Source organism: Bos javanicus, chromosome 15 (genome assembly GCF_032452875.1).
Source record: "Bos javanicus breed banteng chromosome 15, ARS-OSU_banteng_1.0, whole genome shotgun sequence".
NCBI lineage: Eukaryota > Metazoa > Chordata > Mammalia > Artiodactyla > Bovidae > Bos > Bos javanicus.
In genome coordinates, this window is record NC_083882.1 from 20,491,730 (window position 1) to 20,563,818 (window position 72,089).

General features: G+C 40.0%; 1 protein-coding gene across 1 annotated transcript; it reads left to right on the top strand.

The window, feature by feature from the left end:
• Nucleotides 1–11,723: 11,723 nt before the first annotated feature.
• On the top strand, nt 11,724–48,304 carry FDX1 (ferredoxin 1). Its single transcript, XM_061440240.1, has 4 exons — nt 11,724–12,137; nt 17,703–17,827; nt 36,193–36,322; nt 47,649–48,304. Exons 1-4 carry the CDS (start codon nt 11,959–11,961, stop codon nt 47,773–47,775), a joined length of 561 nt encoding a protein of 186 aa, XP_061296224.1. The 5' UTR covers nt 11,724–11,958; the 3' UTR covers nt 47,776–48,304.
• Nucleotides 48,305–72,089: the final 23,785 nt, after the last annotated feature.

A 72,089-nucleotide genomic window follows, 5' to 3' on the forward strand; every position in this document is an offset into this window, starting at 1 on the left:
AAGCCAGGAGAGGCAAGGAGGCAGATTCTCTCCTTGAGCACCCAGAAAGGAATGAAGGCCTGCCCACTGCAGTTTATGGGGTCTCAAAGAGTTGGACATCACTTGGCCCAGTGAGTCCCAGTTTGGATCCATCTTAGAGAATTGTGAGATAATGAATTTGTTACAGCAACAAGAGAACTAATAAACTGTCTACTGAAAAAACTGTACAGTATGAGAGCTATGAGTTTCAGTTTTATTTGGGGACTTACTAAGGACTGAGTGGCTCAGATGGTAAAGCATCTGCCTACAATGTGGAGACCTGGGTTCAATCCCAGGGTTAGGAAGATCTCCTGGAGGAGGAAATGGCAACTCACTCCAGTAATTCTTGCGTGGAAAATCCCATGGACAAAGGAACCTGGTAGGCTACTGTCCATGGGGTCGCAAAGAGTCAGACACGACTGAGCGACTTCACTTCACTGAGGACTAAAGCCTAGGAGACGCCCCTCAGAGAGCTCTGAGGAGCTGCCCCGGAAAGGTTGGGGGTGAGGAGGTCAGTAGATACATGATTTTGGAGAAGGGTTATGTGCAGCCAAGCACACATCTTGGTAGAAGGTTACTGTAAGTCATGAGGCATGGGTCTCTCAGTTAATGATTTTAGTGCTTTTCTAAGTGTGGGAAGATGCAAGAATCTGGATTTATGAAATTTCCTCCCGAAAATATCTAACTATCTGAGGGCTTGTTTTGCAATTTTCCCAGAGCACAACGTGCCTCATCACTGATCTTCACCCTAAATTCTCTTGGTGTGTTGCAGGTCAGTGGGAGCAGTGGCTAATGACTGGATTCTTGTAGAGCTAGGTGGTGAGTGACATTCCTTAGTTGGCAACATCAAGGTAGCAATCTTTTGCAAGAACGTAGAACTTAACTCCATTTATTACATGTTTTGTGCTAAAAAAGTTGAATGAATCGTGCCATGAATAAACAAATAGTACCAAAACTACACATTCCACTGGCTTGAACCACAGATGAGTTAGGCACACTATATGCTAGTTTGCTGTTCTACAACATTTGAGATGGCCTAGCCTGGACCTGAGGCTGCAAGAAGACTTTTGAGGAACTGGCAAGAAAGTCAAATCACTGGTATTTCAGGGCAATGCTGAATCCATCTCTGTTGGAACATTTACATAAAGATGTATAAATGCACTGAGTGGTTTTGTCATGCTTGTGAAATTGGACCTTTTGGAAACTCTTTTGGCAAGAAATAGTTTGGTCTACGTTTCAGAAATTTAAAATATGGCATGCTGCTGCTGCTGCTGCTGCTGCTGCTAAGTCGCTTCAGTTCTGTCCGACTCTGTGCGACCCCATAGATGGCAGCCCACCAGGCTCCCCTGTCCCTGGGATTCTCCAGGCAAGAGTACTGGAATGGGATGCCATTTCCTTCTCCAATGCATGAAAGTGAAAAGTGAAAGTGAAGTCACTCAGTCGTGTCCGACTCTTAGCGACCCCATGGACTGCAGCCTACCAGGCTCTTCCATCCATGAGATTTTCCAAGCAAGAGTACTGGAGTGGGGTGCCATTGCCTTCTCCGAAAATATGGCATACACTACGTTTATAAAATTGTAGAGTTGAAGGAATTTCAGACTCTTTTGTCTGACAAAGCTTAATGAAAATAAATCAACACTGTGCCATTCATCTTTTACAATAGCAACACTGTGAATGAAGACTACTGAGGTTTGTTACTGACTCACAGTGCTGTGTGGTCCTGCAAACCAGTGATGCCAACAGTGAAATATCAGGACTTGATATCTCAGGGATCATTAACGTAACATAAATTCATTTGGGAAGTTTCTATCTTCTGATGTACTTATATTGCAGAACAAAGATATGTAAATAACACATTTTAACTTATATCAACTACCTTTTTTTCTCTATGATATCATTTTTCTGAAACGTGCTGACACTTTATTACCTAGTATATTGTCAAACGTTCTCTCTAAACTTATTAGAAAATTGGATTATTTAAGTACAGGTTACTAATGTATGAAATTTATGATATTCTTATGGATTGATCTATTCATTATTGAAATAGATACATTAAAAAAAGTCTCTCAATATGATGGTATATTTGCCCATTTTCCATGAAATTGTCTAATAAATATTATGTATACACACACACACAAACACATAAGCCATGTCCTTAGAAATTTGTAGGTTTGGAATTACTAGATATTGCAAGTTAATTTAAATGTTTAGCATTAGATAGTGGCTCCATTTATCCTTTATAATGCTTCTCCCCTTGAAAGTCCATTTAATCAAACAGCAATACAAAAAATTAACTTTTTTTGAATTGTTTTTACCTAGTATTTGTTTTTCTAACCTTTTAGCTTCAATCTTTTTGTCTTTATAATTTTGATGAGTCGTTTCTAAATGTGGTAGTATAGAATTTTTGCTTCCTAAATAGAAGTCTGCCTATTCATTGGTGTATTTAGTCCATTTGCTTTTGATATAGTGGAACTTACTTTCACTATTTCATTTTACTCTTAAAATATGTGTCTTTTAAATGTTTCTCCCCTCATTTTATTCTTTCTTTTGGAGCTTCAATGATGTACTTATCAGGATGGATGCTAAACTGCAAGGATAACGAAAAGACTTCAAGTAGGTTAAAGAGCATAAATGTTGACTTCTCTCTCATGGGACATTTATGTGAGCCAAGATGGTGGTGGGGTGGGGAGAGGCGCTGCCATGCAGACATAGGCAGGCAACTCCACTACATGAGGTTCTTCAGGAGCTTAGGCTGGTAGGTTGGTTCTGACACTCTGCTATCTTTCATGCTTTAATGAATCTCATGTGAGCACTCTGGTTGCTGCCATTTTTAACCTGTGGAAAAGGAAAATAGAGAACGCTTCCTCATAAAAAAAAGATTATATGGTTGCACACATCACTTCCACTTGTGTACAACTAGCAGAAACTATAATAAGGACACACCCAGCTAAAAGAGAAGCCGAGAAATGTGGCCTCTGGCTGCTAAGTCATGTGTTTAGCTAAAATTCAGGGTATTCTATTCCTAAAAGGAAGAAAAGGGAAAAGGATCCTACCAATAACACTTTATATAGTTTTTATCTGTGTCTTCTGATGAGATCATAGTTATTGTTATTTAAATTTACCCATACAGTTGCTTCCAGGTGGAGCAGTGGTAAAGAATCCGCCTGCCAGTGCAGGAGACACAAGAGACTGGGGTTCGATCTCCGGGTTGGGAAGATCCCTTGGAGCAGAAAATGGCAACCCACTCCGTATTCTTGCCTGGAAAATTCCACAGATAGAGGAACCCGGTGGGCTATACAGTCCATAGAGTCACAAAGAGTCGGACACAACCGAGCACGCATGATACAGCTGCTAATTTTTTTGCTTATAATTTCTTCTTACCTCTTAGTCCTTCCTTTTGCATTCAGCTTTGCTATTTTAGAAGAACACTGTATTGTCTATTGTTGCATAACAAATTGCTCTAATATGTAGTGAATTGAAATAGTATTTATTATCTCATGGTTTCTGGATGTCAGAATCTGGTGTGGCTTTGCTGGGCCCGCGGCTTCAGGGTCTCTCCCAGGCTGCAATCAATGGGGGATGTGATTATGTCAAGGTTCAACCAAGGAAGTATCTGTTTCCACCTCACTCAAATATTTGTTGACAGGATTCAGTTCTTTGAGAGTAGACAATTGGACTGAGGTCTTGGTTCATTGCTGGCTGTTTTCTAGAGGCAACTCTCTGTTCTTTGCCTAGTGAGCCTCACAAACATGGCAGCTTCTTCATATCATGGAAGCCTGGAGTATAATAGAACAAGACTCAGCAAGACAGAAGTTACAGTCTTTTAGTAACCTAATACCAGAAGGGACACCCTCTCAATTTTTCTGTATTTATTTGTTAGAAGCAAATCACCTGGTCCAATCTATGTTCCAGATGAGGGGATTAAACCTAGGCATGAACCCCGGTAGGTGGGGATCAGTGGGAGCCAGGTCGGAAGCTGCCTACTACTAACGTCCTTTTTGTGAATTCTAGTGAGAGTCTGAGGGCGATACCTCTATTAATTTTTGTTGGCTTTAAAATGTCTCTATTTCAGCCTCGTCTATTTCTTCTGGGACTTCAAATAGAAGTATGTTAGGCCACCTGATATTGTAACAGAGGCCAATGATGCCATGCTCTTTCTCTTTCTCTTTCCCCAGATTTCTTCTTTTTAATCTTTGGATGCCATTTTGGAGAGCTTACATTGCTGTTTTCAGGCTCACTGATCTTTGATTCTGCCATGCTATTGATTTCTAACCTTTGTACATTTAGACATCAAAACATACTTCCAAATGGCTGTCAATGAATAAACAGAGTAGAAATTTGAAAATACTTAAACAAAACAATAAAGTGTTCTGTTTCAAATTGTGGATGCAGCCAAACATAGAACTTGGGAAAATTTAAATAGAGAAGCTTAAATACTTAAAAAAAATTGAAAATTAATGAGCTATACATCTGGATGAAGAAGTTAGAAAAAGAACCACCAAGTAAATCTAAGGAATTTAGAGTGAAAGAAGTTGTTAATATAAATGAATAAACAAAATTAGAAAATAAAGGTACAGCACAGACCAATGTCCAGAGTTATTACTTGAAAAGCTTAATAAAATCAACTTTTGGCAAGATTATTGAAAAAAAATAGGGAGATGAACCAGAAAATAACATATGAAATATAATTGTCAGTATAGCTATAGACACATCAGAGATTTTTAAAAGATAAATAACAGGAAAATTTTTATGTCAATAAGTACTGCAAATTAGGTAAAATACACCATTTGCTAGAAAATTATCACTTTCTAAACCAGCTTTTGAATAAATGGAAAATAAGAATAGACTTGTAAGTATGACAGATAAATAAAAGGAGGCAATCAAACATCTATTCTGCTTTTCCCATACAGGCTCTACCTCAGAATATCTGAATAGAAGATGAGGGCAAATCTCTCTTTGCAGAAGTAGCCTAGGCAATCAATGACGAAGGATTGTCTGAATTAGAATACCTCATTTTGTATGCCCAAGTGAACTGTTCATCAGGACTGGCTAAGATCACAAAAAGAGACAACCAACTATTAACATTTGAGGGTCATATTTAAAAGTTTAGATGTACCTAGAAAGTAAACTTGAACAAATGGAACTGAAACTGCACATGCCACTTGGTCCAAGTTCCTATTGCACATAATGATTTAACTGCCAGCAATGACAGAGGGATTTGTAGTGTTGTAAGGTTCACAAAAGTTATTTATGTCAGAGTATGCTTCTTGCAAGGGCTGAACTGAGTCCTGGAGGCTGGATACACTTCAGCCAGGCACAGGCAGAAGAGTACATAACATAATTCAGGGGAGAAAAGCTTGAGGCAGGACGGATGGGTGTTGGAAAGAGCTTGAAGGACACTGTGGGTCCAGTTCAACAGTTTGTTTTATTCTACTAATAAATGATGATTGTCACTTCAAGGCTGATGGAACAGCACATGATGATGGAATGTCATTCAAGGATTTCATACTGAAAGTGAGAATAAAGGAAACCTCATTGAAAATGGAGTCAGGGGACTTCCTTGGTGGTCCAGCGGTTAAGACTCAGCGCTCCCATTACAGGGGGCCTGGGTTCAATCCCTCCCTGACCATGGAACTAGATCCCACATGCCGCAGCTAAGACTTGGTGCAGCCAAATACATACATATTAAAAAAAAAAAGAAAATACAATGGAGTTGGGAAGTTCTGAAGGGGGAGCTCTCACATACTATCACTAACTGCCTTTTGCAGACTCCATCAGGAAGAAGCTATCTTTCACTCTCTAACACGAAGCAGCTTACTTTACATACCCAACAGTAGGCTGTTGCCAGCAACAACCCAGCCAATGAGAAACTACTACACTCCCAGTCAATGAAAAGCCGTTACCACCCTGAACTCTCATTTGTTGTTGTTCAGTCGCTCAGCCTAGTCCAACTCTGCGACCCCATGAACTGCAGCATACCAGGCTTCCTTGTCCTTCACTGTCTTCCAGAGTTTGCTCCAACTCATGTCCATTGAGTCGGTGATGCCATCCAACCATCTCATCCTTTGTCGTCCCCTTCTCCTCCTGCCTTCAATCTTTCCCAGCATCAGGGTCTTTTCCAATGAGTCGGTTCGTCCCATCAGGTGACCAAAGTATTGGACTCTCATTGGCCTCCAGTGAATTTTTGTTCAAAACAGCCCCTCCCTCTATAAAAGCAACCCCCCCCCCCTTTTTTTTTGTTTTCTGATCTTGGCCTGTAGTTTGCCATAGTTTGCATGGCCTGAGTGGCAATTCCTCTGCTGTTCCTGAATAATCTCATTTTGGTGGTTGAATAACTGGCTATTTTATTTTTAAGGCTGACAAAAGTAACTTGATCATATCAGTATGTTAATAGGATTAGCCTACTGGTAGTATGAAAGTGAAAGTGTTAGTTGCCCAGTTCTGTCCAACTGCAATCCCATGGACTGCAGACTGCCAGGTTCCTTTGTCCATGGAATTCTCCAGGCAACAGTACTGGAGTGGGTTACCATTTTCTACTCCAGGGATCTTCCCCACCCAGGGATTGAACCTGGGTCTCCTGCATTGCAGCAGTTTTTTACCATCTGAGCCAGGGAGTATGATGGATGCTAACTGCAGACAGGAAGATCAATTAAGACAAAGACAGCAATTTATTTACATACTGGTGATTTAATTTAAAGTTAGGAAATTCACCAATTTTATCAGCCATATTAATAAATCCCTGGGGGTGGAGTAATTTCTTGGGAGTGAAATATACTTAATTTCATACTTTTTAAAATTTTAGGCAATGCTAATTTCTGATCCTGTTTCTAAATTATATGGATTGTGTAGCCTCTAAAGCATCTACTATTGAATGTAGATGTGAAAAATACATGTGATATAAACATATTCATAATAATATAATGTACAATAATATAATAATAAAATTTTATGTGTAAATATATATAATAAAATGGTCATTTCTTAGGCTTATGCCCCAGACTTGGGACCAGGAAGACCTGGATTTAAATTTTAGATTCACAACTTAATAGCAGTATAATTCTAAGACAGTCACAACCAATGTGTACCTCGGTTTGCTCATCTGTAAAATAAGAGGGTAGGGATTGTTTTGTTCACTGCTGTGTCCTCAGCACTAGCATCATGATTTTTCACACTGCTAATGTCAGTAAATATTTATGTCTTCTCTACAGAGTTGCTGAGCTAAAGGTATGAGATAAAAATTATGGAAGTTTCTAGAACAAATAACCCTAAAATTTATATGGAATCGTAAAAGCCCTAGAATTGTCAAAGCAATCCTGAGGAATACGGAACAAAACTAGGGGTATAACCCTTCCAAACTTCAGACTATACTACAAAGCTATAGTAATCAAAACAGTATGGTATTGGCTCAAAACAGACATATAGATCTTCTATGGAAGAGAATAGAGACCCAGAAATAAACCCACATACCTATGGTCAATTAACCTATGACAAAGGAGGTAAGACTATACAATGGAGAAAAGACAGATTTTCAATAAGTGGTGTTGGGAAATCTGGATAGTCACATGTAAATAAGTGAAATTAGAACACTCCTTCATATCATATACAAAAATAAATTCAAAATGGTTTAAAGACCTCATAGCTCAGTTGGTAAATCATCTGCCTGCAATGCAGGAGACCCAGGTTCAATTCCTGGGTTGGGAAGATCCCTTGGAGAAGGAAATGGCAACCCATTTCAGTATTCTTGCCTGGAGAATCCCATGGACAGAGGAGTCTGACAGGTTACGATCGCAAGAGTCAGACACAACTTAGCGACTAAACCACCACCACCACCATAAGATATGATACCATAAAACTCCTAGAAGAGAACACTGGCAAAACATTATCTGATGTAAATTGTAGCAATATTTTCATAGCTCAGTCTTGCAAGGCAAAGAAAATAAGAGTAAAAATAAACATGTCCTGTTTCTTGCTCAGTTATGTCTGACTCTTTGTGACCACATGGACTATAGCCCGCCAGGCTCCTCTGTCCATGGGATTTTACAGACAAGAATACTGGTGTGATTAGCCATTCCCTTCTCCAGGGGATTTTCCCGACCCAGGGATTGACTGGTGTCTCTTGTGTCTACTGCATTGGCAGGCAGAATCTTTACCACTAGTGCCACCAAACAAATGGGACCTAATAAAATGTAAAAGCTTTTGCTCAGCAAAAATACCCCATCAACAATGTGAAAAGACAATCTATGGAATGGAGAGAATATTTGCAAAAGATGCAACAGACAAGGGCTTAATTTCTAACAAACAGCTCTTACACTTCAATATCAAAAAAACAAACAATTCAAACAAAAAATGAGCAGAAGATCTATAAACACTTTTCTCCAAGGAAGACATGTAGATGGCCAACAGGCATATGAAAAGATGATCAACAATATTAACTATTAGAGAAATGAAAATCAAAACCACAATGCAATACCAATTCAATCCTGTCAGAATAGCTATTATCAAAAAGTCTACAAATAAATGCTGGAGAGGGTGTGGAGAAAAGGGAACTTTCCTATAATGTTGATGGGAATGTTAATTGGTGCAGCCATTATGGAAAACAGTATGGATTTCCTTAAAATACTAAGAGAGAGCTATCATATGACCCAGAAATCCCACTCTTGAGTATATATCCAGAAAAGATGAAAACTCAAATTCAAAAACATACATGTTCATAGCACTATTTACAACAGCCAAGACATAACAATCCAAGTGCTTATCAAAAGACAAGTGGCTTAAGATGTGAGATAAGTATTATAGACATCACTGGTGGGCATTCTAGGGCTAGAAGGGGAGGGGTATCAGTCATCTCGAGTGGGGTCGTGCCAAGGTTCCCCCAATACTGCATGCAGATGGTGCCAGGCATCAACATGTACAGCATTCTATAGGTGCCTTGCGTTGCCAGCACTGAGTCTCTGGTGCTTATCAGGTCCTGTGGTCTGGCCATGGGGCTGATGCTGGTGTATATATTACTCAGCCACAAATAAGAATGAAATATTGTTATTTTCAGCAACATGGATGGACCTGGAGTTTATTATACTTAGTCAAGTAAGACAGACAAAGACAAGAGTTATGTGATATCACTTATAGGTGGAATATAAAAAGTAACACCAATGAATCTATATACAAAATAGAAACAGACTGACAGACATAGAAAACAATCTTATGGTTACCAAAGAGGAAAGTGAGTGAGATAAATAGTATAGTATTAACAGATACAAACTACTATACATAAAATAGATAAGAAAAAAGGATTTATTGTGTAGTAAAGGGAACTATATTCAGTATCTTGTAATAACATATGGTGGAAAATACTCTGAAAAAAAAAGTAACTGAATCACTTTGGTGTATACCTGAAACATAATATTGTAAATCAAGGACACTTTAATTTTAAAACATTGTGAAAGTCTGTAACACAGTTCTTAACAAAGATACTATTAAATGGTTGCTTTTGTGCCAGGCACTATGCCAGGTGCTGGGAATATGAAGATGATTAAGACAGCCTTCCTACTTTTGATACTTTCACTCTAGAGGAGCTATACAAAGTATTTATGATAGAGCACACGGTACCCTGAAGCTCAGAGTAGGTGCTCAGTAAACACTGAACCGGAATTTTTATAACACTTTACAGTTTACAACACACTTTCATGAACATTATCCTATTTGAAACAATGGGGACCATAAAGTTTTCAGGAATAAACAAAGGTCTCAGGCATTTAGCAGAAGGAGGGATGATCTTTTGCGATTAGTAGCTATGACTTCATGGGAAAGATCAAATATGAGATGAGTGAAGGGATAGGCTACCCACTTCAGTATTCTTGAGCTTCCCTTGTGGCTCAGCTGGTAAAGAATCTGCTTACAATGCGGGAGACCTGGGACTGAGCCCTGGGTTGGGAAGATCCCCTGGAGAAGGGATTAGCTACTCACTCTAGTATTCTGGCCTGGAGAACTCCGTGGACTATATAGTCCATGGGGTCAGGAAGAGTCGGACACAACTGAGAGACTTTCACTTTCACACTTTCAGAATACAGGCGGATTTTGACAGGAGTAACAGATGGGAGAGTGGGAGTTTTAGATAAATACATCAGCAAAAGCTTGTCCTCAGTAATTCCATATTACTTTTTAATCTCTGTTTATCAACCTATGTTTATAAATTCCCTTTGGAATACTGCTGAATCTGCATGTCTGTGATTTTCGGAATCTACCCTTACTGCCCTTTGAAAATCTGGAAAACTTTTTTTTTTCTTCTTTAATCTTCCTGCACATGATTCATGAATTCTGATGATAACTAATGGAGATTATACTATTCATTTATTTACAGATACTTATTGAAACCCTGATATGCTCAAGGCCATGGCCCTGGAAGCATGGGGGCTACTAAAAGGAAGTATGTATACAAACAACTACTCCACAAAGCAGAAATCTGTAAGTGCCTCCGCAGAGCTGAAGCTGGATTTACAGGAGGCCTGAGAAGTTTCTGGAGCATTTGTTCGTTTCCATTTCTTTTCCTACAAGTAATTCATCTGACCTTGGAGATTTCATCTTAAAAAAATGATTAACTGTTTTTTTTTTTAAGCAACCTCCTCTCCCAGGCTACTCTCAGGGTTTGCTGAGAACGGTTCAACTTGAAGGTCTTTCTCTTTATCGGAAGATTGAGGCAATTCAGGAGCTGATAGACTGCGGGTCTCTCTGCCCTCCGGTTCAATACTCACCGTACGTTGTCTCCAGAGAGGCTTTCCTTAGGCCTATACTTTCTTGTTCTGGGTATTCTTTAGTGTATCTTTTCTTGTGTTTAGCATATTTGCAAGAGCCACGTGACTTTAACCTTTAAAGAGTAGCCTTAGGCAGGAAGGCCCAGGAAGAGTTATGGCTCTTTGTGACGCACTATCCTATCCTTACCCCATCGTGCGGGTTAGTTTGTCTAACCCTCAGGCTGGCCCTGAAGGATGGAACATCTTTTCCACGTAAAACTGTTCTGGGGATTCTGATCCTCTAAGAGAGTAATTTATCCAAGGTCTCAAGAGCTCAAAAGTGGTAGACCTTGGATTTGAACATCGCTATTTCTGACCTCAAAGCCCATGCGTTCCCCACAACGTATTAACCACGATGAAGTGTATTTTTAAATTCAGCTTCCTAGTTTTGTAAAACTCTTAAAAAGCTCTCAGTTCATCAAAGTTTCCTGTTCAGGCTCGTGGATTTCAGCTGCTCAACGAGCATTTATTTGCCACTCAAAGTCTGGGAACATCACGTGCCTTCTCCGGTATCCGCGTTCATTCATTACTGTGATTATTTATAGTTTTATTGTCACAGTTATTCTTCTTTATTCTTTGTGTTTGCCTATTAGCATGTTGAAATTTCCTACGGTCCTTTTTAAACAACTGTTGTAATTCTCTTTTCTAGTTTTTGAACTCCAAGATGGCCATCTCCCACTTTTTTTTAATAGACAGGAGAAGGAGGTGCAGAAAAAAAAAAGAGTGGTATAGTTAACTGGGGATTGTTTTATTGTATCTTTTCGTCCGACATTCTGCTATCTTTTAAAATTTAATGTTCTCACTTGGGGACCCTAGATGCCAACGAAGCAGCAAGATCAAGACAAAACCTGGTCAGTAGGTAAAACGAGGCGCGGAGCCCCGCCCCTAAAGCCAGGGCCAGGGGGCGGGGCGGAGCGCCGGCAGGGGGCGGGGCTGCGCTCAGGCGCGCGGGCCTTATAGTCACCCGGAAGGCGCGCGGGGCCCCCGGTGGCGAACGCATCAGGCCCTCGAGGGAACCCCGGCCCTGAGAGTCCGCTGCGCCTCTCTTCTCTCCGCAGACCCGCGCGGCGTCAGCCCGCCCGTACTCGCTGAGTCTGCCCTCGCGGCCGCTGCCGTGCGGCCTGCGTCGCCTTCCGTAGTTCCCCGACAGGCTATGGCCGCCCGCCTCCTGCGCGTCGCCTCCGCCGCCCTCGGCGACACGGCCGGCCGGTGGCGGCTTCTCGCGCGACCGCGCGCGGGAGCCGGCGGCCTCCGTGGGAGCCGAGGGCCGGGCCTGGGCGGCGGCGCAGTGGCGACGCGGACGCTGAGCGTATCGGGGCGAGCGCAGAGCAGGTGAGGCGCGCGCGGGGGGGCGCACGCGAGGGCGCGCCGAGCTCGTGGGTCCTCTGGTGGCGGCGCCTCCGTCATCTCCAGAGGTTTCCAGGTCTGTCGTCCTCTCCCGGGCGCCGGCCTGCGGGCCACAAGCCCAGTCCCGCTGCCTTCTCCATGTCCCCAGGGTGGTCGTCCCTTGCGGTCGCTTCCTCCTTGTCGTCCGGTTGCCAAGTTGCTTCTCAGGTCCATCGACGCTTGGCGGGGAACGGGGGCCTGGGACCCCCGATTTCCGTGTCCCAGCGCCTCCTGTGCCCTCGGGAAAGCTGGCACTTTGCTGCTGCTGGTTCTCCGTGCTGTTTGGCGTGGATCTAACCTTTGCCCTGCCGGAGACCGCGGTGAATCTCGCGCCCAGTATGTGTCGCGGCCAGGGCTTTCTTCTGGGCCCTCTTCCTCCTGCCGGCTCTGGAAACGTTCTGTCTCCAAGTTCTTGTCCATTTAGGGTACACCCGCTTGTCCCCGAGCTTCCCTGTGTGCTCCCCGCTAAGTGCTAAGTCGTGCGTGCTAAGTCGCTTCAGGCGTGTCCAACTCGTTGCGACCCCGTGGACTGTTGCCCACTAGGCTCCTCTGTCCGTCTGATTCTCTAGGCAAGAATACTGGAGTAGGATGCCATGCCCTTCTCCACTCCTTCTGGTTGCTGTCGGATAAAAAGTCCCCTGCGTTGGACTGGCAAGCCAGGGTTTTAAACTGGGCTTTGACACTTATTATCCAGTTTGTCTAATGTCTGTTACTGGGGGATAAGAGTCGTGTAGGTCTCACAGGATTATTTAAAGAAACAAATAACAGCATACACATATTGCAAGGAGTCTGGGGGGCTCAGTAAATCCCACCTGTTAGCTTCAGCCGCCTCCTAAGCCCACAGCGTTGAGTTTTGTGTACTAAATGTTGAAAGAGATGTGAAAAAAAATTTGCCCAGAATATGTTGCAGTTTTATATTCTTGGGTAGATTTGTTTCTCAAAGACACAATCCTCTTTAGATACAATAGAGATAAAATGAACTCATAATTTCAGAGTATAGCACTGTGGTGGATGGAGCCTTAATATAATGTAGGTCTCTGAACAGCTCTTTGACCTGCTGTCCTGTAGTAGGAAGCAGGGAAAAACAGTTGGGTTTGTGTTCCTCTCTAGTTTCTTTTTTGTGAAGTTCCTGAGAATAGGGTGTGGGACCTACTCATCTTTTCCCGCTTAATCTGTGAGGTAGTGGGTGCTCACTAAATTTTTGTTGCATGAACTGTGAAGGAGATAATGGGGAAGGCAAGTTGGGGTTATTTGTTACTCCAGTCTTTGACGTCCATCTACCTGGATGCCTTATTTTCTAAGTTGGTTGCTTTCTTGAAAAATTGTGTATAAATTGGGACTCTTATTGAACACATTTATGTAACATATTTAAAGGAAAATGAGTGCTTTCGTGAGTGGGAATTATCTCCTCCAGGTTACTGTTTGATTTGGTATATCAGGTTGTCTTAAAGGGAAGCACATCTGTTTTGTTCCCTCTTAAACCTACTTTGTGCCCCATTGGCACAGTTTCTGTTGATGACCTGTGCCATCACAGACTTTGGAGCTGCAACTAAATTTCCCAGGCTATCCAGTATGGTCACCAGTAACCACATGTAGCCATTTAAGATAATTAAAGTTGCTTAAAATTAAAGAATCAGTTTCCCAGTTCCAGTGGCCACATTTCAAATACTGAATAACCTCACATAGCTAGTAGCTACTGTCTGGGACATCAGTTATATACAGCTATAGAATATCTCTGTTATTGCTCAAGTTTAATTGGACAGAGCAGTCTAGAGGCTGTAGTTCTGACTTTGAAGTTTAACATGTAAGTAAGCTTTCAGTAACTGAGAGTCAAAAAACTTTAACTCCAAAATACCCTGTCCTAGTACTTTACATGTTGTAGTGATTTAGGTTGCAAAGGGCTTTCACGTGTATTATTTCACTTGATCCTTAAGAAAATCTCCTGAGGCAGGGAAAGTAGATAAATGAGAATAAAAATTTTATATTAAGCAGCAGGCAAAACTGGGACTAGAACTCACATAGTTTTTGTTTGTTTTTTGAGCACCATTAGAGTTGATAATTCTTTAGCCTGTAGGGTCATTTGGAAGAGTTAAGGTGGCTGTGGAAGTGGGGCGCTCTAGATGGGGCCCTTTTCTTGGACCATCTGCCCCAGGCCGCCCCAGGTAGTGAAAGGGTGAGCATCAGCAGCCATAACTCCCTTGTCTGTCAGAAGTCTGTTAAGAGCTTTTCTACAACAGCCACTGACAACTTGGTTGAGATATCTGCTGTGGCTGAACAGAATAAATGGCAGTGCATGGTGCATAAAGGGTAACAGTTGAAGGAAGTAGTTGTTTGTGGTGCTGGTTGATATATTGATGATGATAGAGGATTTAGAGGGATCATAGTTATTTTCCAGTTCCTGAAATCTTGATCTTCTGGGGAATAGCTAAAAACTTTTTGCTAGTTCTTAAAATTAGGGAAGAGAAACCTACGAAACCCATCAGTACCAATTGTTAATAATGAATAAAGTTAGGTGAGTAAAGTACACATGTATGATGCTTTTTAGGGAATAAAATGTTTCCACAAACTTTCTCTCCTTTAATTCTCTCAGCAGCTTAGTGAAGTCACCGTTATTGCCACTTCCCATGGTCACCTAATGAGTACGTTGGAACCAGGGCTGGAATTTATGTCTTCTGACTCTTGTATTCCATACTTTCTCAACTGCACAATTACTTTTACTCTCATTTCTGCTTTCTCTCCTGTCCTTTGGTAAACCTGTTATTACTCTTAATTCTGCAGTTTTTTTCTGGGACTGAACACCTTTAATGGATTCTTTCCTTAGTTTGGGAAGGTCCTCTGGAGGGAGGGCATGGCAAGCCACTCCAGTATTGTTGTCTGGAGAATCTATAAACAGAGGAGTCTGGCGGGCTGCAGTCCATAGGGTGCAAAGAGTTGAACATGACTGAGGCAACTTAGCACACACGCATGCACACCTTTAATATGTAGCAGCAGTTCAGGCTCCTTAGCAGCAAAAGGACTGGGACTTTAAATAAAAGTTATCAATCAGTGTTTGCTGAGCTCTACTCTGTTAGGAATTTTCCATATGTTATCAAAACTATGAGATAAATGTTACCCTGATTTTAAAGAAGAGAAATCTGGTGTCAGAGTTGAAATTCCTTTGCTGTTGGCTTCTCTGGTGACTCAGTGGTCAAGAATTTGCCTGCCAATGCAGGAGACATGGGTTGGATCCCTGGGTCAGGAAGATTCCCTGGAGAAGGAAATGGCAACCCACTCCAGTATTCTTGCCTGGGAAATCCTATGGGCAGAGGAGCCTGGAGGGCTATAGTCCATGGACACAACTTAGTGACTAAACAACGATAACAAAGCTTAGCTCTAGGGTGCCCCAGAAGAGCAGCAGTCCCCAAACCTCCAGCCTTCAGTAGTGTGGGTAAACTATGGAAATCTTTCTGTTGTACTTACTGTCGCTTAGTGTACCAGGTGTTTTGTGATGTCAAATCTCTAGACTTCTGTGGGTCTCAGACATATATTTCCCTTTGGCTTTTGGACCTTTGTTTTTTCTATTATTATTTTTATGTTCAAGATAAGTTTTATTTCTGATAATAGTACACAGTTTAGTGAACTGGGAATAAAGATTTTCTAGATTTAACAATTTAATGATTTAAGCGATTTAATAATCACTAGTGTTGACACATGAGTTTTCTATCTTTAGCTAAGCATATCATAACTTCGGATAGAATTAGGACAACATTTAATTGAGGTATAACATAAAGCATAAAATATACTGATAAATATAAAATTCAGTGATTTTTTAGCACATCTTTAGGGTTCTGCTGCCATTACCATATCTTAGATTTGTCCAGCCATAAACACAATCCAGCGCTGGAACAATTTCGTTTCACCAGTTTGACATTTTACAGTCGGTCCCCATGTCCAACCCTAGTCCCAGGCAACCTCTCATCTGCTCTCTGTCTTTATAGATTTGCCTTTCCTGGGAAATTTATTTATTAATATATATATAACCAGGCTTGTATAACTTGAGTGTAAATGTTTTCAAGGTTCAAACGTGTTGAAGCATATGTTTTTTTCTATTATTAAATCAAACACGTCTAAACTTGAGCTCATTTCCGATCTTCCCCCAAACTCCTTCTCCTCCTCAGTTAATCCTCAGGTAACCTGTATTTCCCATTGCCCAGGCAAGAAATTTCAGCATTACTTCCTCCCTCTCCAGAACCTTTTAATTCTGCCTCCTGAATATCTCTTAAATTAGTATCTCCTACACTGTTGCTTCATTTATGCCCTTTCATAACCTCCAACAAGGTCTCCCTGCCTCCAGAGTATCTTCATTCTTAGTCATTCTTCTTTGAAAAAATGTCAGTTGCGTAGTTGAAAATCATGTGTGTTTGGGAATACTTGCTTTAAAGCATTTTTTTTCCCCTGTGAAAAGAAGTTGGAGAGTACAGGCCCATTTAAGGGACATTCTGTCTTTCTCAACACAATTCTGATCAATTTTTAATAGAATCTTTTTTTTTTCGGCCTTGAGTTATCAGGGAAGATATTATCTGATAAGGCTGCCTTTTTTTGTGAAATGACATGACTGTACTTGGTAATTTGTATGATATTTATAGCTCTGAAATTGTACAATTCTAGGTTTTACTTACATTAAACAAAGTTTTCTTTGATGGACTATGACTGTCTATTGGGAGTGGTGAAAATTACAACTCATTATTTTAAGCTGAAGGACATCTTTTCAATTATGAAGTAAAAATTTAAATGACCAATTAGTTGATAGTATGATTTCTTTTCCCAAAATTTGGACTCATGTTTGAGAGAAGGGTAAGAAATGTAAGTAAGTTAGCAGACTGATGAGTGACTGATAGATATCCTATAATAATGAAAAATACAAGGAGGGTTATATTTATCTTCCCACAGATTTAAACAGAAAACCTTTTTCTAGTCCCTTTGGTTTTTGACCAAAACAAAATGTTCAGCTACTCAAGCTACCAAACTGCTGCCTCTTGGTGACTGTATTTGTCAGACACTTGCATAACAATTGCCTTATCAATAGCATGATGATTTGTGTTTAAAGCTCTCCACAGCCCTCATCTAATTTTTAGGGACACATTCATAGAGATGTTGGTTTTTGGAGGACCTGTGTGAGAGCAAAACAGACTTCACAAGTGATAATGATTGCTAATGATTTCATGTAACTGTGACTGATGGTGACCACTGGGAAGACATACTTCAGGTGGCCTTGATAGTGACGTACTCGCCATTTCCTTTAGGGTGGCAGAACTTCCCTTCCGGTTGGTGGGTAGATAGTTATACCTCTGGTTTCTGGTGTCTCCTTCCCAAATAAACTTTAGAAAGAAAAGAAAATCCTATAAAGGAGCATATTTGCATGCATACAAACCCACACACAACCTAATTATTTCACCTTACGGATTCTTCAAGCAACTATTTTAAAGTATGTTGAAATTACTGAAAGTAATAAAGAACTGTTTCCTTTTCCAGCTCAGAAGATAAAATAACAGTCCACTTTATAAACCGTGATGGTGAAACATTAACAACCAAAGGAAAAATTGGTGACTCTCTGCTAGATGTTGTGGTTCAAAATAATCTAGATATTGATGGTTTTGGTGAGTATGGAACATTCCTTAAAATGTATAAGTGAAACTATTAAATAGGTTTCAGCTTTGTTTTTTTCTTTTTGAAGAATTTTAACTATAGCATGCTAAGTGAACTATTAAAATTCAGGATGCTTTAGTGTTATATTCTCACTTATGAAGAATAAGAGTGGCACCGTGTTTCTATTCTTTGAACATTTAATTAGCTATATGCCCTAAAGTCTGTTGCCTCATTACCTTATTGATTATATGTGTGATGCAAAGCTGGAAGTAGTGTGTGGAATTGAAAAATACCAGGGACTCTGTGGGAGAAAGCGAGGGTGGGATGATTTGAGAGAATAGCATTGAAACATGAATACTATCATATGTGAAACAGATCGCCAGTCCAGGTTTGATGCATGAGACAAGATGCTCAGGGCTGGTGCACTGGGATGACCCTGAGGGATGGGATGGAGAGGGAGGTAAAAGGGGGGTTCAGGATGGGGGACACATGGCTGATTCATGTCAATGTATGGCAAAAACCACCACAATATTGTAATTAGCCTCCAATTAAATAAATTTAAAAAAAAAAGAAAAATACCAGGTTGAGATACTAAATGTCATAATGTCATGTTACAGAGGCTATGGGATCTTAGTTCCTCAACCAAGGATTGAACCCAGGCTCTTGGCAGTAAAAGTGCCAAGAGTCCTAACCACTGGACAGCCAAGGGAATTCCCAGACTGGTATTTTCTTAGTTACATTGAACTTACGCATTCTTTTTGTTTTAAGTGAGTTTTATTTTACTTACTAATTTTTAATCGAGATGTAGTTGACATATTAGTTCCAGGCATACAGCATAATGGTTTGATACTTGTATTTACTGCAAAGTGACATAGATCACAGTAAGTCCAAATAGCGTTCATCACCATACATTGAAGATCTCTGTGGCTCAGGTGGGCTTCCCAGGTGGCACCAATGGTAAAGAACCTGCTTGCCAATGCAGGAGACTTAAGAGACACAGGTTTGATCCCTGGGGTGGGAAAGCCTCCTGGAGGAAGGCATGGCAACCCTCTCCAGTTTTCTTGCCTGGAGAATCCCATGGACAGGGGAGCCTGACTGGCTACAGTCCATGGGATCTCAGAGAATCGGTCATGATTAAAGTGACCTAGCATGCATGCACTATACAGTCAGGGATGTCAACTCACCTTCCTTGAAAGGGTAGTTAATCTATTTCTTATTAAGGGAGTGTTTTGTTTAGGAAATTTTCACTCCTAGACTTTTTACCTTATTCCTTAACCATTCACAGAAAGCCCATATCCAGGAAACTGCCATCTTAGAGCTCAGGGATACACTGTATGTCACTTGCCAGTTTTGCTTGAGCATTCTCTCTAGTCTAGAATGGTAGTTCTCTAAGAGGGTTCCATCAGTGCCACTTGGGAAATTCACATTCTCAGGCCCCACTCTGGACTTCCTGAATCAGAAAGTCTGGGATAGGCCCAGAAATGTGTATTTTAACAAGCCCTCCATGTGATTTGATGCATGCGAAAGTTTGAGAACCACTAGTCTGCAGTCAGGTCCAAGGAGCATATCTGACTATTTTTCATTCAAGGGACCATTCATATTGCACTTTTAAGAGCTCTTTTCAGATCAGAATTATTTCTTCCCTTCTGTTTTCCCATGATATATTAAATATACTTCTATATGTTAATACTCATTTCAGTTTTCTTTTTTAGAGAGAATGTCCCTTCCCTTTATTAGATTGTGTGCTTTTGGAAGACTCTTATCACTCAGGTAACCAGAGTTGGCACTCAGTAATATTTGCTAAATTTCTGAATCTAATGTCAATTACAGGGATAACTATAACTGGACCTACTATATTCCAGCATATGTTATCTATTATTTTAACAACTCTAAGAGGCAGTTTTTTTTTTTTTTTTTTTTTAACTTCCAGTTTATAGGTGAAGAAACTAATAAAGTTCAGAGAAACTTAGTGTTCCCTGGATCATACAGTAACAAGTGAGAATGCCTTACAAAATTCAAGCCTAAGTTTCTCATAACTCCCAAACCTCGGCTTTTTCCTGTAAGAAACCATTTTTCTCTTAAGAAGTGTCTTTCCTTTGTGAACACTTGTTACAGAAATTAGGTGATGACATAGTTGCTATAGTTCTAGTTTTGCTGCTAAGTCACTTCAGTCATGTCCTGACTCTATGCGACCCCATAGATGACAGCCCACCAGGCTCCCCTGTCCCTGGGATTCTCCAGGCAAGAACACTGGAGTGGGTTGCCATTTCCTTCTCCAATGCATGAAAGTGAAAAGTGAAAGTAAAGTCGCTCAGTCGTGTCCGACCCTCAGCGACCCCGTGGACTGCAGCCTTCCAGGCTCCTCCATCCATGGGATTTTCCAGGCAGGAGTACTGGAGTGGGGTGCCATTGCCTTCTCCGAGTTCTAGTTTTAAGGAATTTCTTACTCTAAAGCGGTGGTTCTTGGCTGGGATTGAGTTTCAGAAATCTGTAGAAATATTAAAGTATGTTATGTCCTGATAGTATAGCGAGAGTGGGAAGTTGTGCAGATATCCTTTTGAATTCACATGATTCAGATCCATACCATAGATTGACTGATTTATGTAAAAGAACCCATGGGTAATTCCATATATATTCTGTAAAATTTATATATAATTGAGTTCCCTCATGAGTTCATATTCAGCAGCACTTAGTTGACTAAGCTTGGTTTCTTGAATTGTTCTCTCACAAATGAAAAGTAATACACTGCACAGTAATTGAGAATAGACTCTAGAATCAGACCAATTGTGCTTCATAAACCAACATTGTCACTTGCTAGCCATAATATCTGGAGCAGGCTGCTTTATATCTGTATGCCTCAGTTTCCTCTTCTGTAAAATATGGTTGTAATAGTTCTAACATCATAGGACTGTTGAAGATTAAGTAGTATATTGGAAGTGAAGTGCTTAGCACAGTGGCTACGTTGGTAAGAACAGTAGAATTTGTGGTATTTTAACTTGGTCTGCTCTCCTCCTCTTCCCTGTTCAGCAGTAGCCTTAAAAACTGGCAGCCTTGCAGCCACTGGAGGAACAAACTGATTTGACTTGCTCAGAAGCATTCTCCAGAATGTCATCACTTATTTTGCAGCTTCCCAGAAAAGCTCCATTCCAAGGAGTTGTTATTCGATTTGCCTCAGAGATTGCTCTGTGAGGAGGCTCTGTCCTTAGGACTTTCGTCTGAAATAATGACCTGTAGTTTTGCTGCCTGAGGCTGTGGTGCCTCTTGGAGCAAACAGGAGCCTGGCCAGAAAGCCTAAAAGAAAAATCTGGTGAATGAAATGTCTGTATGAAATGGCTTTGAAATACTTTGGGGATCTGGAGGCCATGCACAAATGCAGGACTGTATTTATGCCCAGAAAAGGCCCGATAGGGCCTTAGTCTCCCATCTGTGCATCTCTGGCTGATCTTGAGTCTTTCATGCAGGTGAAGGCCAAGACAGACATGCAGAGTACTTGAATGTTGAAGATGTGCCTAGTCATGAACTGAGCTCCTTAGCAGAGGGTAGAAGCCTTACTGGTTCAAAGCCCTGAAGGAAACCTCCAGATAGTGATCTCAGCTGATCACTAAGCTCACTGAACAGAGACATCGCTGATCACGTGCTGCAGGGAATACAGACCTCAGAGTTAGTTTGGGAAAGTCACTAAAGAAATAAATAGCTGCAAGAACAATCTCCAAAAAGCCAGCCGCAGCAACAAACCTAGGGGAGACAGTGGTGAGCCCTGATTTCCAGAGTTGCCATATTATATTATTCTACTTTGCAATAAAAAATTCAAGATGCCTAAGGAAACAGGAAAGTATGGCCCATACTCAGGAAGAAAAGCAGTCAATAGTAGCTGTCCCTGAGGAGTCCCAGCTATTAGACTTACTAGACAAAATGTTGAATCAGCTGTTACCAAAGTTCAGAGAGCTTAAGGTATGTGGGGATGATCTTTGGCCTTTGTACATCACTATGTGTGGACTTTGTTACCACTGGGTATGAGGGTTTGTTAAAGAAGTATAGAACGTTTTTGCTGTTCTTGAGAAAGCTAATCTTTTGTGTTCTGGAACGGCTAATGTGGAGGCTGTGATCCAGTAAATCTGTTTCTATACAGTTCTCCACAGCTTCAATCTCAGCTTTATGAAAATACATATATACTAGACCCTTTACTCCAGAGTTATTTGAGAGCAAAAGATTTGAAAGAAGCAAATGCCCATTGATAGAAGACTGATACTTAGTCATGCAAGGGGATACTATATTACTCCATTAAAAAACAAAACAAAACTGTGGAAGGAGTCTTGAAAACAAATAATCAGTGGTTACCTACTGGTAGGGAAGCAGGAGGGAAGCTTTTAATTCCATGGTATATTTAATCCATTTCTTTCTTTGAACATTAGGGGACTTCCATTTTTCAGCTATTACAAATACCCTTAAGGTGAACATCCCCACAAATACTTTGCTGTGTTTGTGTTCTGTCATTTCCTTGTGGTAAATTCCTAGGGAAAGAATTACTTAGTAAAATTTGTTTTATTAATTGCTCAAATTATTTGCCTGCTTTTCTGATGAGGTATTATTTATTTTTAGCCATTAGCAAAGGCTCTTTAAATGTGCTGTGACCAAAAAAACTAATGAAAATTAATTTTAAACATTTATTTGAAAGGCTCTTAACCTCTGTTTTACACGGGACTACATTTTTCTCAAAATACTGTACTTTATTACAGTAGATAATTTTCATGAGTTGCTTTCCATTTCTTTGAAATAAAAGCATATTTTGACCTTAATACTTGAAAGTACTTTAAATTTTTTTAAAGTATTTTTTCTTTTATCATTCATGACTATATATTGCAATAACATTGTTTTTCACATTGCAGTTTGCAACCATTAGTCATATAATCAGTTTAGTAGCTCTCAGCAGTTAAAGTAATTAAAAAGAAAATATAACAGCACCATCTTTTGTATTATTCCATGAAATGCTTGTTTAGCTATTTTACAAAGTATATGTATACCAGGTTGTAATGTAAAATTGGACTCATACAATGAGTCACAATTTAAAATATATATATTTTCTTTTTGGAAAACTGTTGGCTGGAATGTTAAGAGTGGAGTTCCTGCCTGTGTTTGTTTCCCAGCTCTGTCACTTTGTCACCTTTGTGACCTTCAGTTAGATCTCTAACCTCTTCATACCTTGTCTCCTTAAGGGTAACATAGAAATAATGTTAGTACTTAAGTACTTTGTAAGGTTGCTATAGAGATCAAATGAGTTTATCTAAGCAAGGCTAAATTAATGTTAGCTATTCTTGTTAGCATAGTTATTACTACAGGTTCATTGTTCATTATAACAAATTTTAAAAGCACATTAAAAAATTGTAACTTCCCATAGTCTTAATACACAGAGATAAACACTGAAAGAGTCCTTTTCCCCCTAGTTTCCTGTAAGTACCGAAAGTTTAATGCCAACACAGTCTTTAGTAATTCAGTAAGAATTCTGCATTTGTTTACATGGACATAGAAGAGATACTTTAAAGATCAAGGATCCTAATGTGTCCAGAATTTTGGGATATAAATATAAATTTGAGATAAGCTAAACTAGGTTCACAAAAGATAAGAGTTAAGCCTAAGTCACTTTCTAGAATAAAAATGGAAGAAATGAAATCAAGAAGTCTGAACTACCATGTTTACAAAGAAGCAATTATAATAACATTGTAAGGGACAACTATGCGTCCCAGGTGGAGCTACTGGTAAAGAACCCACCTGCCAGTGCAGGAGACATAAAAGAGGCAGGTTTGATCCCTGGGTCGGGAAGATCCCCTGGAGAAGGAAATGGCAACCCACTCCAGTATTTTTCTCTGGAGAATCCCATGGACAGAGGAGCTTGGCAGGGTATAGTGCACAGGGTCGCAGAGAGTCGGACATGACTGAAGCGACTTGGCAGGTATGCAGGGCCAACTATTTCATTCATTTCTAAAGCTGAATACAGGAGATGCTTTAAATATTGCCCTTGTTCTAGTCTTACTCAACAGGTGAACACTGTACAGAGCTGAGGTTGGCCTAGTTCAGAGTGTCTGTACGGTTCCTCTCTGGGTGATCTTATCCCTTCTGTGACGTTAAATCCCATCTAGATGTCCATAGACTGTGTGTTGTTAGCTCACAGTGTCCCTCTGAGTCCTGGACTTAAAGATTCAACTTCCTATTTAATTCTTTTCTTGGAAATTGCACAACTTCCTACTTTATATCTTTTCTTGGAGCCTCTTGATGAAAGTGAAAGAGGAGAGTGAAAAGTTGGTTTAAGACTCAACATTCAGAAAACTAAGATCATGGCATCTGGTCTCATCACTTCATGGCAAATAGATGGGGAAACAGTGGAAACAGTGACAGACTTTATTTTCTTGGGCTCCAAAATCACTGCAGATGGTGACTTCAGCCACGAAATTAAAAGACATTTGCTCTTTGGAAGAAAAGCTAATACCAACCTAGACAGCATATTAAAAAACAGAGACATTACTTTGCCAACAAAGGTCTGTCTAGTCAAAGCTATGGTTTTTCCAGTAATCATGTATAAATGTGAGAATTGGACTATAAAGAAAGCTGAGCGCCAAAGAATTGATGCTTTTGAACTGTGGTGTTGGCGAAGACTCTTGAGAGTCCCTTGGACTGCAAGGAGATCAAACCAGTCAATCCTAAAGGAAATCAGTCCTAAATATTCATTGGAAGGACTGATGCTTTAGCTGAAGCTCCAATACTTTGGTAACCTGATGCGAAGAGCTGACTCATTGGAAAAGACCCTGATGCTGGGAAAGATTGAAGGCAGGAGGAGAAGGGGACGACAGAGGATGAGATGGTTGGATGGCATCACTGACTCGATGGACATGAGTTTGAGCAAGCTCCGGGAGTTGGTGATGGACAGGGAAGCCTGGCGTGCTGCAGTCCATGGGATTGCAAAGAATCAGACAGGACTGAGCAACTGAACTGAAAAAAGTTGTCATATTTTAACGGATTTTTGATCCCCGCCCTCCTCCCCCCTCCACACCGCCCTTATTGAAACTTCCCCTTCCGAGGATCTTGACTGTCAGCAGTGAGCATCTCTCAGGTGCTCAAACCTGAAACTGGAGAGCATCTTTTATTCTTCCTTCTTCCGCATCCTCTCCCTTCAGGCCGTCAGCTGTTCCTATCAGATGTACTCTGTTTGTCTCCAGTGGGTCCTGTTCTCACCATTTCTGCAGTCACTGTCTGGGCTGCCAGTTACGTGTTACAGGAGCTGCACTTCTCTACTTCTGCTTTTGAACCCAGCAGCTGGGGTCATTCATCATAATGCAAATAAGACAGATCCTCTGATTAAAAACCATGAATAAATTCCCATTTCATTTAGGATAAAATCTACATTCCTTATGCTAGCGTCTGCATTACCTGGCTCCTTCTGCCCTTCCTCCTCTCTCCCTCTTCTCATTGTTCTTTCTGTCACTTTGGCCACACTTGCCATTTATCAAGAGCTGAGCTCACCTAGAATTTCTAGCTTGAAGACTTTGTATATACACTTTACATTTTTTTCTACCTGGGACACTTCCTCTCCCTCCTGAAGAATCCTTTATGTGTTGCTTTTCATCTTTCTGGTCTCAGTTTGTTACTTCCTTAGAGGGACTTTGCCCAACCACCCAGTCCAAAATAGGAATTCTTTTATTACCCTGAATCTGTTTTTCTCCATCACAGCATCCTGTTCATTTCTTTCATCACATCATAATCTATTTATATATTTGTTTATTTCTGCATCTTTCTCCCTGGGGACTGTATTGAAGGATTTAGTGATTCTTATTTTCATATATAAAGTGAAGTAATGAATGGATCAGTGAGTAAAAAGTAAATTTTGGAAGCAATACATTTATAAAAATTCTTATTTCCAACTTTTATGTTAATGTAGGTTTTCTTGGATGATCTTTTAAGTTTTCAGTATTATAGTATTCTGTCACTAGGGGGCAGTTACACCTCTCTGATCAAATTTACCTCCTTTATTATCTCAGACTATTTATATTTTCTTACTGTGTATTTCCTTTTGTGACTGTTTTGAGGGAAATTATTCAAATTGTGTGGTCCTGATAATGATCATATAAATATTTATTCATGTCATGTTAATTGATTCTTTATGGCTCTGAAATCAAGCTTTACTTTAGAAAATTAGGTTTTAATATTTATATATCATTTCATATTTTTAGGATATAATATTCCAGCATAGCTATCCTCTGGAGTTTTGTTTGAGAAAGGGATTAGCAATCTTTCTTGTCAGCATCATTATAGAGCTCCAAGTTTTTTTAATATAATATAAGCTACAGATATACACACACTCACACACCCATGAAACAGTCTGTTCCTGGTGGAAAACTCTTAAGTTACATGAAAGGAGTAGTAGTCTGCAGATAGCTAACTTACTCTGGGAATTAGTTTTTTATGACAGGAATTTTAATCTTTAGTATTAGTCTTGTTAAAAACAAAAAGTTTTATTCATCATCAGCCTTGAAATTAGCCAATAGCCTTGCCTTACTAAACAAAATACCTTAGTTAACAAAATATCTTACTTATTCTTAACATAATTTTAAAATTATACACATTTGAAATTGTACAGATTAATAATATTAAGTTTCTTACTCTAGTAAAATCAGAAGTACTGTGAAGCCCAAAACTTTTGTCAAGAATCCCATAATTTCAAGCTGGCAGACTGTGTGAATTACAAATTGTATATTTGTTTCGATACCTTTTACAATTACAAGCCAGTATCTGTCAGCTTTTGTCAGTATCATGTAAACTGTGCTGTTTCCAGATATCTGATGTCTGTGTGATTTTTGTTGACTGTAGTGCTGATATTTTAAACTGTGATTATAGTTTAATATCATTTTAAAGCCCATGACGGTTTCAGCCAAGCATTCATTAAGTGTTAATGCTGAAAAATGCATCTGAAAATGAATTATTTTGGAACAGCAGTTAAATGTGACAGAATGCAGTGAAGGAAGCCAAAAACCTGTCATAATTTCTATTACTGCTAATTTAGGAGAAAGAACTCTGAATTATTAGGCAAAATGCCAGCAAAATTACAGCAGCACTGAACCGTATATATCTTTAAGTTCATGACAGTTATTGGACGATGGTAAAATGTTGGTACCACAGGCTCATTAGGCTGTAATGTGTCCCTGAGTCATATCAGATTATCGTCTGTTGTAAGGCATGGAGTATTTTTGATTATTTGAAAGGTGGACATAGTAGTGTAAAAAGTTTCACTTCAAATGTTTGTTCTACTTAAGTATATTTTGCAACAAAAATAATGATTTGAAGGTTAAAGCTTTATGGACCGTAAGAATCCATTTTGTTTCATTGAGAATATAACTCTCGAATTATGAGACTTATAACAATTTCAAAATCTTTGAGAATGTATTCCTCATAAAATGTGATCATGTTATGTTTAATATATTGTGAGTATGTATCTGTATATATAAGTATATAGATACAGATATACATGTGTATATACACACACATATCTACACATTTTATCTATTAATTTACTTTTATATAGCCAACGTCTTACAAAGACACTTAAAACCAACAGTTGTCAGTACTGCTTTGAGATTGTGTATAAGCATAAGTCACATAACTTTTGTACTTTCAGTTCCCATCTCTCCACATGTATTATTGTATCAATATACCCATATTTTGATCAGCTATCATTTTAACTTTTAAAATTTATTTTAGATTATCATTTTTAGATTGAAGGTTCTATAGTAGTTGCTGCTTGTGTATCCTTTTTTGTTTGATAAATTGTCTCCCACTGTTTTATGGACTTGTTCCCTATTGTATGTGATTAGCATAAAAAATAACAAACACTTTTTATTTTTGGGATAGGTTTTGTTTACCAGATTCATTTTCAGGTCAACTTCTTAGCATTTGGAATTTGTTTTCCCATGGAAATACTGTTAAACATGATGGCTAAATTTTCAGGCCAACCCACAGAACTAACTTAATAGCTAACTAACCATTTATACCCTGGTTTCTATGAGAGACTGCATTTTAATGTCTAACTTTTAATACTAGATCAAGAACTTCTAAACTCCTTGGGCCCACCTACTGCATATGCACAATGCACGTACCCGCTCATATGCCATAGGAACTCCCCTTTGCATCCCAGTTTGGTAGTAGGAAAATATTTACTGCTGATTTCCAATGCTGGTGATTTCACGGTGGATAGGAACCTGGGAATTCTATAATGCGGAAGATAAGTTAGAAGATGAAGCCCAAGGGGAGCGTCATTCACTTTGTTCTTGTCTGTAGCGTGTGCAGTTCGGGTTGTGGTTTTAGTGGAGTTTGGAGCTGCAGGGATGGTCAGTAAGGACATGAACTTGGTGTCAAATAGGATACAGAATTGGTGGCAGCTCCTGCATTTTAACTGAAGACAAGTGGGCAGTGCCGGATCAGCTCTGGTGTAGATCCGGTGCTGATAAAGGTATCTGTGAAAACCTACAGCTGACATCATGCCCAGTAATGAAGGATGAAATGCCTTTCTCCTAAGATTAGGAACAAGCTTAGAATGTCTGTTCTTACCATCTTATAACATCAGGATGAGAGTCTTAGTCTGTGTAGTGAAACAAACAAACAAAAAAAATCAAAGGCATACTGATTTAAAAGGTTTTTAGATGGCTGTTTACATAGAAAATCACAAGGAATCTTAAAAAAAAAAAAAAACCTCAGACCTAAGTGAGTTTAGCAAGGTCCTAGTATGTGATCAACACATGAAAATCAATTGTCTTTCTGTATACCAGCATGAATAGTTGGGAACCAAAAAAGTTTTTTAAAAGAACATTTACAGTACCTACCCCAAATGAAATTTTTAGGTTTAACACAATATAACATCAATATCTTGAAAATTATAAAACTGATGAAAGAAAGCAAAGACTTAAGTAGTTGAGAGACATACTATATTCATGAATTGGAAGACAGCCTAGTAAAGATGTCAGTTTTTATTGATAATATAGATTTGTTACATTTCCCGTTAAAATCTCAGCAGGATTTTTTGTGGATACAAACAAGCGATTCTGAACTTTTTACAGAAAAATGAACTACAACAGCCAGTTTTAGAAGAGAAGGATAAAGTTGGAAGAAGTATGTGTAGTACAGATATTAAAACTTGATGTTACAGTAAGCAAGGCAGTCTAATAATAGCAAAAAAAAAATACATCTAGTTGATTTTTTTTGGAAGAGCTTTACTGAGATTTAATTCACATACCATATAGTTTACTCATTGAAAGTAAACTGTTTTTTTTTTTTTTTAGAATATTCAGTTATGTAACCATCACCACTATTGGTTTTGTTTCCTAGCTTTATTGACATATAATTGACAACTGACATTGTGTAAGTTTAAGATGTACAATGTAATGGTTTGATACACATATCAGCTGCAAAATGATTATCCCAATAGGGTTAACCTCACATCGTTCCTTTTTTTTGGTGGTTAAAACATTTAGGATTACTCTCAGCAAATGTCAAATATATAAAACAGTGTTGTATCTATAGTCACCATCTTTTACAGTAGATCCCCAGACCTTGTTCATCTTAAAGCTGAAAATTTACACCCTTTGACAACTCTCCCCATTTCCTTTAGCCCCTGCCATCACTCTCTGTTTCTATGAATTTGACTTTAGATTCTACATATAAGTGAGATTGTACTGTTTTTGTCTTTCTCTGTCTTACTTATTTCAACTTAGCATAATTGCTCAAGGCTTATTCTTGTCTCACAAGTGCCAGGATTTTCTTCTGTTTTATTGCTGAATAATAATTGTGTGTGTGTGTGTGGTGTATGTATATCTTACTCATTCATCCATAGACATACACTTAGGTTGTCTTCATATCTTGTGAAAGTCACTCAGTTGTGTCCAAATATTTTCTCCTGTTCAGTAGGTTGTCTTTTCAATTTGTCAATGGTTTTCTTTACTCTGCAAAAGCTTTGAAGTTTAATTAGGTCCCATTTGTTTATTTTTGTTTTCATGTCCTTTGCTTTATTAGACAGATCCAAAAAAAAAATACTGCTATGATGTCGAAGAATATTCTGTTTTTTTCTAGGAGTTTCATGGTTTCAGGTTTTACAGTTAGGTCTTTAATCCATTTTAAGTTTATTTTTGTATATGGTGTTAGAGAGTGTTTTGGTTTCATTCTTTTACATGTAATAGCCAGTTTTCCCAGCACCATTTACTGAAGAGTCTGTGTTGTCTCCATTTTGAGTTCATTTTTATCTATGGTGTTAGAGAATTGTTCTAATTTCATTCTTTTATATGTAATAGCATTTCCCCAGCACTATTTAATGAAGAGACTCTCTTCTCCATTGTAAATCACTGCCTCCTTTGTCAGAGAGTAATTGACCATGGATGGGTGGGTTGGTTTCTGGGCTGTCTATTCTGTTCTGTTAATCTGTGTGTCTGTTTTTATGCCAGTCCCATGTTCTTTTGCTTACTGTAGCTTTGTAGTATAGTTTGAGGTCAGGGAAATTGATACTTAGAGTGCTGTCCTTTCTCAAGGTTATTTTGGCTTTTTCAGGTCTTGTGTGTTTCCATACAAATTAAAAAAATTTAGTTCTAGTTTTGTGGACAGTGCCATTGGTAATTTGATAGGAAGTGTATTGAATCTGTAGATTGCCTTGGATAGTGTGGTCATCTTAACAATATTAATTTTTCTAACCCATGAACACAGTGTATCTTGGTCTGTTTGTATTGTCTTTCATTTCATCAGTGTCTTACAGTTTTCTGAGTATAGTTCTTCTACCTCCTTAGGTACATTTATTCCTGGGTATTTTATTCTTTTTGATGCTATTGTAAATGGAATTGTTTCCTGAATGGAGAAATGCAGGCTGTGCCTCCGAGAGCACAGCAGGCACGAGGATTTTCTTCTGGGTGATGAACCTGCTTTGTGTCCTGGTTGTGGTAGTGGGTGCACAAACGTATACATGTGTTAAAATTCATAGACCTGTATACCGAAAAGACAAAAGTCAGATGCCTATTGACTGGGGGCCTACCTCTAATTACAAGACCAGGAAACAAATTGGCAGAAATACCCACCATGAAATCATGAGATGAAAAAAAAAATTTAAAAAGGAGTAACTTAAAGTTTTCTTCTCACAGTTTTAGGCTGTCTTTTAAAATCTTTTTTTCCTTCAGACACCTTATCAGAGACATGTCTTCACTGTTCTCTAATTTTTTTCTTTTTTTATAGAATGTATGGTTTAAGGGAAAAAAAACCCTCCCCAAAAATGCTCAGATTGTTGTATTATTTTGAAGTTTTGCAGGATAGACTGTTTCTTCTTTTAAGTACTATTCACAGGGTTTGTAAAGCTTTGCTCCAGATTTTTTTTCTATAGTGATATTTGTACCACAACATGACCATATGTGTCTCTGGTTCAGTGATAGCCATTTTATACAGGCTGAGTTGATTTCATCCTGAACCTTAAAGTTTCTATTATATTTGAGTTTCTTCCCAGTACAAAGAATAAGAAAAGCATATCTATTGACAACCTGTGATAGAAAAAGTTTGAAATAAACTGTAAAATCAGGAGGAATCCCAAGCATGATGTGTTTATCTAAAGAATAAATATGGGGCTAGAATGTGTAATAGGAACTTGAGTGTAGGAACCAAAAGTTAATCTTTTGTATATATTCAACATTTGTCAGATTCTTATTAGAATACTCTCTTCAGCTCTGAACTTGGCATCCTAAGCAAGATGTGGAATCAGCTGGCAAGGTTCCTGAGAGGAGCTATGAAAATTATTAGAGAATGAAAATAAAGCCTTTAAGAGAAGGTTAAAAGAATTGAGTTTTCCTAGGGAAGAAAGCGAAGACCTAGAACACGGATGGTAACTCTTCATTTTGACTGACCAGGTGGTACAAAGAATGTCCTAAATTTTCTGCAGGGATTTATTGGCATGTGGACTTTTCTGTGAATTCCATGATGATTGAGACCATATTGTATGCACTGGCTTCTTCCCTGGGCTTTTCTGATATCACCCTTTTCTGGTTCTCTGTCTTCCAGTTGACACATCTGTACTTTAAGTCCTTTTCTTGGTGGGTGGGGGGACGTGTCTCTTTGACTCTCTCAGTCTCTTATCCTTCCTTTCCTCTTTTCCCCCTCCTCTCTGGTGAGATGTCATGACTTTAGCTTCTGTCTTGTCCATGTCAAACCCATCCTTTACACACAGGCACCAGCAGGATCTATCCAAAATAAACATGCCATGTCACTTTCCTACTCAGAATCCTTTAGTAGCTTCCTAAAACTTCAGCAGCAACCACTGTTCTCCAGGGGCTGGATTCAAGAGGGGTGGTAGAGTGACAGTTGCTGGTAATCCCCAGCCAGAAACATCTCGGAGGCAACCCACCCTGAGAGTGTGCTGGTTTACCCACCCAGTGTGTGTGCTTACAACGCATGCTCAGGCTCCTTGGGAGAGCTTGGGAGGCCTCTGTGCTTGGTCCACCATCTGCCTCTGTAGCCAGCTCCCAACTCCGCATTCTGCCCAGGATCGTGAGTTTGTTTTTCTTGTATCTTCTGTTACGCATTGCTTGCATTTCTCAGGATTTGTTTTTTTAATAATAAAAATTTGAAGCTTTTTAAAGCTTTTTAAATTAGGGTAGTTGCTTGGTATATTTTAGGGAGGGTTTTACTTACATTTTAAGACAAAAGATGCTGAATTTCCTGAACTTTGTCCCCCAATATCTCCAGATGGATTTGACATTTTAGTTTGAGTTTGTCTGGATTGGGTACTGATCAGATAAAAACAGAAAGCAAAATTAGTATGTATTTATTGAATACTAGTAAGCAAATCCATTAAGAACTACAACTCTTCTTTGTGGAGTCATAAAATATTAGAGTGAATAGGCCCTTAGGTATCATCTACCTCAATCTCCCATGATACAGATGAGAAGAAAATTGAGGTCCTTGAGACGCCTGCCCAGGACACAGCGGACAGTATGGCAGATTCCTCCAGAGCCCAGCTGGCCTCAGGGTTGCACTCCACCAGTTCTCCTTTTACTGCAGAGGTTTTCTTTCTTTCTACCTCTCTGCCTACCTACTTGGTGGCTCAGCGCTAAAGAATCCGCCTGCCACTGCAGGAGACGTGTGTTTAATTCTTGGGTTGGGAAGATCCCCTGGAGAAGGAAATGGCAGCCCATTTCAGGATTCTTGCTGGAGAAATTCCCATGGACAGAGGAGCTGGGTGGGCTGTAGTCCATGGGGTCACAAGAGTCAGACACAACTTAGCGACTAAACAACAACTTGCCTACCTTTTTTTAAGCAGAGGAAGCCCATTTCCTTTTAAGTAAAATATATCCATTTACCTTTTTGTGTGGAAAGCCTCAAATTTATGCAAAAGTAGAAAAGTAAAGCGCTTGTTCAAATAACTAATTGGTGTGGGTATATATTTGTATATTACATAAATGTACTGTATATACATATTTATATATTTAATATATAAACATACATATAATTTAATATATAAGAAAGTTGAAATTCTTTTAAGTTTTCTTGTAACTTCCAAATAATAATAATTGCCAATACTGAATAGGTCTTACTCTCCCAGTCAGCCATGGTTGCAAGTACATATGTTAAGCACACATTCATGTGTAATGCTTGCAACTGCCCTGTGAGGTTGGTACAGTTACTACTGAGGAAATTCAGGCATGGAGGGTGGAGGAGCCCAACGTGAGGCCATTAGTAAAAAGTGGAGCTGAGATTGAAGCCAGGCAATCTGGCTCCAGAGTACATGCTTATGACCCCTGTACGTCACTGTATGGTATGTCTCTGCTTCATCTTGTTTCGCTTTGAATGAGATTTAATAAAATCTGCTTTGAATGAAATTTAATAGAAATGTTTAAGGAAGCCTCTCTTCTTTCTTTATGTTTTAAAATAATATGAGTAACAAATGTTTAAATTGTGAAAGAACAATTCTTGTTACAATGATAAATTTTTTCACAGGAAAAGTAAGAAATTCACTAACTATTGATAGTAGTTCTATTAATATTTTATATAATGCTTATTGACCAAGAGAATCTAAATCCAACTGATGTTACTTCCAAGAGTCTATAATCTTTACAATTGTATAATGGCTTTAAAAATTATTTAAAAAGGAAACCAGAATAACTTTTTTAGGTAGAATTTAATGAGAACATGATTATGGATGATTCTGTTTTATTGGGTCATCTTTTGGATGCTGTATTTTAAGGAAAACCCAACCAGACTGAGAGGAGGGATTTAGAACTCTGTTACTATGTAAGAAAAATCTGAAGGACCTGGGTATGCTCAGCCTGGAGAACATTTTTAAATATATGAAAAGCTGTTGTTTAGAAGGATTCACTAAATAAGCTCATAGACACAGAAAGTAGAAAAGTGGTTGCCAGGGGCTTGGCGGAGATCACGGAAATAGATGAATAGGTAAAAGGCTTTAAAATTTTACCTCTAATATTAAGAACTGAGGATCTAATGTAAATCATGGTGGCTATAACTCTGTTGCTGGGAGAGTAGACCTTACATATTCTCATGGAAAATAAGTAAATAGACATATATGGGGTTGCAGGTGTATTAACGAGTCCTGAGAGGAGTCCTTTCACAGTACATGCATATATCAAATCATTATGATGTGTGCTTTAAATATCTTACAATTTTGTTAATTTTACCTCAGTAGAACCAGAAGGAAAAAAAAGATTGGACTCCATGGGGTAGAGTTGGAGCAGTAGGTGGAAAGTTACAGAGTGACAGACTTCAGCACAGAAGCAGCCAAATGTGAGATCGACCAGCTTCAGCAGGAGGATTTCTTTGTCAGAAGTTTTTGAGCAGGAGCTGGGTAAACCCTGGGAAAAGGGTGTTGGAAAGCATATTCAGTCAGAGTTTGGTTGGACTAGATGACTTTTCGGTTCCCTTTTTATAGTGCTTGGCGTGTAATAGGCACTCAATAAACAACTGTAAAATTAATGACTTTTAAAAACATGGAGCAGGAGAAATATTCTCTTTATTTTAAACCAGTGTGACTCTTAAAGTGACTTCTTTGATTCTGTCCTGATTATCAGTTCAGTTCAGTTCAGTCGCTCAGTCGTGTCCGACTCTGCGACCCCATGAATCTCCGCACGCCAGGCCTCCCTGTCCATCACCAGCTCCGGGAGTTCACCCAGACTCACATCCATCGAGTCAGTGATGCCATCCAGCCATTTCATACTCTGTCATCCCCTTCTCCTCCTGCTCCCAATCCCTCCCAGCATCAGAGTCTTTTCCAATGAGTCAGCTCTTCGCATGAGGTGGCCAAAGTACTGGGGTTTCAGCTTTAGCATCAGTCCTTCCAAAGAAATCCCAGGGCTGATCTCCTTCAGAATGGACTGGTTGGATCTCCTTGCAGTCCAAGGGACTCTCAAGAGTCTTCTCCAACACCACACTTAAAAAGCATCAGTTCTTCAGCGCTCAGCCTTCTTCACAGTCCAACTCTCACATCCATACATGACCACTGGAAAAACCATAGCCTTGACTAGACAGATGTTTGTTGGCAAAGTAATGTCTGCTTTTTAATATGCTGTCTAGGTTGGTCATAATTTTCCTTCCAAGGAGTAAGCGTCTTTTAATTTCATGGCTGCAGTCACCATCTGCAGTGATTTTGGAGCCCAAAAAGATAAAGTCTGACACTGTTTCCACTGTTTCCCCATCTATTTCCCATGAAGTGATGGGACCGGATGCCATGATCTTCATTTTCTGAATGTTGAGCTTTAAGCCAACTTTTTCACTGTCCACTTTCATCAAGAGGCTTTTTAGTTCCTTTTCACTTTCTGCCATAAGGGTGGTGTCATCTGCATATCTGAGGTTATTGATATTTCTCCCGGCAATCTTGATTATAAAGAAAGATTGAGAGGGAAGAATATTTAACTTTATTTAGATATCAGTTTGATTACTTTCTGATCCCTCTTACATACCACAAAAGCTCCTATAAATTGTGTTGAGTTCTCCAGAAAAAGGTAAGTAACTTCTACAGCTGTATGTAAATTATTAACTATATAAATTTAAAAGGCATAAATTTTTGTATCTATACATGTCTCATTAACTTGTAAACTCTTTGATATTAGGATTTGTATTTTTGAGTCTCCCTCACAGCATCTAACCCATAACCTCTTAAAAGTAATATTTGAAAGTGATTTCCAACTCTGTGTGTATTGGGTATGCGGAGTTGTCCCTAATTCTCATTATTATTTAGAAATAAAGTCCTACCATTGATGTGTGCTAATGCTGATTTTTAAATTTAGAAATTACTTAATTCCAGTCGATTTTGAATCTTGCTGAATGTAGAGAGGAGTGCTTTCAATGTTTGTTGCTTTTGTAGGTGCATGTGAGGGAACCTTGGCTTGTTCTACCTGTCACCTCATCTTTGAACAGCACATATTTGAGAAATTGGAAGCAATCACTGATGAGGAGAATGACATGCTTGATCTGGCATATGGACTAACAGATAGGTAAGATTTTCAGACCATTTCTGTTGTAAGAATCATCTGGGAGGGTGAAAGTTTTATTTGTTCATGTCTGTCTCTGACCAGAGACATGTAATCTGCGTGCATGTAATAGTGTTCTCCCTGTGTAGACAGATAAGTCGCAAACTTTGAATATCAAATATATGACATTTCTCCATGTATTCTACAGTTTAACCCTTATGAAGCTTTCCTTTAAACAAAAGTAAAAAAAAAGTTAACTGGAAGTATTAGAAGATAAGTTCTGGATCCTAATAAATCTTCTTTCATCTGTTTTTATTCAAGGAATTAATATTTGTCACATTTAATGAGTTGGGATGAAATATAATGCTTTTTTATGGTATTCTTGAAGGACAGATTTGATAATTGAAAGAAATTATAATGAAAAGTTTTACCTACTTGTGAGAATACAGTTTTCAGAAACTTTATAATAGTTATGTTAAAATGAGTAGTTTTAATTGTACATTGAAGAAACTCAGATCTTATTCTTGTTATTAATAGAATTTTTCTTTTCTTTTATTTTAACTTTACAATATTGTATTGGTTTTGCCATATATCAAAATGAAGTGGTAAGATTTATAGTAGTAAGTGATATCAAGTGATACTTTTTTTCTTTTAATTATCTAGTCTTTTGGTTTGAGTTAGGGAAGATATGGAGTTAATTTAATGTTTCAAAGGGCAAGATAATCAGAGTTTACTTCAGGTTGGCTTTGACTTTTAACTCTAGTTTTGTGGCCCTAATGAAAAATAGTTGAAAACAATAAAAAAGTAATAATAAACTTTATTTCATGTGTATTATGTAACCACCATTTTCTTAGACCCTTGATGTAAACTCTGTAATCCTCAACAAAAGTTTTTAGTTCATTGGTATTTATTGTGGCTGCCACCTACCAGTCTCCCTCACATCTTCAGGTGCCACATTCTCTATCAACACCTCCTTTTCTGTTCTAAAGGGTAACACACACTACACACTCAGTGGTTGTGTCGATTTGGTTCTGAAAATTGTTTCTCTCAATGTGAGGGGTAAACCATAGCTAACTGCTTGCTCTTTTATTCAGATAAAATTTATAGGTGCACGTAACAGATAATACTCTGAACAAAAAGAAAAAATGAGAGGAAAGGGAGAGCTTCATTAAAGGAGAGATACAAGACTGTGAGAAGATATAAGACCTATTGCAAATGTAAGCTAGCCAAAAATTTTGATGGTAAAATTTAGACGTTTTAGAACAAAATAATGGAAAGCAAGAAATAGCTTTTATGACATTTTATAGCTGGTATTCTTATGTGCACAGAATTTTAGTAGAGATGCTCTATGGGGAAAGTTCAGTTCAGTTCAGTTGCTCAGTCGTGTCCAAATCTTTGTGACCCCATGAACCATAGCATGCCAGGCCTCCCTGTCCATCACTAACTCCTGGAGTTTACCCAAACCCATGTCCAGTGACTTGGTGATGCCATCCAACCATCTGATCCTCTGTCGTCCCCTTCTCCTCTTGCCTTCAATCTTTCCCAGCATCAGGGTCTTTTCCAATGAGTCAGCTCTTGGCATCAGGTGGCCAAAGTATTGGAGTTTCAGCTTCAACATCAGTCCTTCCAGTAAACACTCAGGACTGATCTCCTTTAGAATGGACTGGTTGTATCTCCTTGCAGTTCAGGGGACTCTCAAGAGTCTTCTCCAACACCACACTTCAAAAGCATCAATTCTTCAGTGCTCAGCTTTCTTCACAGTCCAACTCTCACATCCATACATGATGACTGGAAAAACCATAGCCTTGACTAGACAGACCTTTGTTGGCAAAGTAATGTCTGCTTTTTAATATGCTGTCTAGGTTGGTCATAACTTTCCTTCCAAGAAGTAAGCGTCTTTTAATTTCATGGCTGCAGTCACCATCTGCAGTGATTTTGGAGCCCAGAAAAGTAAAGTCAGCCACTGTTTCCACTGTTTCCCCATCTATTTCCCATGAAGTGATGGGACCAGATGCCATGATCTTCGTTTTCTGAATGTTGAGCTTTAAGCCAACTTTTTCACTCTCCTCTTTCACTTTCATCAAGAGGCTCTTTAGTTCTTCACTTTCTGCCATAAGGGTGGTGTCATCTGCATATCTGAGGTTATTGATATTTCTCCCGGCAATCTTGATTCCAGCTTGTGCTTCTTCCTGCCCAGCGTTTCTCATGATGTACTCTGCATATAAGTTAAATAAGTAGGGTGTAGGTAAAGAGTATAATGCTTTTAACAGGTAGGATTTAGAAAGCATTCATAAAATGGAATGAAAATAATTTTGTTCAAAAATGGTAACTGCATGTAAACTTCTGTTTCTAGGGTACTATATATTTCCAAAGATTAAAGGAAACTCAGTCTTTAGATCTAGGTTTATTTTAAAATTAAGTTCGATGTAAATGTCCTTGATTTTTAGATTGAAGAGCATTTTAATGTTATTAGAGAGTGTACTTAGCCTTGATTAATAATGGACTGATGATCCTTTAATAACAAGAATAAGTTCTGATTAATTTTCTTTAATGTACAATTAAAACTATTCATTTTAACATTATTATTATATTTAAGTTTTTCTAAAAACTGTATTCTCTCAAGTAGGTAAAACTTTTCATTATAATTTCTTTCAATTATCAAATCTGTCCTTCAAAAATACCATAAAAAGCATCAAATTTCATCTCAACTCATTAAATTGTGGCAAATATTAATTCCTTGAATAAAAATAGATGAAAGAAGATTTATTAGGATCTAGAACTTATCTTCTAATACTTCCAATTAATTTTTTTTTACTTTTGTTGAAAGGAAACTGATGATCCAATATTTCATCATTGTATCTCTAGTGCCTGACTCAGAAAGGGCATCATCACCAGCTGTTTTTGGAATTAATGGTTGATAGCTTCAGGAATGATTTGTGAATCTATTTTTGATAGTTGTCATTGCTCCCTGCAACCAGTTTTCATGGATAACCTACACAGAGGGCTCATTTTCATATTTGTAAAATGGGGATAATAAAATAGTACCTACCTCATAGGATTGTTGTGTCATGTCAGTAATGCATGCACGTGCAGCTCCTTAAATAGTGTCTGATGGAAAAAGCATTCACTCAGTGGTTGTTGTTGGCATTTTAACTATAAAATATTAACTCATATGCCAGACATTTACTGTAATGCCTACAATCTTAACAAAGATTGTTTCTAACCTTCAGAGTTTGCAGTATTATCACCACCTTATGGGACAGGGCTTCGTTCTCAGAGATTTGCCAAGGCCACATAGCTGGAGAATGACAGAGCCCTGGTTTCAGTCAGTTACATTGGACCCCAAAGCCCTTGGTTTCTTACAGTTTGAAGCTCCTTCTTTGCTTTGAAAACCAAACTTTAGAAGTCAAGTTAACACACCTAGTATATTTCGCTGTTAGGTGTATATGACAAAGTGGCTGTAGAAAATGTCTTCAGGGTTTGCACAAGTGGGAGATTTTGTGGGGTTAATAATGAAAATTAATTATGGGAATTATGGGAATGACTGGAGGAGAAGCTAAATGCTGGTTGATAGTAGGCAAGTGAATGTGTGAAGGGGGAGAGCCAGCAGGAGAACCAATATTCCTGCTGGTTAAGGAGTGGTGAGATGAGCTTGCAGATAGAAGAGAGATTAGTTGAAGATATGAAAGTAGCTGTGGTACCTGCCCCCCCCACCCCCACACAGAACAGTTCTGTGCTCCTGAACCTCCCAGGGATGTTTCCTTCCTGCAGCCCAGGGTCTGGCCCTAGGTTCCTTTAGGATGTCTAAGACCTTGTCTAGGCAGTGAGCTCAGGGGACCTGGGCTTTGTTTTCTGTCTCCTCCAACCTCTTTCCAACACCTCATCCCATCGAAGTCACCTCAATAAATAATACCTTACTGTTTAATTTGTGGCTTGACCTGTGAGTAGTTTTGTTTTGTTTTTTTTTTTAATATGCATTTTATTTTATTTATTTATTGTTTTTCTTATTGTTCCTCCCCATACCATCCCTCTGGGTCGTCCCAGTGCACCAGCCCCAAGCATCCAGCATCGTGCATTGAACCTGGACTGGCATCTCGTTTCATACATGACATTTCACATGTTTCAATGCCATTCTCCCAAATCTTCCCACCCTCTCCCTCTCCCACAGAGTCCATAAGCCTGTTCTATACATCAGTGTCTCTTTTGCTGTCTCGTATACAGGGTTATCGTTACCATCTTTCTAAATTCCATATATATGCGTTAGTATACTGTATTGATGTTTTTCCTTCTGGCTTACTTCACTCTGTATAATAGGCTCCAGTTTCATCCACCTCATTAGAACTGATTCAAATGTATTCTTTTTAATGGCTGAGTAATACTCCATTGTGTATATGTACCACAGCTTTCTTATCCATTCATCTGCTGATGGACATCTAGGTTGCTTCCATGTCCTGGCTATTATAAACAGTGCTGCAGTGAACATTGGGGTACACGTGTCTCTTTCCCTTCTGGTTTCCTCAGTGTGTATGCCCAGCAGTGGGATTGCTGGATCATAAGGCAGTTCTATTTCCAGTTTTTTAAGGAATCTCCACACTGTTGTCCATAGTGGCTGTACTAGTTTGCATTCCCACCAACAGTGTAAGAGGGTTCCCTTTTCTCCACACCCTCTCCAGCATTTATTATTTGTAGACTTTTGGGTCGCAGCCATTCTGACTGGTGTGAAATGATATCTCATAGTGGTTTTGATTTGCATTTCTCTGATAATGAGTGATGTTGAGCATCTTTTCATGTGTTTGTTAGCCATCTGTATGTCTTCTTTGGAGAAATGTCTATTTAGTTCTTTGGCCCATTTTTTGATTGGGTCATTTATTTTTCTGGAGTTGAGCTGTAGGAGTTGCTTGTATATTTTTGAGATTAGTTGTTTGTCGGTTGCTTCATTTGCTATTATTTTCTCCCATTCTGAAGGCTGTCTTTTCACCTTGCTAATAGTTTCCTTTGATGTGCAGAAGCTTTTAAGTTTAATTAGGTCCCATTTGTTTATTTTTGCTTTTATTTCCAATATTCTGGGAGGTGGGTCATAGAGGATCCTGCTGTGATGTATGTCAGAGAGTGTTTTGCCTATGTTCTCCTCTAGGAGTTTTATAGTTTCTGGTCTTACATTGAGATCTTTAATCCATTTTGAGTTTATTTTTGTATATGGTGTTAGAAAGTGTTCTAGTTTCATTCTTTTACAAGTGGTTGACCAGATTTCCCAGCACCACTTGTTAAAGAGATTGTCTTTAATCCACTGTATATTCTTGCCTCCTTTGTCAAAGATAAGGTGTCCATATGTGCGTGGATTTATCTCTGGGCTTTCTTTTTTTTTTTTTTCTTAATTAAAAAAATTTCAGGTATACACGTGCTCCCCATCCTGAACCCTCCTCCCTCCCCCGTCCCCATACCATCCCCCTGGGCCATCCCAGCGCACCAGCCCCAAGCATCCAGCATCGTGCGCTGAACCTGGACTGGCATCTCGTTTCATACATGACATTTCACATGTTTCAATGCCATTCTCCCAAATCTTCCCACCCTCTCCCTCTCGCACAGAGTCCATAAGACTGATCTATACATCAGTGTCTCTTTTGCTGTCTCGTATACAGGGTTATCGTTACCATCTTTCTAAATTCCATATATATGCGTTAGTATACTGTATTGATGTTTTTCCTTCTGGCTTACTTCACTCTGTATAATAGGCTCCAGTTTCATCCACCTCATTAGAACTGATTCAAATGTATTCTTTTTAATGGCTGAGTAATACTCCATTGTGTATATGTACCACAGCTTTCTTTATCCATTCATCTGCTGATGGACATCTAGGTTGCTTCCATGTCCTGGCTATTATAAACAGTGCTGCGATGAACATTGGGGTACATGTGTCTCTTTCCCTTCTGGTTTCCTCAGTGTGTATGCCCAGCAGTGGGATTGCTGGATCATAAGGCAGTTCTATTTCCAGTTTTTTAAGGAATCTCCACACTGTTCTCCATAGTGGCTGTACTAGTTTGCATTCCCACCAACAGTGTAAGAGGGTTCCCTTTTCTCCACACCCTCTCCAGCATTTATTATTTGTAGACTTTTGGGTCGCAGCCATTCTGACTGGTGTGAAATGGTACCTCATAGTGGTTTTGATTTGCATTTCTCTGATAATGAGTGATGTTGAGCATCTTTTCATGTGTTTGTTAGCCATCTGTATGTCTTCTTTGGAGAAATGTCTATTTAGTTCTTTGGCCCATTTTTTGATTGGGTCATTTATTTTTCTGGAGTTGAGCTGTAGGAGTTGCTTGTATATTTTTGAGATTAGTTGTTTGTCGGTTGCTTCATTTGCTATTATTTTCTCCCATTCTGAAGGCTGTCTTTTCACCTTGCTAATAGTTTCCTTTGATGTGCAGAAGCTTTTAAGTTTAATTAGGTCCCATTTGTTTATTTTTGCTTTTATTTCCAATATTCTAGGAGGTGGGTCATAGAGGATCCTGCTGTGATGTATGTCAGAGAGTGTTTTGCCTATGTTCTCCTCTAGGAGTTTTATGGTTTCTGGTCTTATGTTGAGATCTTTAATCCATTTTGAGTTTATTTTTGTATATGGTGTTAGAAAGTGTTCTAGTTTCATTCTTTTACAAGTGGTTGACCAGATTTCCCAGCACCACTTGTTAAAGAGATTGTCTTTAATCCACTGTATATTCTTGCCTACTTTGTCAAAGATAAGGTGTCCATATGTGTGTGGATTTATCTCTGGGCTTTCTATTTTGTTCCATTGATCTATATTTCTGTCTTTGTGCCAGTACCATACTGTCTTGATAACTGTGGCTTTGTAGTAGAGCCTGAAGTCAGGTAGGTTGATTCCTCCAGTTCCATTTTTCTTTCTCAAGATCGCTTTGACTATTCGAGGTTTTTTGTATTTCCATACAAATTGTGAAATTATTTGTTCTAGCTCTGTGAAGAATACTGTTGGTAGCTTGATAGGGATTGCATTGAATCTATAAATTGCTTTGGGTAGTATACTCATTTTCACTATATTGATTCTTCCAATCCATGAACATGGTATATTTCTCCATCTATTAGTGTCCTCTTTGATTTCTTTCACCAGTGTTTTATAGTTTTCTATATATAGGTCTTTAGTTTCTTTAGGTAGATATATTCCTAAGTATTTTATTATTTCCGTTGCAATGGTGAATGGAATTGTTTCCTTAATTTCTCTTTCTGTTTTCTCATTATTAGTGTATAGGAATGCAAGGGATTTCTGTGTGTTGATTTTATATCCTGCAACTTTACTATAATCATTAATTAGTTCTAGTAATTTTCTGGTGGAGTCTTTAGGGTTTTCTATGTAGAGGATCATGTCATCTGCAAATAGTGAGAGTTTTACTTCTTCTTTTCCAATTTGGATTCCTTTTATTTCTTTTTCTGCTCTGATTGCTGTGGCCAAAACTTAGTTTTGGAAGCATCCTTCTGGGAGCTGAGCTTCAGAGCTCAACAAGGGAGCAGTTTCTGGGCCTACCCCAACAACCTGTTACTTTGGACAAACAAACAGATGGACAAATGGAGCACTCTGAAAGTTTCTGTAAGCTTGAAATAAACTGTATTTTTCTTTAAAAAAAAATTATGGGAATTCCCAAAATTAATTAATAATGAAATCAAGGAAGACTTGCAGTCCGGCTCCTTCTCTAGAAGTTCTACACTGATCCACCTTAGAGCCGGAGACCTTCCAGGAGAAAGTAGGGGAGTGAGAGCGGTCCCAGCACCACTGCCTTACCTCTCAGGTTATAGAACCAGGAGGGTTTCCCCATGTTCTCCTATGTACTTCTGGTTCTTCTGTTACTGTGCTTACTTGATTCTGCCCTATATCATTGATAGCTTTTTCTATCCTCTTCCCCAAGTTCCTTGAAGACTAGCATTACTTAATTTTATATGAACACCAAGAGTATAACCAATAGTCTGTCTCAGGCTCACCACAATCTTTGTCTTGTCTCATTTTTGCTTGACTTGCTTTGGCTTGAAATTGGCTTGCCTCATTTTCTCTCTTGTTGAAAGAGCTTAATGCATAATTGAAGATTTTCAGTTCAGTTCAGTTCAGTCACTCAGTCCGTCCGACTCTGCAACCCCTTGAACTGCAGCACACCAGGCCTCCCTGTCCATCACCAACTCCCGGAGTTCACTCAAACTCATGTCCATTGAGTTGGTGATGCCATCCAACCATCTCATCCTCTGTCGTCCCCATCTCCTCCTGCCTTCAATCTTTCCCAGCATCAGGGTCTTTTCCAATGAGTCAGTTCTTCACGTCAGGTGACCAAAGTATTGGAGTTTCAGCTTCAGCATCAGTCCTTCCAATGAACATCCAGGACTGATTTCCTTTAGGATTGACTGGTTGGATCTCCTTGCAGTCCAAGGGACTCTCAAGAGTCTTCTCCAACACCAAAGTTCAAAAGTATCAATTCTTCAGTGCTCAGCTTTCTTTATAGTCCAGCTCTCACATCCATACATGATCACTGGAAAAACCATAGCTTTGACTAGACGGACATTTGTTGGCAAAAGTAATGCCTCTGCTTTTTAATATGCTGTCTAGGTTGTTCATAACTTTTTTCCAAAGTGCAAGTGTCTTTTAATTTTGTGGCTACAGTCACCATCTGCAGTGATTTTGGAGCCCAAGAAGATAAAGTCTGTCATTGTTTCCACCATTTCCCCATCTATTTGCCATGAAGTGATGGGACCAGATGCTATTATCGTAGTTTTCTGAATGTTGAGTTTTACGCCAATTTTTTCACTTTCCTCTTATTTTCATCAAGAGGCTCTTTAGTTCCTCTTCACTTTCTGCCATAAGGGTGGTGTCATCTGCATATCTGAGGTTATTGATATTTCTCCTGGCAGTCTTGATTCCAGCTTGTGCTTCCTCCAGTCCAGCATTTCTCATGATGTTCTCTGCCTGTAAGTTAAATAAGCATGGTGACAGTTAAATAAGCATGGTGACAATATACAGCTTTGACTGACTCCTTTCTGTATTTGGAACCAGTCTTTTGGTCCATGTCCAGTTCTAACTGTAGCTTCTTGACCTGCATACAGGTTTCTCAAGAGGCAGGTAAGGTGGTCTGGTATTCCCATCTCTTTAAGAATTTTCCAGAGTTTGTTGTGGTCCACACAATTAAAGACTTCGGCACAGTCAATAAAGGAGAAGTAGATATTTTTCTGGAACTCTCTTGCTTTTTGGATGATCCAGCAGATGTTGGCAATTTGATCTCTGATTCCTCTGCCTTTTCTAAATCCAGCTTGTACATCTGGAAGTTAATGGTTCATGTACTGCTGAAGCCTGGCTTGGAGAATTTTGAGCATTATTTTACTAGCATGTGAGATGATTGCAATTGTGCGGTAGTTTGAGCATTCTTTGCTCAAGATTTTCTAATTTAACAAATAGGAACTACTGGCAGAAAGGGATTTTTTTCTATCAGCAGTCAATGTTTTCCATGACTGTAGTTGTTCGTTGTTGTTGAGTCACTGTGTTGTGTCTGACTCTTTTTTGACCCCATAAACTGGAGCTGATTTCCTTCTCCTGGGGATCTTCCCAACCCAGGGATCAAACCTGTGTCTCCTACATTGGCAGGTGTGTTCTTTACTACTGAGCCAGCAGGGAAGCCAATGACTGTAGTACTTACTCCCTTTCAGGGCCCCTCCCAGAGTCCCTCATTGCTCACTAGTGAAAACATGAACCACCCCTTCATTGATGTTCAGAGCTGTCCGTGGCCTGACTACCTTTCTAGCCCATCACTCTTCCTGTCCTTGTCTGGCCTGCACAGCAGCCAAGTCAGAAATCCATGTTAACTCAAACATGCCTTGAACCCCTATTACCTTTGCCTCAAATGCCTTTCTTCTTTATCTTTTATTAAGTATTAAATCCTATCCAATCTTCAGAACCCATTAGAAACACCATCTCCACAGCTAGAAGTCAGTGCTTTCTTCTCAGACCTTACAGCTTTCTCTCTCATGACATTTGTCACAATCTCACATGTTAATTACCTGTGAATGTGTCTCAGCTCTTCTATTTGATTTAAAGTTCACGCCTTAATACTGATATTAGCAAATAATCCTTACAGTAGTCCTGTGAGGAACTCACTTATTATCCATCTTTAGGATGACATTCGGGAACTAATATTTGTCAGGATTAAGAAAGTTGCCTGTGAACATGTCACATTCAGTGCTGGATCTGAACCACATTCAGTCTGTGTGGTTCTAGCCCCCGTGCTGCCTCCTCCTGCCGTCCGTGGTGCCCGACATGTAAGAGGTGTTTAGTAAGGATCGAAGTGAACTGCTCTTTGCAAACCCACTGACATTTAGTTCTGTCCCTTTAGATGCTCAGCAGGTGCTTGATGAGTATGTTGATGAAATCAAGACCTGCATATCACATTCCATCAAATTTTTTGAAGGCAGTTGGAGTATGAAACAAATATAGTATTTATTTTTATGTGCCATTAAGAAAGAAAAAGCTCTGCTAATTAAAATATGGTGTTAAATGATCTTATAACTTAACATTTTATGCTTGTTGAAAGATTTGTTTATACTTAGATTTAGAGCTACGAAGACATAAATTTGTACATCACTGTTTAAGATTCCTTTTTAAACATAAAATTGGTCATAATTCTGTGAAAAAAATGGAATTACAGTTATTCTTCCAGTGATAAATATTTACTTTCCTTTTATCAATTTATGCTGTTTCTGTATTTTTAATTTTTGTTTTGTAGTCTTTTTTTTTTCTAGAAATTATTTTTATTTAAAGCATAATTGCTTTATAGTATTGTATTGGTTTCTGGCAAACAACAACATGAATCAGCCATAGTGTAATCTTTTTGGGCTGGAATTATTTTGAATGGTAATGAAATTCAGTACATAGTATTAACATATTTCCCATAACTCAGTTGAAGGGATGGATACCTCTGATGTGCCTGTCACCTCCCAGTGTAGTTGTGACTGTAAGGTAATTATTTTCTTGGCATTGCTAAAACCCCAGTTCTCTTCTCCAATGTTGTATCTTCTCATTGTTTCATTGCCTGTCGTTCCTGTCACCAAAAATCAGTAGTTCTGATGAAACAATTAGTAGAAGATAGAAGCTAGAGGTTAAAATAAAACTTTGACATATCAACCTTTTTGTTTTCATGTTTACATTCTGTTATTCTCTAGTTGAAAGGGTTGGATGTATCTTTTTTGACTTAATGAAAACTTAAAAGGTAAATAAATCCCAGTGTTCTGGGTAAGAAAAGGTCGTATTAACTACGTTGCCTTGTGAATAAGATATACTTAATACTAAACCGTACCTTCCCCCTTTTTTATACAGATCGCGGTTGGGCTGCCAGATCTGTTTGACAAAGGCTATGGACAATATGACTGTTCGAGTACCTGATGCCGTGTCTGATGCCAGAGAGTCCATTGATATGGGCATGAACTCCTCAAAGATAGAATAAATAGGAATATTTTCACAACATTTTACCCTATTTTTATAATTATTATTTCTTAATGTAATTAAATGAGAACATGGATGAATGGATTTATCATTATGACTAGATTTACTAAATTCATCTGATACAACTGCTGAATTTTGTAGTTCTGAAAGTATGCCATTTTTATTTTGATTAAATTATAAAAACAAATATTAGAAAGTAGTTAGTATGAAAAACCTTATATATTTTACCTGTGATTGATCAGCAACATAAATCTTATGCCTACCTACCTATAAGTAAGTAGGTTAAAAAAGGGTGTCATTATCTCTCTTGGATGTGGGTGGAGGCAGAGATGTAAGGTGGCTTGTCTAGGGTCATACTGCTAATTAGAAGGTCAGTACTAGAACTGTACATGTTTAGATCGAAACTGGGGAAATTAGGGATCTCATTTAAAATCTGAGCACAGATAATAAAGCACTGTCAAAGATGTTTGGTCTCAATTCTGACTGAGGTGGAGGAGTAAACTAAAAATTAAATGTGTTTTTTTTTTTTTTTTAATCTTGATCAGAATGGTCTGTCTTTGTAATCTTTAAAAAGTAATGCTTATTTATAAATTTCTCCCTGTGACAGAATGGATATCTTACGGATTAGGTTTTCTCTGTCCTAAGAAGGGAACGAGGGGGCTACCATCCCCTCGGCCAGGACAGCCACGTGGTGTGCAGTGAGCATGCAGGCAGGGTCCTGGAGGACGGGGGGCTTGAGCCCTTCAGATCACCATCCATGCATGGCAGACATTTGTATTTTATCTTTATTGTGAATAAACTGATAAATGACAATAAAAGGGTATGAAGTATGCTCTTTAAAGTATAATGAAACAGTAACTATTTTGGACTAATGGGGAAGGGCAGAAAAAAATTAGTGCAAAGTGAATTGTAAAGTTGAGTTAGCTTCAAGTATATCTGTGCACTTTGAGCATTAGAAGCCAGGTGCTAGAATCATCTGAAAGCTTATGATTCCCTCATGTGACTGGCAAGTTGATGCTGGTGTCCGCTGGGGATCTAGCAGGACCCTCATGTACGTACGGTCCCTTCATGTAAGCCGGGTGTCCTTACAATGGGGTAGGTGGTTTCTGAGAGCCAGTGCCCTAAGAGGCGTATAAGCATTGCTAGGCAGAAGCTGAAAGTCATGGAGTATTGCTTTTGCTTGTTTGTTTCATTAGAAGTGAGACATCAAGTCTGACCCATCATTTGCATTGTGGGATTTCAGAGAATTTGCAGACAACATTTTTAAGCCATCACAGTAACCATTACTTTCAGATTAATTTACTAGCACTTCATTGCCTGTGAAGATTAGCCTTTTAATTAACAGTATTCTAAACTTTTTAAGAGGGCTAGGTTTTACTCTTGAATTGTGTTTCAAAAGATTCTTATGTCTCCTTTATTATGATGGTTCATTTGTTTTATTCTGACTCCTCGTAGTTTTCTTCTTGATGGTTTAAAGCCAGGAGAAGAAAGATAGGCTTCCTTGCAAAGCTGGGTAATTTTCAGTTTACATTTCTCTGTCATTTTGCCATCAAGAAATGCACCTTCCTTTGGCACAGTACTCTATAGAATTGTTGGTTACGTGCTAATACTAAATGTTGAATTTGGTTTTCACAGATAAAACCATCCTGTAATATGGAAATAATTCAGAACTGCTGAATTTAAGTGAACACTTCTAAGAATTTCCAAAACCTTTTGCTTAAGTTTCACTGTGAAAAATACTGTCAAACTTTTGTCTTAAAGGACAACTCTCCTCCTTTTTAAATAACTACTTCAGTATCACATGGTGGTCCATGTGGTTTTTGTGGTCATTAAGCAATAGAACAATTACATTTCACTTGGAAAAATGTTTTCTGAGGTAAATTTAGATTCAGTATATGTTTTCCTATTTCTTTTCTTCCTTTTTACAGCTCTTATAATTGCTTTTCCTTTATTTAAGCTACTTGAAATTTTGTGGTAAACCACATTTTGGGATCAGAATTTCTTTGATGACTTTCTTATTTGTAGGATAACATCACTATAAATAAAAAAAAACCCAAAATAATTGTATGCATATTCCTAAAAACAGCCTGTGAAAATTTATTCTGAGTGTAAACCATTCATAGATACTCAGAAATTACATATAAACTTTGTTTCTTGTTGGAAAAGTTTTGAAGAATAGAAGCATGATCTTTGTGAAGCAGCAACAGGATTCCTTTAATATATTAACACATCACATGATATCAAGTTACTTTTATCAGATTTTCTTCTGTTTCAAAGTTGCTAGAAACTGAAAAACTAGACAGCCAGCTGGCAGGAGGAAGACATGATCACCAGCAGACAGAAATAAATGTGGCTATGACAACAGAAACAGGAAGTTAAAAGATAATTTAAATCTACTCAAAGCAACTTGAGAAGTTGATGGGAAAGATCTTTACAGTGAGAGGTGTTACTTCTGCAAAAACTGTTAGTAATAAATCACCTGATCAATGTCTTATTCTTCTCTCCTTTTGAATCCCATTTGCTTATCTTATTATCTGGATGTATTATTGGTCATTTAATTTTTAGACTTGATAATAATATAAAATTAAGAAAAGCCATTGTGCCTTTCTGGCTCCCTCTGTCCCTTTGTCTGCTGGTCACTTCTGGGGTAAGGACTACGTTGTGTTCAGCTTTGCAGTCTCTGTTGTGGTATTTAGCCTACAGTAGCTATACAGTGGGAAGCCCTGGTGGCTCAGTGGTAAAGAATCTGCCTGCAGTACAGAAGCTGCAGATTCAATCCCTGGGTTGGGAAGACCCCCTGGAGAAAGAAATGGCAACCCACTGTAGTATTTCTCTGTGGGAATTCCCATGCACAGAGGAGTCTGGCAGGCTACAGTCCATTGCAGTCGCAAAAGTGTCAGATGTGACTCAGCGACTAAACAACAAGGTATACAGTACATAGGTGAATTAGTCAAAACCTGGCCTTACAAGGAGCGTGCTTCTGGTGCTTTGCTCGTCAGCAGTCACCTGTTACTGATGGGATTACATGAGCCCAGTACAGGCCTTATAGTGTGCCTGCATCCTAACTCCAACTTAACGGGAGTCAGATACATAGGAGTATTTTCTTGAGAGGTTAGATAATCTCCATTATATTTAAAAGGATGGTGTTCAACTTTAAGATTTTTTTTTTTAATTGAAGTATAGTTCATATACCATATTATGTAAGTTACAGGTGTACAGTGTAGTGATTCACAGTTTTTAAAGCATATAGTCATTTATAATTAAAATACTGGCTATATTCCCTGTGTTGTATCCTTGTAGCTTATATGTAACAGTTTGTACTGTTTAACCCCCAGCCTTATATTGTCCCCTCCTTCCCTCCGCTGGTAACCACTTTTGTTTTTTTATATCTGTACATGTTTCTTTTTTGTTATATTCACTAGTTTGTTGTGTTTTTTAGGTTCCACATATAAGTAATGTCATGCAGTGTTTAACTTATTTCACTTAGCATAATACTCTCCAAGTCCATCCATGTTGTTGTAAATGACAAAATTTGACTTAAATTGTTGCAGTATTTTTTGGATCTGTCTCCTAAAGCAAAGGAAACAAAGGCAAAAAATAAACTAATGGGACCTAATTAAACTTAAAAGCTTTTGCACAGCAGAGGAAAACATAGACAAAATGAAAACACAACCTACTGAATGAGAGAAAATATTTGTAAACGATATGACTGATAAGGGGTTAATATCCAAAACACACAAACATCCTTTACACATCATATCAAAAAAACAACCCAATTAAAAATGAGTGGAAGACCTGGGTAGACATTTTTCCAAGGAGGACATGCACATAGCCAACTGACACGTGAAAAGGTGCTCAACATTGTTAATTACCAGGGAAATGCAAATCAAAACTGCAGTGAGATATTACTTCACACCTATCAGAATGCTGATCATCAAGAACACAACAAATGTTTTCAAGGATGTGGAGAAAAGGGTACCCTTGTACACTGTTGGTGGGAATGTAAATTGATGCAGTCACTGGAAAACAGTATGGAGCGTTCTCAGAAAAGTAAAAGCAAAACTATCTTATGTTCCAGCAGCCCCACTCCTGGACATATACCTGGAAAAGATGAAAACTTAATTCAAAGAGATTCGTGTATCCCAATGTTCAGAACAGCATTATTTATAATAGCCAAAGTACGAAAGCAACCTAAATGCCCATGAACAAACGAATGGATAAGGAGATTTGTATATACACAATGGAATGCTACTCAGCCATGAGAAGAATGAGGGTTTTTTTTTTTTTTTTAACATTTTGGCTGAAACAGTTTTGAATGAGGTCAATGCAGATCCCTCTGCTGGTCTTAGATGTCAGTGGTTCCTGAAGTCTGAGTGCTGAGGTCCTATAAGTGATACATGGACTCCATTCTCTTGAGTCATGTGACACTGTTACCACCATGCCTGCAGATCAGTGATGCTTCATCTTAGAAGTGTCTGACATCCTGTAATTTTTTTCACCACAGCGCTTGGCATGCGTGACTTTCCCTGGCCAGGAATTGAACCTGTACCCCCTGCAGTGGAAGCACAGTCTTGACCACTGGACCTCCAGGAAAGCCTTGGCATCCTGTATTTATGGTAGCCTTCAGTGAGTTATCATTAGCATTGGGTTTTCCATCGGTTCTGATGAGCTTTCTTCAGGCCTGTGAAAAAGAATAGGAAGTCAGAATCTCCTCAAACCAAGCAAGCAAAGACATTAAAAAGAACTCAGTGGTTTTGTTTTAATATTCTTTTGTTGTTTAGTCAGTAAGTCATGTCAGACTCTTGTGACCCCATGGACTGTCCATGGGGTTTTCCAGGCAAGAATACTGCAGTGGGTTGCCATTTCCTTCTCCAGGGGGTCTTCCTGACCCAGGAATTGAAGCACAGCTTGTGCTATGTCTCCTGCATTGCAGGCAAGTTCTTCACTGCTGAGCCACCGAGGAAGCCCCTAGTGTTCTTTAATGAGAGCCTTTTGTTCTGTAACAGAAGTCCAAAGTCTGAATGAGCCTTAGAGAGACAGCAAAGTAAGCTGTCTTACATTGTGCAGAAAAAGCACAGCAAAAGTTGTTTGAAAGCCTGGGTACCACCATTTTAAAAAAAATTATCTAAAACTTGGAAATAAAGCAGAAAGATTACTGCAGGTCACTTCAAAGTTGTGAAGTGGCTTGTCTAACTGGGCCACCCAAGGATCATCTGAAGCTCTAGGGCAAGGGAGTTGGCAAAGTATCCTGTGGGTCAAATCAAGCGCATCCCGTTTTAGTAAGTAATGTCTTAACGGCAGCATAGCCACGCTCATTTTTTATTGATTGCCTATGGCTGCTTTGATGCTGCGACAACAGAGTTGAGTAGTTGTGACAGGGACCAAATGGCCTAGAACGCCTGAAGTGTATATATATATTTGCTGTCTGGCCCTGCACAAGAGAAAATTTGCTGACTCCTGCTCCGGAGGAGGAAGCTAACTTGGTCCTTACTGTTGACTAGGGCCCGGTCCCTCTAAAGTTAGATGTGAGATAATGTAGAGAAGACTGGTAAGTTGCAAAGGAATAGTTTGGTAGAAAAGGTAACTCTTTAAGAGTTACGGTTTTCTTGCCTTGTAAGGCAGCCAGTTTTGTATCTCTGCAGTCTTAAAACAGCATTCTCTTTTCCTTCCGCATGCGCACGTGTGTGTCTGTGTATCAGTTTCTCATGTCTTTCTTTGAATCAGTCTTGTCATTCTGCTAATCTCCTTGCTAATGAGTTAAACATGTGGTCACTATACCTTTGTATGAGAGCTTTTTATAATTTGCATAAAACTGTACAGTGTCCACTTGAGGCCTGGCTATGCCTCCTCATGAATGTTCCATCTTGAGGTAGTCACTTAACCCTGTGGAGTCTCTGGTTACATGTCTGTTAAGTAGAGATGATAATACCCATACTTGAACCAAACTGCTTTGTCATCTGTGTAGTAGTCTCTGCTGGACACAGTTTAGTAATTATTTAAGATGATGCATATAGACGTTTTTTGTTAACTGTAAAGCACTGTGTGATTGTTGGTTGCTTCTTGACAAAATCTAACCCTTAGGTATTAAAACATGAAATTCCTGTTGCATATGAATTGCAAACTGAGACTTGATTCTTTGACTTTTATATTCAGAATGTTATTTTTGAAAAGCAGATGTGCAAAGGGATTAATCTTAAGCCTACTACCCATCTGATGAATGCACTAAAATTTGTTTTATTGTAGTGCTTTATTATAATATTTTATATTAGACATATTCCATTGATAACCACATATATTAAATTCTCAAGAAGTAGTTGCGAGTTGAAAATTTCTAGGCTATAGTAACTACAAAAGGAAGCAAATAAGATAATACAGCTGTGTCTGAACTGGAAATAACTGTCTTTTTGAAAGAAAAAGCAAGGAGCAACTTTCAATACAAGTGACAGAAGTGAGGGCCCCATTGCTGAAAATGAAAGAATAAGTTGTTTACTTTTTAGAGCAATGTCAGTTCTTTCAAACCACACATTTATTCATACACTAAAATATTAATACAAATTGCTATATGGAAACTTGTTTTTTATTTTTTTAGTGGAAACATGTTTTGAAAAGAATAGCAGCACTTCTGTGATCAGCTTACTCCCTTCCCACTAAAGTAAGATATACATATGAGTTTTAAAATCAGCTCAAAAAATTTTTATACATTTCTTGACACTCCAAATATTTTAAAGCATAATCATTGCTCATGATAAGGTAAATCATTCAGTCTTTGACTTGTTATGTTCCAAATGCCTTGAGAGGAGTATGTGACATGTAGTAGGTGGTCACTAAATATTGGTTGAGTTTATTGAATGAAATTCCTATGAAAAGACCCATTTCCTTTGCCCACCACTGTGCTCTGAATGGCTTCAGGGGTAAAGTGGGAGGGGCTCGAGAGGAGAAAATCTCAGGTTAGGGGTGTGGATTAAGTAAGTGTGATTATGTTAAAACGAGTCCACTAAACCAGAGGAAAGCAAAAAGTTTATATACTATCAACAGCTTTCAGGGGTAAAGTCTTGGGATATAGCTGTTCTCGCGGCTTCTCCGGTGTCTCAGCGGTAAACAATCCGCCTGCCAACGCAGGAGGTGCAAGAGACTCAGGTTCAATCCCTGGGTCGGGAAGATCCCCTGGACGGAGGGCATGGCAACCCACTCCAGTATTCTTGCCTGGAAAATTCCCTGGACAGAGGAGCCTGGAGGGCTACAGTCCATGGAGTTGCATAGAGTCAGACACGACTGAGTGCACACACACAGCGATCACCAGGATGAGGAGGAGACAAACTCTCAAGTGTTTTTATTACTCTTGCCAGACAGTTGAACTCTTCGGAAGAACAAGATGATTATTTCTTTTAAGGGCGCTGCCAGAATTTACAAAGCTGGAATTGTTCATGTACCCAGCAGTGGAGCGGACATACTTTGACTTGGCACCCATTTCTATCAGCTTCTACTGTCTGGGGTGTCCTGCCTGGTGAGCACACCTTCAGGAGATGCAGGCTTCTTACTGTAGAGGACAAAGAGGGTAGTAAGAAGCTGAGTTCCTTGGCTTTTTCCTTCCTCTACCAGGGACTAGAATGTCTAACTGTTGTACCAGCTCTCAGGCTGGTTATGTTTATGTAGTCATGCATGACAACCCAGTTCAGTATTCTTGCCTGGAGAATTCCATGGGCAGAGTCATCTGGTGGGCTGCAGTCCCTGGGATCGCAGAGAGTCAGATGTGGCTGAGTAACTTTGAGTTCACTTCATGTTCAGACTTGGAGCCCTTCCTTCCAAAGCCCCCATGAAACCCTATCCTGGGTGGGTGAAAGCCTCATCTTGATGTGGTTAATGTACACACCTCAAAACAACCATCATCAGGCTCAGAATTCATGCTGAGCAGCGGGATGACAGAACTTATCATGAGACATTAGATTGCAAAACCACCTGTTGGCACTCATGTGTCCCCGCTATTACACAATTTTTTTTATGCCACTAGTCCAGATTTGTGGGCTGACTACAGCCTTCCAAACTAAAAGTTGTTTGGAGAGCAAAGGGCAAACTGAAAAGGAAAGAAAGCCAGCAGTCATCACCTAATGCCAGTGCACAGAAAAGTTTAAAAGTACATTAGGTGTTTTCAGAATGTGTGTAGATACCAAAGAGCAAAACCATCTGGGTGAAGCATCCCCTTGCTCTTATTTTCTGTAGGGGTATTAATTCTGAACTGGAAAAAGCTCACCCTGTCCAAGGTAACATACTTGGTACTTAACACCTCATCCCAAACCCCCAAGCATGTTAAATTCTAATTAGTAATAAAATTTAGAAGTGCATGGCTCCTAATGCTTTTTTTTTTTAAACATTTGACCATGAGGCTTGAGACGTAGAGGAATCCCTCCCTGTCCCACTCACACTTTCTGCCAAGATACTAATTCCCTTCTACTTCCTCCTCCCCCCACCTCTGTCCTGCCCCTCTCCACACTTAGGTCTTTTTTTTTTTGGCTTGTAAACAAGAGAAATTTATTTCTCACAATCTGGAGGCTGGAAGTCTGGGGTCAAGGTGCCAGCATGATCAGGTTCTGGCAAGAGCCCTCTTGAGAGTTGTAGACTCCCAGCTTCTCATTGTGTCCTCACCTGGAGGAGAGCAGAGAGAGAAAGCAAGCTCTCTCTTAATTAAAAAAAAAAAAAATTGGAGTATAATTGCTTTATAATGCTGTGTTACTTTCTGCTGTACAATAAGTGAATCAGCTCTGTGTGTGTGTGTGTGTGTGTGTGTATCCCCTCCCTCTTGAACCTCCCCCACCATCCCACCCATCCAGGTATCACAGAGCACCAGGCTGAGCTCCCTGTGCTACACAGCTGCTTCCCACTAAATTGTCCAGGGCAGTGTATATGTGTCAGTCCCACTTTCCCGGGCTTCCCTGGTGGCTCAGCAGTAAAGAATCTGCCTGAAATGCAGGAGACAGCCTGCAATATAGGAGACGAAAGTTTGATCTGGGTCAGGAAGATCCCTTGAAGAAGGAAGTGGCAATTCACTCCAATATTCTTACCTGGGAAATCCCATGGACAGAGGAGTCTGGCAGACTGCAGTCCATGGGGTTGCAAAGAGTCGGACACAACTTAGTGACTAAACCACCACCACCAGCACTTTTCCTAATTCGTTGCACCCTCTCCTTCCTTCATCATGTCCAGACGTCTGTCCTGTACATCTGCGTCTCTATTCCTGCCCTGCAAATAGGTCCTTCTGTACCATTTTCCTAGATTCCATACGTATGTGTTAATAAATTTGTTTTTCTCTTCCTGACTTACCACTCTTGAAGATAGATCCTAGGTCCATCATATCACTACAAATGACCCAATTCCATTCTTTTTGTGGTTTTCTTATTATTTATTATCTTTTGAATCAGCTCCATAAACCCTTCTGATCCATCAGGGTGCTCTGCCTGCCCTGACTCCTACCTGACCCAACCTTGTCTTTTTCTTCCTTTCTGTTAGTGCCCATTATGTCCTCCTTTACTAAGGTATCTTCCACATCTAACCCAGTAATAGCACCGAGGACTTGGTCAGAGAGAGCTGTGGGTAATGCTCATTAGTCTTGAAGGAATTTTTCAGTTTGATCACCTAATAAATCTAGATGGAGATGAGGGGCTATGATCTTGACTAAGATGAAGACACCTAAGAATGTTTAGGGTCCACTGCTGAAGATTCAGAAGTCCCCTGTAGGGTCCCCGGCAGGGACTGGCATGTGGTCACGCCCCATCTAGGGGGAGGAGGAAGACAGGGCGGTGTGGCAGCTGCTGTTTCCCTCCAGCCAGTTGTTGCGACACAGGAAGGCAGGTCAGTATTTTCAGATTATTTTCTCCAAAGAAAGCTGGGACCCATATTTTCATGTGAACTCTCCTGATTGTGATATTTCTGCATGGATTTTAAGTTGTTTTAGCTTCTGGTTTTAATATTACATGAGATGAATAAAAGACCCTTGAGCAGATGAAGTGGCTGCTACCTTGCAACCTCTGGTCTAGAGAATCCCTGAGAAGTGAGTTGGTTGAGTCCTGATTGTTAGGATTTTCATGACAGGTGGAAGGCTCTGAAATGTCAACATGGGTCTTTTCAATGCATCTGATTTTCAAGAAGCCTCAAAGTTGATTCACTTGCTTCTCTGGTTTTAGGAGGCTCAATAGACAGAGTGAGCCTGTAGGTTGACTTGTGTACTTTAGTGGATCACCCAGCCTCTCTAGGCATTTTGCCTAATTCTATTAATAAGAAATCCTCTAGGCCAGGGGTTCCCAACCTCTGGAACCTAATGCCTGATGATCCGCAGTGGAGCTAACATAATAACAATAGAAGCAAAGTGTATAATAAATGTAATGCATTTGAATCATCTGGAAACCATCCCTCCCCACCCTCCCATAAAATCCGCCCCTGGTGCCAAAAAGATTGGAGACCACTGCCGGCTACAGTGGCTTCTGAAGGGTGTGTATCTTCTCCTGTTACCGTATGAAAAAGACCAGATGTGTCATCCAAGATCTCACCAAGTCTTGCTTTCATAGACCTAAGGAACCTTTCACAAGCCTGCCTTAAAACTATCCTCCATTCAAATGATCAGTCTGCAAGAAAATGGAGTCATTGCACGTTCTAAACGTGAAGTCTGTGCCCTGCATATAGCATGTAAGAGACTCTGAGCCTCGTATCTTATGTCCTGGTAACACGCACCCCCGGTAGTTCCCCAAACACATCATAAAGTTTGGCAGCTGCACTTAGAGTGGCCCCTGGACCATCCTCCTGCCCTTTCTTGGCCTGGGAATGGCTTGATCTCTTCCGGATGTCTCTGGAAGTCATCTCTGAATTCCCAACTGGGGTTAACTTCCCCCTTTCTGGGACCCCTAGCGTGTACTCTCATCTTAGCATTTGCTGTATTAGAACGTGCTGAGGTTGGCTGTTGGTGTTGGTCTGCCACCGACTGAGCCCCATCCTGTGTATAACAATGCCCAGAACTTGGTGTCCGACACACACTTGTCAGCCAGCAGATGCTTGTTCTGAAGTGTTGGAAGGCAGCGAGCGGGTGCCTCCATGAGAGGTGGACAAGCCACGTGAACACTAAAAACCAAAAAAACTGTGAAGGCACAAATATCGCAAACTCAGCAAGGAGTTATAGTATAAATCCAGAGGCCCTGGTAACACTAGCCCTGGTCACCTGGTCCAAACCTTGGTTTGGACCTGTTCTTTGTCTTGGAGCCCTTTAAATGTGTTTTATAGTTACTTATGGTTAAGTTTTTTTCTTGCCTTTTTCATATTTTGGAAGGGCGGGCTGTGTGACTTTGAAAGAGGAAGGAAATGAGGGAGAAAGGAGGATAATATCCATGTATTCATTTAGCAAATATTTATTGAGCATCTAGTAGATGCTGGGGATTCAGCAAGCACAAAAAATAAACAAAAATAAACCAAATTCCTGTCCTCACAGCTTAACTTCCCAGGGCCAAGGGAGGTTAGAAATAAATGAAAATACATAGGATATTTTAGATGGTGGTAAGTGCTTTGGAGAACAAAAAAGCAGAGGAGAGCCATGGCGTTGAGGAGAGGATGGGGGTGAGGAACTGCATTTTAAGTGAGGTGGTCTCAGGTGGATGCCCCAGGCACAGCAGGAGCCAGGAGGATCAGGATGGGGTTAAAAGATCTGTGTGTGGAGGGGCATTTCCAGGGGGAGCAGGCCCAGGAGGCTTATTCCTGTGGGATGGAAGCTGCTGGAAGGTTTTGAGAAAAGCCGTGTGATGTTCTGACTGGTGAGTCAGTGATGTTCTGACCACCCAGCTTTCTGTGCTAGACATTCACATGAACTACCCATTCAATCTTGTAAAGTACCCCACAGGGTACTTGATCATCATTTTGCAGATGAGAGCTTGCATGACCTTTTCCAAAGTCACACCTGCAGTAAGTGGACAGGATCAGGGAGACTTAACCTCTGTGCAAGCCCTGGCTTCGTCCCCTGTGAAATAGAAATGATACCTATCAGCCCCCCTCAGCTGTTGTGAAAATCAAATGCTAGTGTATATCAAAGGCCTAGCAAAGTGCTTGGGGAACACAGCGAATGTTCATCTTCTTTGTCCTCGGATGGCACCCACAATTAAGGACAAAGTCAACACGCTAGATGTAAGGCACTCACAGAGCCTAGGCCATGCACTTCCTGGGTCTTAGTTTCCTTCTTTCTCCTTTTCCCGCCCTGTCTCTGGGTGCAGTTTTCTTGTCCATGTATGGAGCCTGGACTTCTCTCTCAGCCAGTTTGCAGTTAGAAAGTTCTTCACTGGTTCTACATTGTTTTAGAGGCTTGTCACCCCCCCTTAGCAGCCAGCTGGTGCCCACTGTGGGGACTCCATCCTTCTCAAGGATGATTTGAGAGGTGTGATGATAGTGTGGGCAGGGGATGTCACGTTCAAGTTTCATGGAGTCAGTGGTCTTCCCAGAGGGGCAGATCTGAGTGCCCCAAGGAAGTTCTTAGATTTTCTGAAAATGAATGCGAAATACAAAATGTCACTGCTTGGAGTGATTCTGCCTCTCATATGTCATCCTTATTACTTTATAATTACCTTCTGACCTTTACTGACTCTGACAGTTGTGAGTCTTTAAAAAAGATTCAGGAATATTACCATTATGCAGTTGCCTAGAAACAGGACCTAAAATAACATCTGGCTTTAATAGAAGAGCTAAAATGAGTTTTCATTTTTTGGCATTGTCTTGCTTTTCTCTCTATTCTCCTACCCCCTCTTTTTTTTTTTTTGAATCAACCATGAATTGCAATAAGATTTCTCACTAATCCTTTCTGAACTGTCTGAAGCCAAGATATTTAGCATCGAGAGCATTTTTCCATCACGGGAAGCTTTAGCAACACTAACTTGGTATTAGGAAATCTAATCCCTAGCCCACTTACGCACAGCATGTATAGAATCTGTATTGTCAAATCACTCACCACTCTCTCAGAGGAAGCTTTTGCCAGCACTCCTTGAGAATGCTAGAAGGAGGAGATATCATTTGTCTCTTCATTAAGGCATGTTCTATTACACTTGGCCAAATGGCTGCAAACCTCATTCTCTGACCCATAAAAATTTCTCTTCACTACTCCAACCTTTCTTCCAGGATTCATCCTCTCCATTCTACTCCATTTCAATTGCAGTATTCAGACAGTCTATGGCTAGTGCACACTGCAAACACAAGATCTCATCACCTGATAAAGAGAAAAGAAAACAACAACAGTGAAAAGAAGATACAGACAATATTCTGTTGCTTCTCTGTCTGCTGTTTGATTTCTGCCAGTGGGAATGTACTGGTCTGCAGTGATGCTGCTGGTGGCAAAGGTCACACCCAGCCTCAGTAGGTCATGAGATCTGGAAGTCTGCAGGCTCGGTCATCGGACCAACCCCTGCTTACCCTGCAGAGATTCAAGGGTGTGCACTTCTGCAAGGGGAGGGGTAAGGATGCATTTTGTTATGAGCTGGTCTAGAATTAGCTTCCATTGCTCAACATTGCCTGCAAGCTGTTTCCAAATATGCTTGGTCATAAGAACCACTGAAGGCTTGCTGAAAGGTCTCATTCAGAGCCTCACTGAAGACCCTGGTGTAGCAGGCCTGGTTCAGCCTTTAACAAGCACCTGGCTGATTTCTTATCAGGCATGTTTCGGAAACAGACCAACTAGAGCCCAGGCAGACACCTTAGACCCCCAGACCCGCTTCTCTGGCGCTGATTCCGCCATTGCTTATGCGCCCTTTTGGCTCCAGCCATCCCACTGGTGGCACTAGCCCAGGAAACAGAGGAGAGGTGGGCTCCATCCCTGGGTTGGGAATATTCATCTGGAGGAGGGCGTGGCAACCCACTCCAGTACTCTTGCCTGGAGAGTTCCATGGGCAGAGGAGCCTGGGGCTACAGTCCATGAGGTCACAAAGAGCTGGACGTGACTGAAGTGACTTAGCAGTGGCAATGTGCCACTCACGTGTTCCGTGCTATGGCATGCCTCCGCGCCTTTCCTCATGCTCGGCCCGCTGCCCCATGCTGCACGCCCCCTTCACCAGGCTCAGCATTAGGACTCTGGGCTGGTATCCCTTGTGTTTCTTGAGCCCCCAGCTCTCGCTGGAACAGGAAGAGCCCCAGTATTTATTAGTCAGTGGTTTCCCTGCCAGAAACCCATTTCCTACTTTCTTCAGTTCACCTCTGCCTCAGACTTCTTATTTTGAGTGCAAGGGACTTGGCATGTTTTATGGTTCTCGGGTTCTGCAGCCCACACTTACGCTAGAGAGCCTGGCACGTGGTAGGCCCTTGATAACTCTGTTAACCTCTGCTGCGCTAGACTAGGAGTTCCTGAAGCCGGGCCTTCACCTCCACCACCCCAGCACCCTGTTCATGCCAGCCACTTGAATGTGAGTTGAATGAATCATTGAGAAACTTGACTTTATAAGCAGGCATGGGTCCAGGCAGAACTCTGAGTGGAGGGGAGATTAAGCGAATGCAACTTTGAAAGGGAAGAAAGGAGCCAAATAGTGGGAAAGCATGGAAACCTGAAGAGGGGAGGGGGGAAGAGAGACACAGGAGAGAGGCTGAGAGCCCCGGCTTTCAGATGCAGTAGGTGTGGTTTAGAGACCTTGTCTACCAGGTCTTAGATTTATGACCTCAGGCAAGTTACTTAGTTTCTCTGAACTTCACATCTTCATGTGTAAAGTGGAGCTAATAGCTGCTTTTTTATTAAGCATTCACTATATGCTGAGCTCTTTGCATCCATTAACTTGTATGATCCTAACAACTATCCTATAAGCATATAACCCCCATCTACCCATCACCCAGTTTCAACAAGTGCCAACTCCCACTCATGACTCTTTCTTCTATAACCTCAACCCCTCCAACCTTACCCTCCAGGCCCCTGTCAACTGAAATAAAAATGTGCAATGTGAGAGCTGTGAGTTTGGGGTTTATTTGGAGGTTTATTGAGGACTAGAGGTAGGGAGACACCTCCCAGAGAGCTCTGAGGAGCTGCTCCGGAGAGGGTGGGGGTGAGGAGGTCAGTAGAAACGTGATTTTGGAGAAGGGTTACGTGCAGTCAAGCACGCATCTTGGTAGAAGGTTACTGTTAGTCACATTCAGTTAATGATTTTTGTGCTTTTCTACATTTGGGGAGATGCAAGAATCTGGATTCATGAAATTTTTTCTCCTGAAAATATCTACCTGAAAGCCTTTTCTGTCAGTTTTCCCAGAGCATAGAGTGCCTCATGGCTGGTGTTCACCTGAATTCTTTCCAGGGTGTGTTGCAGGTCAGTGAGTGCAGAGCCTAATGTCCAGATTCTTATCGAACTGGGTGGCCAGTGACATTCTTTATTTGACTCTCCTACCCCAACCCTGCTGCTACTGCTTCTGCTAAGTCGCTTTAGTCGTGTCCGACTCTGTGCGACCCCATAGATGGCAGCCCACCAGGCTCCCCTGTCCCTGGGATTCTCCAGGCAAGAACACTGGAGTGGGTTGCCATTTCCTTCTCCAATGCATGAAAGTGAAAAGTGAAAGTGAAGTCACTCAGTCGTGTCCGACTCTTAGCAACCCCATGGACTGCAGCCCACCGGGCTCCTCCATCCATGGGATTTTCCAGACAAGAATACTGGAGTAGGGTGCCATTGCCTTCTCCAGCCCTACCCTCTGGTTATTTTCAAGCAGACCCCAGACAGAATGTTGATATGTTCTATAATGTCTTGATAGCTTCACCACATCTGAAGTTATTCTAATCTAAGTAAACAACCTGGGTTCTGGACAAGAAACAGTTGAACGCCTTTCCTGTTTTTGTTGCCATTCTTGTCTTTCAACTTCTGAACCACACAGCCCACACTCGTGAGCTGAGTGATACCACATCAGGCCGCAGGCGGCCCTGAAGTTAGAGAAAGAATGAGGCTTAGCACTCCTGCTCGCCAAGTGAGAAGGCAGCTGGTGGAGAGCATCATGGAAAACCATCTCTTTTTCTGGGCTTTGTGTGCATGAGCTCGATAAGGATGGTTGCAATGACTGGTTCAGACCACAGCCAAACCAGGCTCTCCCTGAATAAATCTGCCTTCAGACTTAAAACTCTGTCCACATGGCACATTCCCTTAATTGCTTAGAAGAAACTGGGGTGCTCATCTGGGGATGGTTCTGGGCCACTGAGACCTCATTAGAACTGGTATCCTTTGTGTAACAGCAGTGAGCTTTAGCAGCTGCACAGACAGCAAAAGGAAAGCCCACTTTGACTAAATTGTCACTTGGTCCTGTCACATCAGGCTATCATTTTGGCTGATCTTTCAAAGTTCTTTGTCCCCACATCTGAAGGAATTCTAAAATACCTGAGCTCTGTGGTAAGCAGATAACTGTCCTGAGTGTTCCTTCTTTTAGACATGGATGCCTCTGCCATTTTGAGACTAATGTGCTGTTTAAAAGTTTCTTTTCTTCTTTTTTTTCCCCCAGAGTTCACTTTCCTACTTAAGCAATGAGCTCTAAATAGACCGGTTCACCACGGCTACAGAAAAAAACAAACAAAAAAAGCAATCCTTGTAAAAAGGGAAATATGATCAAGTTGCCACTTCATAATTCTCTCTATAGATTATACCAGTTCCTCTTGAATGAGACTCTAATCCTGACGGAATCTCCTGAGGTATTCTTTGTGATCAATATAAGGCAAATCAAAGGTAAGCTTGGAGCCAGCGAGAGAGCTTTATTTATTTACCTTTTTTTTTTTTGTAGTGATGCCAGTATTCCTATTACACTGTAACTTCTGAGGCAGACAGCATTATGTAACCATGCATCGATAAAAACCACCCCCGTCCTGCTGAGGGAAGGCTTCTCCTTCCTCCTAATAATGAGCTGGAGGTTGTTAGAGGTGAGGAGGCAGATTGCTTTCTTTCTGTTGCAAGAAAGTTTTGATGTCAGCCCTTGGCACGAATAGGAAGCTGGTTGGTCCCAGGAAGGAAAGCTTGATCTGGGTTCTGCCTCTGGGCTGGCAGAGGTTTCTACACCTGCATGCCTGCCATTTGATCACAGAAAACAGTAAGTGATGTCCTCATTTAGAGGTTACTGAAATTCCTGTTTCAAGACACATCATTAAATGTATCCACGGAAAGGCTGCTTCCACCACCTTTGGCCATAGTTCTCTGAAATGGTGTCTCTGACTTAAGCTTCCCTGCTAGTTGATGGGGCAAACTGGCAAGATGCCTATGGTTTTGAGTTTGATGTAAAAAAAAAAAAAAAAAATAAAAAAAAAAAAAGAAAATTCTAAGGCAAAAGGAGGCTCTAGTGATGCCCTCCATTTTAGCTAACAGCACCTGATGCCTGAAAGCTCTACTCATCCTCTTCAGGATTGGACCAAGATACTGGTTCTCAATTGCACTGTGGCTCTGTTCACCGAAATAATAGCAGTAGCTGCCCTAAAAGACAAAATGGCAAACCTCAGTGACTTAATCCAAAAAGGTTTATTTCTCATTTACTCATTGCCTCTCCCCTCCCCTCCTCTACCTGGAGGCAGGGCTGTCTGAACACAAGGATCCCAGGGTCTCTGCTACGGGGAAAGGAAAGGATGGAGGAGGTTCCTGGCTCTTAGCCCATTGGCCAGAATTAGTTATGTGACCCCAGCCCACCTTCAAGGGAGGCTGGGCAACATGAAATATCTGGTGAGCACTGATATTCTGTATTACATTTGCTGTCATAATTCCATGATTTTCTGTGTTTTTTAGCAAATCACCAACAAAAATGTTGAATAAAGTCAGGACAAGAACCATGAATGCACTGTGAAGTGACTTCCCCCTTGTATTTTGGTTCAGAGAAAGCCATTCTTCACGCCCCAAATATCCAGTTCCACCGTGGGGTTCAGGATAGGTTCTGGGTCCTGGCTGAAGGACGTTCAGGAAACATCAGGGTCCTAGTCCTGAGGGAATGGTATTCTGCTCAGGGCAAGAAGAATGCTGTTCTTTTGTAAGAAACCCACATCATTCCTAGAAGGAAGGGACTATGAAAATAACACCGTTCTCTTTTTGGTGGCTGAAGTTCATATGCTCATTTTTAACTCCTCTGTCGAGGTAGGTTTCCAAGTCCCAGCTGGAGTATGCATTTTGTCATCTGTTGCTCCGTTCCTAATGAACACAAAGAAGGTAGCAGCTACAGAAAATGTTTCAGGTAGTAGAGGAACTACTGAAAAATAAAATAGCATCCCTGTCCTGCCCTGCAGATCCAGACTGTGAAACTGACACTGGCCATGTAAACAGTACAGGCAGGGAAGTTCTAGCACCAGTTCCAAGTCAGTAGTCTTCTACAGCCGGGGGAGCAAGTAAAAACAGGTGAACTTTCCACCTGCTGCATCAACTTTCTGGGAGTGATAAATGAGAGATTGAGAGGAATGTACCCTTCAAAGGCATTCCAGAATCTTGGAGAGAGGATGATTAGGGAGACTGAAGACTTTTTATTTATTTCTCAAAAGAGACTTAAGAAGGAAGAGAGAGAAAGAGTTTGTAAACTTATAGTTAGCAACTTGCCATACCTGCGCAGGGTGTGAGTGGGTGGCTGAGTGCTCATGTATAATTACAATGCTATGGAGCCTTGTGTCGTGGGAGTAGAGGTGAACAGATCTTCTGAAGTGCTATGGTGGGACTTTTTCATTACTCTGGAAGGAGGGGCAGAATCTGAGGTCACATGATGAGGGGGTTTCTTTCTCCTGCAAGGGGTTTTCAGTCTATGACCCGGATGTTACCAGAAGCACTTCTGACCCCTAAGATCTCAGTAATATCTTTCACTAGTATATTAACATAATAACATCAGTTTCACTGCCTGTGGAGGTGCACTGTCAAATTTCCATCAATTCTTGGGGACTCACTCTGCCATAGCCCTGTGCCTTTGGCTCCACACACACTGCTTTGGTCCTCACCGTGTTATCAAAACATGAAACTTAGCTCTTTCAGCAGTTTTCAGACACACACATAGACCCCACTAAACTTTATGAGCATATGTTTATAAGTTTATGACTTCACTGAGGTTAGCAGACAACATTTAAAAATCCATTTTATGGAGAAATATTCTACTTTTGTGAATTGGAAGACTCAACATTGTTATAATGTTCTCCCTAAAATGATCTATAGATTCAACACAGTCCCTTTCAAAATTCTAAGAGGTTTTATATAGAAATTGGTAAGCTTAGTCTAACATGCATATGCAAATACAGAGGACCTACAATAGCCAGAATAATTTGAAGAACAAAGTTTGAAGACTTAGTATAAGATGTATTATAAATCTATAGTCTTCAAGATAATGTGATATTGATATAAAGATAGATATGTATGAATCAATGGAGCAGAATAGAGTTCAGTGATAGACCCACACATAAATGGTCAATTGACTCTGACAAAGGTATAAAGGCAATTCAGTGGAAGAAATACATTCTTTAACTAATGGTGCTGGAATAATTAATGTCCATATGCAAAAATATGATCTGTGCTACATACTTGCTAAATGTCAAACGAATGAACTCAAAATGGATCTTGGATCTAAATGTAAAACCCAGAAGTATAAAACTTTTGGAAGGAAAAATAAGAGAATACCTTTGGGACCTTGAGTTGGGCAAAGGATTTTTAGTTATGACACCAAAAGCATCATGCAGGAAAGAAAAGACTGAATTAATTGGACTTCACTAAAACTGGGAACTTCTGCTTCAAAAGGCACTGTTAAAATAGAATGAAAAGTCAAGTCACAGAGTGAAAAAAAAATTTGTAAACTATGTATCTGGTAAAAGACTTGTATCCAACAGTATAAATAACTCTCAAAACTCAGTAAAACAACTCAATAAGAGAAATGGGGAAATATTTTAATGGATATTTAATAAAGAAAGATATGTAGATGGTAAATAAATACATGAAATGATGCTCAACATCATTTGTTATTCTGTTCAGTTCGGTTGCTCAGTCATATCCGACTCTTTGTGACCCCATGAACTGCAGCATGCCAGGCTTCCCTGTCCATCACCAACTCCTGAAGCTTACTCAAATTCATGTCCATTGAGTCGGTGATGCCATCCAACCATCTCATCCTCTGTTGTCCCCTTCTCCTCCTGCCTTCAATCTTGCCCAGCAGCAGGGTCTTTTCCAAGGAGTCAGTTCTTCATGGCAGGGGGCCAAAGTATTGGCACTTCAGCTTCATCATCAGTCCTTCCAATCAATATTCAGGACTGATTTATTTTAGGATTGACTGGTTTGATGTCCTTGCAGTCCAAGGGGCTCTCAAGAGTCTTCTCCAACACCACAGTTCAAAAGTATTAATTCTTTGGCTCTCAGTTTTCTTTATGGTCCAGCTCTCACATCCATACATGACTACTGGAAAAACCATAGCTTTGACTATATGGACCTTTGACAGAAAAGTAATGTTTCTGCTTTTTAATATGCTGTCTAGGTCGGTCATAGCTTTTCTTCCAAGAGCTAGCGTCTTTTAATTTCATAACTGCAGTCACTGTCTGCAGTGATTTTGGAACCCAAGAAAATAAAATCTGTCACTGTTACCATTGTTTCTCCATCTATTTGCCATGAAGTAATGGGACCGGATGCCATGATCTTCATTTTTTGAATGTTGAGTTTTAAGCCAGTTTTAGAGTACTGGAGTGGGTTGCCATGTCCTCCTCCAGGGATCTTCCCAATCCAGGTCTCCTGCATTGCAGGCGCATTCTTTACTGTCCGAGCCACCAGGGAAGCCCTCATTTGTTATTCAGTTCAGTTCAGTCACTCAGTCGTGTCTGACTCTTTGTGACCCCATGAATTGCAGCACGCCAAGACTCCCTGTCCATCACCAACTCCCGGAGTTCACTCAGACTCACGTCCATTGAGTCAGTGATGCCATCCAGCCATCTCATCCTCTGTCGTCCCCTTCTCCTCCTGCCCCCAATCTTTCCCAGCATCAGGGTCTTTTCCAATGAGTCAACTCTTCTCATGAGGTGGCCAAAGTACTGGAGTTTCAGCTTTAGCATCATTCCTTCCAAAGAAATCCCGGGGCTGATCTCCTTCAGAATGGACTGGTGGGATCTCCTTGCAGTCCAAGGGACTCTCAAGAGTCTTCTCCAACACCACAGTTCAAAAGCATCAACTCTTCGGCGCTCAGCCTTCTTCACAGTCCAACTCTCACATCCATACATGACAATAAGATGCTACTAGATGAGATACATATTTTTTAGAATCTTTATGGAGAAGAAAATGTCTACCCAGTCCAGTATTCTTGTCTGGGAAATCCCATGGACAGAGGAGCATGGCAGGATGTTTAAAATGAAAAAGACTAATGATACCAAATATCCTTGAGGATGTGGAGGAATTGGAATTCTCATACACTGCTGGTATAACTACTTTTGAAAGCAATTTGTTAAAAAGTTAAACCTAAACCTAAAATATGACCCTGGAGAAGGAAATGGCAACCCACTCCAGTGTTTTACTTGGGAAATCCCATGGACAGAGAAGCCTGGCAGGCTACAGTCCATGGGGTTGCAAAGAGTTGGACATGACTTAGTGATTAAACAACTAACAACAGCAAAAATATGACCCAGGTACTTTACTTCTAGTAGAATAAATGCATTTGTCCATTAAAAAGAAATAAACTACTGGTATCAATTATCAGTGAATCTCAAAATAATCACACTGAGTTAAAGACACCAGACAGAAAAAGAGTACTTACTATGTGATTTCATTTATATAAAATTCCACAAAAGGCAAACTATAATGACTGCAAAGAGGTCTTGGTTGACTGGATCGGTAGGGGGTTGGGGATCACGTTGGGGGTAATGAATGTTTTCACTATCTAGATTGTGGTGATAGTTTCAAGTTATCAAATGGTCACGAGTTTGAGTAAACTCTGGGAGTTGGTAATGGACAGGGAGGCCTGGTGTGCTGCAGTCCATGGGGTCTCAAAGAGTTGGACACAACTGAGCAACTGAACTGAAACTGAAACTATCAAATAGTCTCCTTTAAATATGTACAGTTTATGTCAATTGTACCTCAATGAAGCTGTTGTTAAAAAAAATTATAAACATTCCTGCTCTCCAGAGATCCGTTTTAGGCTTCCTCACCATGGGTAGGTCTTCTCCTGGCGCTTTCCTACATCATCCTTAGACTCTGCTCTCCTCCCCTCCCATTCCTTCTTCCCACCACCTTTTCTTGCTTCAACAACATGTGTCTTTCCTCATCTCATGAGCAATTCTACCCTTATCTCTGAACTCTGAACTTTTGACTCCAGTTCAAACTTTGAGTCTTACCATCCATCCTATGGTGGTTCAGCCCCCAAGTTCTAAAGCCAAAGTGACTGTGGCTCTGTATTCCACTTCCTAGCTAGGAGTTTCAGCAACTTACTCACCATCTCTGCCCATGTTTCCTTATCTAACAATGGCAGTGAAATCAGTAGTATTTTTACAAGATTTGCTGTGAGGGCCAAATAAGTTAATGTAATAAATACAGAACATTTAGAATAATACCTGGCATATCACTATCAAATACATATTGAATGAGAATAAGTCATATCTGACTCTTTGTGACCCTATGGACCATAGCCCATCAGGCTCCTCTTCCATGGAATTCTCCAGGCAAGAATAGGGTGTGGGTTGCCATGGCCTCCTTCAGGGAAATCTTCCTGATCCAGGAAGATCAAACCTGAATCTCTTATGTCTCCTACATTGGCAGGCAGGTTCTTTACCACCAGCACCACCTGGGAAACCCCAATACATGTTAACTGTTATTACTTCTTCTAGGACTTAAAAGTATTTTTGTAAGATCAGACAATTCTTCCTTAAGGAATTCAATTTAAAAAAAGGCAAAGCATCTGAATAGACATTTTTCCAAAGAAGCCATTCAGATGACCAACAGATACCTGAAAAGATGCTCAACATCACTGGTCAAATCAGGAAATGCATAGTGAGTATCACCCTCAACTGTTAGAGTGGTTATTATAAAAAAGATGGAAATAACAAGTGTGGTAAGAATGTGGAGAAAAGGGAACCTTAGTGCAAAAGGGCATTGCTCATTCATGATGATTATTGCAGAGACCAAGATTAAATTATTAATATGATGCACAAAGCATTTCCTGACTTTCCATCCCTAGCAGAAATTCAGTTTTGGTCACAGTGACAGAATTTGAAGCCCAGTTTATGCTTTAGTTACATATGTTTACTTGCAGAGAGCAGACTACCTCCTTGGTTTCTCCTTTCCTAATCTCTTCTTACTTTGTGATTTCTGTAGTAAGTAATTTTTTCCTGATCACATGAGCTCATGAGATGAAGCAATGCAAGGTGTTATTTCAGTTCTTGGGCACTAGGTTTCCGGTCAGCCAACTCTTTGTTGCCTGGAGAGGTTGGTAATTTTAGCTGGATATCTCTCTTCCTCATACTAAGACTCCCAGGTCACCTGCGTTCTTCTCAGGAGTCTGGGTGTCAAACTTTTGTCTGCTAACTGCACCAGCGAGGTTAGGAGACTGGAGTTAGCTCTAATGCCTATGGCCACCTTCTCACTTTTTCTTAAGAAATCAAGAAAATGGAACTACTACTATGTCACCTGTAGAGTAGGAAATGTGGCTTTATTCTTTCAGAGAATCAATTGATGAAAAAATATTTGGAGCATTGCTATGGGGCTGCTGCTGCTGCTAAGTCGCTTCAGTCGTGTCCAACTCTGTGTGACCCCATAGACGGCAGCCCACCAGGCTCCCCTGTCCCTGGGATTCTCCAGGCAAGGACACTGGAGTGGGTTGCCATTTCCTTCTCCAGTGCATGAAAGTGAAAAGTGAAAGTGCAGCTTGGCTCTAAACCACCCAAAGAAACCGGCAGCCAGCCTGGGATGTGCCTACTTTGTCTGCCCATGAACAGCTCAGGCCCAGCTTGAGGGAGATCAGGCTAGGGAGAACGTGTTCTTGGTCACCACTCTGCTACCACACCAAATACAGCTCATCACTGAGGGCCAGCTAAAGATATATTATTTTAATTTTGCTTAATTACTAAAACATGAAAGCTCATTGTTGAGTTAGAAAATAAAGAAAGAAGAAATCATTAATATTTTAATAATGAATATTTCATTATCCTTTTTTTTTTACATAGTTGAGCACATACAATATATGTGATTTTTGTTTCCTGCTTTTATTACTTTATATGACATGAATATTTTCCTGTAGTGTTGAGGATACTTTGCATCCATCAGTTTTAATGACTGCTTAATATTCTTTGTAGTTTGTCTGGCCATTCTTCAATGGGTGGACATTTAGGTTATTTCCTGTTTTTTCAACATAACTGGTATAGTAATAAACATCTTTGATGATAAAACTTTT

Coding starts and splice junctions, on each gene's coding strand:
- FDX1 (XM_061440240.1), top strand. CDS start 11,959: ATGGCCGCCCGCCTCCTGCGCGTCGCCTCCGCCGCCCTCGGCGACACG. Junction 12,138..17,702: donor TCGGGGCGAGCGCAGAGCAG/GTGAGGCGCGCG, acceptor TTCCTTTTCCAG/CTCAGAAGATAAAATAACAG. Junction 17,828..36,192: donor TCTAGATATTGATGGTTTTG/GTGAGTATGGAA, acceptor TTGCTTTTGTAG/GTGCATGTGAGGGAACCTTG.